This window comes from Ambystoma mexicanum, chromosome 2p, assembly GCF_040938575.1.
Source record: "Ambystoma mexicanum isolate Mex_15411 chromosome 2p, UKY_AmexF1_1, whole genome shotgun sequence".
In the NCBI taxonomy this organism is placed as follows: domain Eukaryota; kingdom Metazoa; phylum Chordata; class Amphibia; order Caudata; family Ambystomatidae; genus Ambystoma; species Ambystoma mexicanum.
In genome coordinates this window covers 43,358,690-43,430,778 of record NC_090923.1, presented here as the reverse complement: position 1 = coordinate 43,430,778, position 72,089 = coordinate 43,358,690, and the positions used below count along the sequence as shown (strand labels likewise).

Sequence of the window (72,089 nt, the reverse complement as noted above, 5' to 3'; positions counted from 1 at the left end):
TCCGGCTCAGAGTGCGCATACCCAGTTTGATGGGTGCTGTCTAGTCATTTTTGGCTTTCCTGGGTTGTCGGTAGTGCTTGTTCATGGTTATTGGAGACAGATACAACGTGAGAGGCCGCCATCAGGTCGGCGTCCGTAATCTCAAATGGTGAAAAGAACGTCTCCGAAGATACAGGACTAGAGATTTTCTCACGTGACTCACAGATCGACTGTGATATTGGTTCTAAGTTATTTAGTGATAACAGAGTGATTTGTGGAGGTGTGGTCTCATAATGCAGATCGGGCAGCACCAACTCGGGAACAGTAGATGCATCACTGCCGTTTGTAGCAGGTAATGAGACATTAATGTTCGGTACGGCATCCGCTAGGACAGCATCATCTGTAGGGCCGTTATGTTTTGTAAGGGGAGGCAAGACAGCAGTGGTTGTAGCTGCGTTCGAACCAACGAGAGTTATAGTCCGACCCCACAATCATCGCATCGGCCGCATCAGGCACATTGATCGTTTCTGCACTGATGAGCAGCTCGCTTGGAGAAACGAGTGTCGGCAAGGTAACAATTTGTTTACTTACCTTGCTGTCCAGCGTTGCATCCTTGTTCAGGGCAGTCCATGGATTCAACATGCGGCGCTGCTGTAGAGTTTTGTGGCGAGTCTGGGGCCCAGATTTCTTGTTCATATGGTCCGTCATGGGTCGGACTGGGGCAGACTGGGAACTCGTTGCCGAACACTGCGCTGCGCTCCGTGCCCACAATCAATTTAAATAGCAAACACAAACGTAGGACTCCAGCAGCAAACACGTCATGCAGCTCCTCAGGGAAAAAACACAGTGAGACTGGGGCAGACTGGGAACTCGTTGCCGAACTCCGAGCCGCGCTCCACGCCCACAATCAATTTAAATAGCAAACACAAACGTAGGACTCCAGCAGCAAACACGTCGTGCAGCTCCTCAGGGAAAAAAACACAGTGAGACTGGGGCAGACTGGGACGCTTTTCAAACCTGGATCCGCCGTGTCCATCTGGCACCGTATCCATCTGGCAGACCCTTTTCAGAATGGGTTCGTAAAAAATTCTGGAACGACCACTAATATCTTGCTCCTAAGCTCTTTGAAGGTGAAAGTCCTGCAGGGTGGACCAACAATCTACATGGCCTTCATTGACCTGGTCCAAGCTTTCAACCAGGTCAATAGGCAGTACCCAGGGGCGCAACTGGAAGGCAAGGACGGCCCTCGCTCAATTCTGGAACCCATAAAAGCCCTTCATCAAGATACCTCAATACGGGTGCGTTTTAGCACTGAAGGTCGCTTGCCTGAGGAAATACAGACTTCAAGAAGAGTAAAGCAGGGGTGTCCCCTTGCACCCACTCTGTATAACTCCTATATCGCAGACTACGGGGAGTCTGTGGCCATGGTCAGGTACTTCCCACCATCATTAGGAGGTTCTAAGATTGAGCGCCTACTATAGACAGACGACATCATCTTGTTGGACCTGAACCCCACATAGGTCTTCAACACCAACTCGATAACTTAGTGCGCTACCTGGCAGAAAACAACCTAAGACTGAACAACGCCAAAACCAAAATACTAATCCTGGGAAATCCCGCCAAAAGGAACCAAAAACTCTCCTGTGAAGGGAGGAAACTGGAAATAGTTAGTGCTTTTAAATATCTAGGCATTACGATCAGCAATGACAAGGAGGAAAAGGCCATGCTAGAAACTTTATGGCTGAAATTGAAAAAACTGACAGCCCAAGCCAAGGCAGTGGATAGGAAACATGGAAGATGTTCTATCATTCCAATCATTAGATTCTACAAATCCAAAGTTGTCACTGCCTTGATATACGGCACATATGCAATGCCATTGGTTCCGAATTCAGTCTGGGCTAAATACGAAAGTTACTTCTGGCGAGGTGTTTTGAGCTTGGCAAACTCAACACTGATAGCTCTGATAAGAAGAGAACTGTGCCTTGCCTCTCTTCTGGCAATAAAAATGAGAGCTACTGTCATGCTGTATCAAAAAGTTATCAACTCGCCTTAAATCAAAGTCTTGGATCTCATCCACAAGGAAATCAACGATGGTGCCAACAGGATGCTCTCGAGATGGGAACAACTCAATGAATCCATTCTGCAAGAACTCGACATCAGCGCGGAAACACTGATTAAAAATCCCAACAAAGTGTCAAAGAAACTTTTCGAAGGTGACTGGATAAATACTTTGGAAGTTGCCAGCAGATATTCCCTGACAGCAAACTTCCCATGCACTCCTATGAAACTCAATGAGGTGCGTGGCTATCTACATACATTTCCGGACAAGAGACTAAGCAGAACCTTCTTAAGTTTCAGACTAAACCAGCTAAAAACAAAAGAAATTTTAGCGATTCGCAAACAAGCTCAATCCAACAATTGTCAACACTGTGAAGCACCGGATGTGGTTGAAACCACAAAGCACTTGATGCTTGAATGCCCAGGTTTGGTAATGGAAAGGCAACGGTTCCTTATGGAGTCACTGAAGAACTTTAGCACCTTAGATTCAGAAGACCTATGGGCTTTGTTGACCAGTGGTAACAACAAGCGATGTGTTATTGGAGTGTCTCTGTTTTTGAAGGTGTTGAAGCTGTAAAAAACTTACTACTCGATCAGAGACACTCCTGCTTACCACAGAAAGGACACAAGAAACCAAAAACCTAGCTAGGTTCTTGGAAGGATTCTTTTCTTTTTTTTTGTAAAAATTGTAATTCAATTAAACCAAAATAAAAAAATTAAAAAAAATACCTTGCTCGCCCATCCATCTACACGCTTATCATCCCTATAAGGAGGTGTGGTAGGGTACGCTGCCTGTTTTGAGGTAGCCGTAGTTGCCTGGACCACCAGACTCTTGGGAGTGGGGTGTTTTGACAGGTAGCCGTGGTCACTACTGGAGGGGTGGTATTTCTTTGTGAGATTTTTGTCAACTGCCAGATTAGTTTCAGGAGTCTCCCAATTCATGGCCACCCTTTTCTGAAGTGCCACATGGAAAGGCAAGACTAGATCAGTAGGCCGACCCTTGTCCAGAATGTCAGTTAGATCATCTTGATCATAGGGTGCTGAAGGTCTAGACCAACCCAAGTATTCTACAACCTTAGACATGAAGTGTCTGTACGATGAGTCTACATGCTCCCCTGGTTCTGGTCTTCCGAACTCCAACTCAGGAGAGCGGTCAATGCCACTATCATTGTGCAAATTGTCATATAGATCTTGCATTTTACTCTCCTCTGAAATAAGGCACTCAGGCACATTTGGTGTACCATACTGAAGTCCAAAAAGGGACATCCTTCTCATCGGAGCGCTCTTCCTCCTCAAAAATGGAAGTTAGAGACTTGAAAAAAATCCTTTTTCGGGAGAGGAGTATATTTCTTCTCTGGTTTAGAACCCAGAGGCTTTGACATTTCAGAGGAACACTAGGCACTGTGGCTGAGCTAGCAGAAGTGGCGCAGCTGGCGTTGATGTTGACACTGGCGTGGATGGCATTGATGGCTTAATAGGGGTGGAGGACCCGATGGGCGTCATAGACCCAAGGGCATCGAGTGCTTCAAAGGCATAGACAACCTCGATCTCTCCCCGTGTCGCGAGTGATCCTTCGATATCTTTTCAGATCGAGGACTCTCAATGTGGATCACGCCGTTAATCCGGGGTCGAGAGCGTGCAGGTTTTAGGCCAAGCCCTCTCCTTTCCAGCTTCCAAAGAAGGCTTGGTCAGAGCATGACCTTGTTTCTCAAAGATTTGCAGCATTTCCACACAGAAAGCTTCCCATTCTGCGGGTGTACACTTCTTGGACGGGCATGCCACCCTCTCGGGGGAACCGTCTGAGGAAAACATTGAGGAAGGTGATCAGCGGTGCCTTCTCCTCGATCTCTTCGAAGAGGATGAGTGGTGGGAACCACTCCTAGACCTAGAGCGCCTGGCCTTCTTCCTCCGAGGAGAGTCGCCTCTCGACTTATCAGTCAAAGTCCTAGCAGGTCAGGGGGGGGGTGGAAACTTTTCTCCTACCTGAAGCTTCCCCTTTCATTCCCTCAAGGCTTTTCCCGTCATGGACTGACACTTGGAACAAGCATTCATATCGTGACCCTCTCCAAAGCACCACAGGCAGATTCGATGCGGGTCAGTTATGGACATCTTCGATCCCCAGTCTTTACATTTTTTTAAACCGGACCGAGGATTTGACTGTGTAGATTTACTATGACATATCGAGTTTTCGAAAAAAACAATACAGAAATATACTTTTACAAGTATGAAGCACGCTGAGTTTCTCATGCATTTGTGGAAAAACGTAACTGAGGCCAAAGGGCCACGCGTGTGCTATATATAACCTCCAATGATGTCACCTTCGAGGGACATTGACTCGACGCCATCGACGCAGTGTGCGCTCAGCCAAAAATATTTTTCCAAAGCAGTCGAAGCTGGACATTACTTGTCAAAGATGAGGAATACGTTGGTGGGCACAATTCATTCCAAGGGGATCTTCTGAATCTACCAAAGGAGTTGCCCAGGAGAGGGCATTGCCAATGAAATGGGAGAAAATAAACCCCACCTTAGCCCTTTCAGTGGAGAAAAAGAATAGTTTGAAGGTGAAATGAACCATACAGGAGTCAAGGAAAGCACAAAGCTTCTTTGGGGAGCCGTCATACTTATCCAGGGTCCCTCCCAGTGTAGAGCCTTCCTGAGCAAGGACATCCCGTGACAGGATCAGTTGTCGCAGGGCAACATTCTCTGCCTTGAGGTTCTGCACCTCAGTGGAAAGTTCCTGAATGACACGCAGAAGATCTAGAAGGGAAGAATCCATGTCCACAGGTTCAGGAGTCTTTTGGCATCTCAATCTGACAAGAACTGTACATTCAGATGTGCAGCCCACCTGTGTTTTTTTTCGCGTTGCTTTACTTAGGTCTTTATCCTTGCGTGGTTTCGGTTTGGTGCGGGTCTCATGAAGAAAAGCGCGAGCCTCCCCAGACTCCACCCTGCCTGAGGGAAAAACATCCTGGCAGGGGGACTCCTGGAAGACAGCCAGAAACAGGAAAACCTCAAAGAGGTAAAAACCTGTAAGCCTGACCCGGCAGCACAGTAGAGTATCAGCTGATCGAAGGAGCCTACAGGTAGAATGATGGCCTCAGAAGGAACGGGAGAGCAAGGAAACCAGAAGGACAAAGAAAAGGAACGAGGTAGGAAGGCAAACGAATAACAGGGAACACAAGCGGAGAGCTGGGTACCTGGATACCAAGTTTTGAGATGTGCTGATCTCTGGTTTGGTCTGTTTATGAATTTGTGGACTCCGGTGAAGGGGCTTGGTGACTAGACCGTTCCACCCGCTTCCAGTAGTAAACGCCAGGCACCATGTTGGAAGAAAAAATGGCGCTGGCGACTCTTGAACAGTGTCTCCAGGCAGTCCACAAGGACCAGGGGCGAACCGGCATGATACTACACCCCTCAGGCCAGCGGGGGAAGATCAGAGTATTTGCGGTGCTCATCAAACCTTTTAAGGCAGCATCATTGGCCACCCAGGCAGGCTGCATCAAGTGGATCATGCTTCAAACTGTAATAGATGTGGAATGCTTTGGAGCACATTCGGCGCGTGGCACCATAGCTACGAAAGCTTCCGCTTACGTAGCATGGTTCCAGGATATCATGAAAGCCCTGGATTGGTCAAATGGATTGCCTTTCGAGACCTTTTTATTTGATCAGGTAGCCTCCTTGGTGGTAAGAAAGCTTTCAACAAGCATACTACAAGCCTCCGGGTCTTGACATTTAATTCAGATTTTCCATACTAACATATAAGAAAGTCATAATTCTATTAAAGACATGGAGGTGAAGTATTATCCCATCAGTGCAATCACCAAAAGGGTAGAGAGAGCAGGTGTAAGCTAAGCCAAACGATATACCTGTCATGATGCCTACCCCCAGGCATCCGGACCAAGCCCATCAGCCCCGGGAGCAGGCATCTAGATATTTAGTAAAACCTCAGCAGCCCCGGCTAGGGGCTATCTGGGTTCAGTCCTGGCACCTTAGGCGCCAGGCTCATAGTAGAAATCAGTCCTGGCGCCTAAGGCGCCAGGCTCATAGTCATTACTTACCTCTGACAGACCATGCTGCAAATGACTCCAATCCAACATGAAGCCTGAAAGGGACTATTTTTCTACAGGGACTATTTTTACTTGGGTGTGGTTCTAGGGACTTCTTACCTGGGACTACTTTTGAGGCTATTTAAACCACGCCCGACCAGAAACACACGCTTCGCATTATTCTGCATCCAGCAGCGTAACGCTCACCGTGCCTGCAGCCTGCATCCAGTCTTCTGCCACGCCCGCCTCGAATCCGGAGCTCCTAAAACAAAGAGGAAAGAAAGGGACAAGATTAGAAAACAAACTTATTTCTATTCCAAACCTGATTCTGGATCCATCTTGTCTCCGGACATGTAAAGAACATCATTTCTGCACGCGCCGCACCTCCAGCTGCAGCGCCGCGCCATACTCACCAGTCTTCACAGCAACCTTCGTGTCGGCGCTGCCTCCCTCATTTCTTTGCCGAACTTTGGCACCTAGGAGACAAAAGAAAACCACAAGGTGAGCCGAGGGAACAAACAAATATAATTCTTACCACCATAGACTTACCTGATTTACCACCGGAGGCATCCTTTTGTGACTCTCCATATTTTCACGTGCCGCATCTGTAAAGAGAGACAAAACAACACGTTTTCCACGTGCAACATTTACCGGACAGCGCCGGGTAATACAGACTCTTACCTGAGTGCCACCAGCTGCCACAAGAGCATCTTTTCACGAGCCAGCTACAAGACAAGAAAAGAAGGGGGGGAACAAGAGTGAACATCGAACATATTGAACTCTATGAACTTAATACTTACTGGTCCTCACCAGGAACCTCAGAGTCAATACTCTCCGGAACTCTCCCGAGCCTTCAAACCAGTGAAGTAACTGGAATCGACACGCCCCTCAAATCCACGCAGGATGGAGAGCTCATCTTTCAAGAATTTAAGGTGAGATTGCTGTGAGGGCATTTCGGAGGTGATTAGTTGGGGAGGACTGTGGGGGTGCCATCACTTGAATCCACAAGTGGCTAAATCCATCTCTCCACTTGCAGGAGAATATTTCTACGGGTTAAGCAGACAAGATTAGGAGGGCAGATCCAGTCAGTCATCTCTGCACTACGCATCACGTGGGTGGAGACCGCAGCTGTCCGGGTCCGACTGATGCCCCTGTGGGAGCCAGGTGAGCGTAACAGAACCAAAATAGGGCACACATTACAAGGCTGGCTGATAGGGCGCAGAAGCAGCTAAGTACGCGATTGCCCACCCGATGAATTATTGAGTGTCTGTTTATGTATGTTTTCTCCAGGTGCAGATGTTAAGCCAACAGGCTCCTGAGGTCCCGAATGAGAGTCTGGCAGGGGCATAGACCAGAGACGTGAATTGTGCCACGTTGGTCGCTAACAGTTCCGATGGTTCCGGTTGCGCCACATTAGTCTTTGTGAGGGGTGAGCAATGTGAGACTCAAGACTGTGATTAGTATTTCCAAAGTTCAACATTTTATTTTAAACCAAAACGGACAATAAACCCTGGGCATCACAGACCTGGCATTGGACTGTTAGCCACCTTCCTCTCTGAGCGGCCATCCCGGGTTCAACCGGGCCCTTTTCTCTCCTCCGTCACACTCCACATGCGGTGTCACTCAGGGCTCTATCCTCACACTGTGGATCTTCAACATCTACCTTGCCCATTTGATCTCTGCCTTCCCACCCAATTTCCAGTGTTATGCGGAAGACACGCAGCTCTCCTAACTTCCCTCCACTGCCTCCTCTTCTTATTCTCTCATTCCTGACTGTATGACGGCTATTCAAGCATGGTACGCTGCTAACAATCTCTTCCTTAATGCCAGTAAAACTGAGATCCTTCTCATTGGGACTCCAGCTTCCTCCTTCCCTCCTACTCTCTGGCCGCCCTTCATGGGTCCCTTCCCCTCAACCTCTTGTGAGGGAAAAAAAACTTGTTGTCATCTTCGACTCCTCTCTCTCCTTATCTCCTCACATCGCGGGCCTTGCCAAGAAGGCTCACTTTCAGCTGCCCCTCCTCAGAGGTATTCTCCCTTTCCTCACCTTCCCCCAGAAATTCAATGGGCCTCATTACGAGTCCAGCGGTAACCGAGCCAGAAAAACTGTCAGGTTACTGCGGGACTTGTATTACCAATCCGTCTCCGTGATACCCAGAATTACCGGGGCATTACGATCTCGGTGACCCGGGAATTCCAAGGGCGGAATTGTGTAAGTCCCCATTCCCATGGAGTCCGATAGGACTCCATGGGATGGGGACAATGGAAACACTGGTTCCATCTATGACGGAGCCAGTGTTTTCATTTCCGCCTGCAGATGGGTGGTGTTAAACCCGCCAGGTCAGACCTAGCGGGAGTGACACCTCCCGCCTGCAGGACTCTTAAATCAGCCGGTCCAGAAAGAACGGTGGTGGTGGTTTTACCACCACCATTCTTTCCGGACCGGCAGGGTCGTAATGAGGCCCAATGTCTCCAGAGTTCATGTCCTCTCTAGGCTGGACTACTGTAACAGCCTCTTCCTCAATCTGTCTAATTACCCCTTTTCCCCCTTCAACTAATCCAGAATAGGACTACGTAAGCAAGGCATGGAATCAAACAGTGAAGACAGACAAAAGTGATCACAGTTCAAGGGTGTTTATTGAACTTCAATTGGGTTTGAAAAACGCCTATCTATTCCTAAATCTAAAGATGGGAGCAAGCTACGACCATCAAATAATAAATACGCAGTCCTAGTGGTGTCTTGTCAAAATAAAAGGGCCTATACTAATAAACCTATTGCCAATCCTTACTTCTAAATACAAATGGCGTGGGAAACAATGTTATACAAAAGGAAAGTGTTCAAGAAATGATATGTCAGGATAGTTAAGCCATTAGCTTCCCTTCCCCAGGTTTTCAGCACAGGACAAGGCGGCACATTCGTGCTTAGCACATACTCTGGCTTTTCTTGCATGAGGACGCAGTTCAAAATCTCATTATCAGGACCTTTTGTGCCAAAGTTTCTTTGCCATTCAAAGTCTCCTATTTCAGAGGGCCTGATGTGACAAATAAAGTTCCTTTCTCTTCAGGATTCTCCTATGCACAACTTCTCTGGTGATTCACTTTTCACACCACCTCCCCCTCTGCCGGGCTCAGATCCACTTTAACACAAAAGGCCTGATCACGACTTCGGTGGTAATGTTAATCCCCATTCCCCATTGAGCGCATTTGGGAATGCCCCATTGGGCTCAATGGGGAATTTTTGCGCTCTTACCACCGGTGGATTTCCCGCCGGCAGTAATAGCGCATATTTTCAGCGGATTTCCCCCAGCTCAGAGCTGGGGCAAAATCCGCCGAAGTCCTGATTTGGCGGACCCTTAAATCCAGTGGTAATAGCATGACCGCTGGATTTAAGGGTTACCGCCAAAGTCGTGATGAGGCCCAAAACCTTCAATTGGTCTCCCTCCGCCGGGCTTGGACCAAATTTATCACATTTTCCAAATTTTCTTAACTATATCAAAATCGAAGACTTTCAACTGTACGCAGGATTTTGCTTGACCTGTTGCAGGACCACTTCAATTCACAATTCTTTATTATCTTCTTAATATGTCCCTTTTAAACTTTCACTTCTGCCACTTCTGGACACCTTACAGAGACCTTCAATTGAGCACCTCCATGGTGCTGGCTGTTAAGATGAATTTCTGAACTCGACCTGGTGGGCAGAGGTCCAGAAGGCCAGTCTAGTTTCTTGAAACAGGGTGACCTTCTGGACAAGCCAGACCAATCAAGGTAGCATTGGCGGTGTTCCAGACTAGGTCTCAGGAGAGGTGAGGGTAATCTAAAGCCCACAATGAGCACACACAGTAAACACCACAAATTACTCTCAGTCAGGTGTATATATCAAAAATACATAATACATTTATTAAAGGCCTTTTATCTCCAACAGCAATTTTTCTACGAGATTTAATTACAGTACAGTTAGATTTCTAAAGGTGGTTGCAGCCAGGTTGTCGCTGCTTCTGTTGAGTTTTTGACAGCTATTATCTCTTCACGCACATTTAATTAAGTTTAGGGACAGTCTCTCCTACCTATCCCTCTTCGATAGGCTTTGCATAATTCGCCATCTAGGGACATGCACCCCTGTTAGGGCGAGGGTGTTCTTCCTGAGGGCCAGATAGATCATTGTTCTTTTCCCATGTGCTTTTTTCAATGTCCTGACAGTCATTTGGTTTGATCTTTGTCACCTATTTTTCTCCCAAAGAACCGTTTATGTTGTGTTTCATTACTGTTAACGGTTATGGAAGGCAGTCGTCCTTCCGGCCTTGTGCCCAACAAGCCCTGTTGTTATTTAATCTAAAGGAATATTACACAAGTAGAGATGCACAACCTGCAAAGAAAAGGATCACACAGAGCGAATATATTTTAGGCAGTCCTTCAACAAATCAAACCCTAACTAATAGGCAGTCCAGTCCCTATGAAGTGTGGAGCCTTGTGCTCAAAAGTACATTCAGTGCCAGAGCACTCGATCGTGCGTTTAAGTTCAAAACGGGTCTTCTTCAGGGGGCTGTACTGGCTCAGGAAGGTGGGTGAGGTGATGAAGAATATGTTCCGCACTATTCAAGGAGGGTCTCTACAAGAGGGCTGAGAGGTTAGGTTTCAAGGAATCAGGAGTAGGATGGTAGCAGGGGCTACCTGAACAAAGAGTGGCCCTCAGGGGACACTTGTGCCTAAAAGTCTATGGATGCACCAGGTAAGTGATGCGAGTACTCACCGACCCTCAATGCACTCCAGACAAACTTTGCCAGTCAAGTCCAGTATGTTCGCAGGTGCAAATCCCACAGTTGCGAATCTCTTCGGTTTTCAGATGCTGGGTTTGGGGACCTCAGTCCTTGGCAGGACAGTGACGATTTCTCTGCTTCTGGTGAAGGGATTGGGCCAGGTCCGCTGCAGCTCATCTTAGGGCACAGCAGCAAGATACCCACTAAGTTCGTCACAACGGCTGGGCGACACAGTGACCACGTATGCTCGAGTTCAGGTGGACTCTTCCAATTCCAGACCTAAGAATGCTAAGTGTATGAATCTTGGCAAGAGAGTGCCTTACACCCAGAGTTTACAGTCTCCAACGGCTCAAGTCAGAACTCGAGACGGTGGCGGTCCAGGGCAAAGGTACCGTACAAGCTGGTCAGTTCATTGGGCACTATACCTAGAGATTTCTTTAGTAGGTGACTAGATGTGTTGACAAGGGAATTCCTGTGGGAGGCAGAGAGGAAACTAAACACCGTTGGTACATTACAGCAGGATTGTGGCAGTGGGAGGATGGGGGGGGTGTGAGAGTACCCAACTTCAAATTGTACTACCGGGCCGGGCAGCTGCAGTTCGTGGCAAACTCGCTCGGGGATGGCACCACACTAGACACCCAGCTGCTGCAGCCAATGCTGAAATGAAACTTCTTGAAAGAGATATGATATGATATGGCATTTGTAACACGCCTATACACAAGTGTTTCAAGGCGCGACGAGGCGGGGGGGACAAGGGGAGACAGACAACGATCCTACTAGGCCAGGTGTCATTCAGATCGCGCAAGTGCAAGGGTAAGGGGACTGGGAAAAGTGCAAGAGGAAGGCGAGAAGGGGGAAAGGTGCTGTACATGGTTAGTAGAATACAAGATAAATAATAGGGCCAGGTGGTGGCAAGTGCAAGGTAAGTGCCGGAAGAAGGGGCTGAAGGATACAGAGACAGTCCCGTAGTACAGGGAAGAGTGGCTGGGCCAAGGACCGAGATCAGTAAGTGGCCCAGTAGCAGATTCAGTGCAGGTTCAGTGAATTTAGCAGGGGAGAGAGGGAGAGAAAGCGCAGGCAAAGAGGAAGGTTTTGAGGTGCTTCCGGAACCGGAGATGGTTCTCCTCAAGTTTCAGGGAGGCAGGAAGGCTGTTCCAGAGGGAGACCCCCGCTGCGGTGCCATGAGGTGCCATGGGTGGACTACATGAGGTTACCAAGACCCTCTGGGCTACTGAAATTCATCAGGGACCTGTGCAAAAGAGCCTGGAGACGCTTGGGGAACTCGGACCCATATTCCAAGCACATTCCCTTAGTGGGGGTTCATAGGGTCACAACAAGGTAGTGATACAGATCAGGAATCACTGTGAGAGGAAGAGGATTGCTATGGTGGGTGACCTCTTAGCAGATAACAGGATCTTTGAATTTCCAGCCCTTGCAAGTGAATATGGAATACACGAGGGACAAATCTTGACACACATTGGCATGGTCGGTAGGGTGGTCAGAAGATGACTGGGTATAAGCGAAGAGAAGAAGCCCAACGCTACACTAGACGCAATGGACGATGTATCAGAAGGGGGTCATGTGGTTGCCAGAATATACGACTTATTACTAGATGGTTTGGACACATGGGAACTGGCAGTGCGGAGGAAGTAGGAACGGGATTTGAGAGTGTTTTCACACACAATGAATGGCGGAGAGTATTGCTGTATACCAAGAGTCTCTAGGAACACCAGATTTAGACTCACCGAAATATATGTGACACAAATAGCCATTTTTTAGCCAGGGACTTACACGGCTGAAGTCACTCATTCTGCATCTTGCTCATTAGATGTCCGACCACTCAGAGCGTACTGTGCTGGAGCCACATTCAGGCAGCAATGGACATTTGCAATGCACGCTGGCGCAAGATCATTTAGTAAGCCTGGCACCTTTCATCCAAGGCCATTCCGTACATTATAGCAGGTCTCCAGTTTTACAGCTAGAAAGATAGCATAGGTCATTGAAGGGCATGTCTCCCTCACAACCCATCTCATGAGCAATGCTTTCTTCAAAGCTGAACATAATCCCTGCCGTCACAAGGCAAGCCGTCGCGTAGGGGTTAGCTCTATGGACCACTCTTACACTCCTGTATGAAACACCCACCACCCCTTCCACATACCCATTGACTAACTGCCCATCAGCAAGGCAGTGCCACCTATTGCGAGGGGTCAACAAACCTCGCTTCACTAAGTATGTTCCTGAAATCGCCCATCAGTCTCTCCATTTCTAAATCTGCCTGTCTCTACTGTTCGACCTTTACAACTCATCCAGAACAGGACTGCAAGACTTGTACTTGGCCTCAAGCACAGGGATGGTATCTCTCCAGCTCTGAATTCTCTGCACTGGCTCCCTGTGGCTGCAAGGATCAAGTTCAAGATCCTTTGCATCGTCCACAAGGCTTTGAGGCCTGGGACTGCATTAACTCCAACGTTCTCTTCCTAAACCTCTTCCTTCTCAAACTCTCTGCTCATCCACCTGCAATTCTCTGAGGGTCAGACGGTTTTCCAAGCAGAGAATGGAGGGCAGATCTCTTTCCTCGGCTGGGGCTCCCTCTGGAACAGCCTCCCTGTCTCTCTCAAACTTGAGCAGAACCACCTCCGGTTCCGGAAGCAGCTGACCTTCCGTTTCGCTTCCGCTTTCTCGCTTCCCCTACCCTGCTAATGTTCCTGATAGCTCTGCACACTGGTCAGCCCTAAACTCGGGCTCAGGCTCCTGCATGTCCAGTTGCCCTTGCACTCCCTCTGGGCTCCCTCAGCACATAAAGGTTCTGTATCTTTAACCCGACAGTCCCCTCTCTTTGCACTTAAGAGCCACCCTCTGGCAGCACTCATCGAGTTCCCTGCACTCCTCCTCACCCCCACACCCCTTTGGCACTTCTCCCCTCCCCACTTCCCTGCACTTTCGTGATCTGAATGAAACCAGGCCTAGTAAGATTGTTGTTTGTCCTCCTCCTTTTTCCCCCTCGTCTTGTCGCGCAGAGAAACACTTGTTTCCAGGCACGTTATAAATGACATATCACGTCACATAGGGCATACCTAACCCCACATAGGATGTCACGCATACCAGAACAGCGACCGGGCCTGTCCGTGATGCACCCTGGAGAGCGTGGATATGAACATGTTTAGGACATGTCCAGTGGTAGCTAGATTTTGGCAGAGTGTTGCAGACAAGGTAAAGGGGGCAGGGGTACAGATACAAGCATGGCCCCCAGAGTTCTGCCTGTTGGGATTGTTCCAGAGAGGAGGGAAACAGACTGCTCGCCTCTCAAAAATGAAGGACCTGATTTGCATCCTGGCAAAACGTAGGATAGCAATGATCTGGAAATCATAGAGGCCTGGTGGGTAGATCTAAGAAGCTGGTCATTGGCAGAGACAGTAGTATGGCAAAGGGCGCTGCAGAAGGGAAGGCATGGGGGGGTGAGGAAATAGAAGCCGGGAATGCATTAACACAGAGGTTGTTTGACACTATGCATACCGGGAACACCTGAATGGGAGCTAGAGAAGGCACACAGCTACAGTCCTCTACCACCATAAATGACAGTAACGGGTGCATTTACGTTACTATGCTGAACCAGGAGCGATGATAGTAAGTAATGTCCATGTGTAAGCATATTCAGAAGAGCACATTTTCACAACAAATACAAGTGGTGTTTATTTGTTTTTTTGATAAAATAAAAGGTTATTAAAAAAAGGAATCTTCCACAAGATCACCACACTGTCAGGGAGAGCATAAGAAATTTTCTACAAGATCACAACCGAGAGTATAAGGGATATTAGTCTCAGAGGATAGCTCAGGGGCAACGAGATCGCCTTGTAAGCAAGACGACGCAGAGTAACACAGGTTGAAACCTCTTGGTATTAAGCGTGTTATAAATAACCAATTATATATTATCTTTCACAAGATCCAACCACCACCAGGGAGAGAATAAGGCAAATTCTATAAGATCAGGGTGAGTATAAGAAATCTTGCACAAGATCACAACACCACCAGGGTGAGTGATGTGATTGAAATACTACCTTGTATTACCTTGATATGGTGGACTAAATGCAAATGCCTTATGTATCTAAATCTCCCTCTGGGAACAATCTAGTGAATACCTACTCTAAGCTGCACAATTTGTGGCTTGTGCCTTCCAGACACTCGGGTCTCACTGTGTCTTATCATTCTACGCTCTGATGTTACTCTCCCTATGTCTTTCTACCAGTCCCTGTCGTCTCCTCCGACTCCTCCGCACTGTTCCATGACACTTCCTTCTTTATCGCTCTGATGTGACTCTCTCAACTATCTATTGCCATCCTCTGATCGTACTCCTTGCTACTCTCTCTCTCTCTCTCTCTCAACCACCCGATCCACACTACTACTGCTTTCACCTTTTCTTGCTCTAATACTTTATTGTGTGATAGTTACAGCAAACAACAAAATACACACATGAACAATGTAAAAAGCAACAATCAAATCAGCATTAAAACATTAAAATACCCTAAGAAATAACAATACAAAATACACACATAAATACATTATCACTAGCCATAAATAAAACCTGACATTTATCAATTCATCACTTTTTCAATTAAAACAGGCCATCATCCTAATATATTATTCAAACAATGTATTGCAGCAATTGGAAGGCAATCATTTGGGTCTATAAGCATATTATTTCCCAAGTGAAAAAAGGGGTTTTGGTAAAAGAAGCAGTATTACGAGCATTACAAAGTGGGTGCATTTGGCCATTTGATGAAACCGTTTCCCTTTTTACAATACAGAAACGGCATAGCCAATCCGGTCTTGCAATGTTATTCTACGCACTCATAACATCATTAGTATCAAGCAGATTCAATTTTACACGCAGCCAGAAAACTCTCTTTTTCTTTGAACAGTGTCTGATAACATATGACAGGGGAACATTATACTGCTTTATATCCATCGTAAAATGGTAAAATATCTTATAGTCCCCCAGCTGCTCTCTATTAGTAATACAGTCACTTTCAAACAGTCTCTTCTTCACCTTGCAAGAGTACCGCTCCAAATCGTTTAAAGTCAAACAGTTGAATTTTAACACCCTAAAAGAGCGGTTCACCCAATCCTTGAGAGGGCTGGGCTACAACCACCTTGCATCCGCATGACATTCAGTTGTACAAAGAGTAGTTTTGGCAGAGGAAGTATTATACATCATATTAACTGCAGTCTGCACCAAGTAGCCCTTGAGTGCAACGAGATAATTATGGCAAACTGCTGGAAAAGGAGTCCCCATTGGGAGGGACAAAACACGTTTCCAAATACCAATTCAACCATCAAACAATCCAGGTCATCTTCCCAGGTCACCACACCATGGATTATCCAAGGCACAATTGTCTGATTTAAGGTCCTGATAAGCAAAAGCCCCAGACAACTTGGTCTTAATTAACTCCGCTAGATACCTGAACGTATCCACCACCTCCATTTTCTCTTCATTAATCGCCAGATTAATTTATTCCTACCTGACCTCCCCTTCAATTGATTCAAAACCAGAACCTTAGATTTCAGGACATTCATATGAAGATCTAGGTCATCAAAGAATTCCCCCACTGCTCTCAAAGATCGTTGCAGACCAACCGGGGTATAGTCTACCAAAACCAAATCATTGACGTATAGGAGGTAGTGTATTTTTAAAGTATCAAGTCTCAGCGGATTACCCCCAACATTCAATAGCGCAGCCCCAGTTTCTGATATATAAAGATTTAACAAAAACGGGGCCACCACACATCCTTGACGCAGGCCTTGCTTCACGTCAACCCAGTCTGAATAAGAGCCTCTTTAGTCAAGCCTAACTCTTAATCTCGGTGCCTTCATGCAAGTGCTACAAGATCTCAACCAACGGCTCTGGGAAACCCTTCCCATCTTGCACAAACAAAGGCGATCATCACAGTCACATGTCTTTGAGACGGCCAAAAAATGCCAGGCACAAGCGACGTTTGGCCACAGTCACCTATTTAGCCAACGGGTGAATCAGCAAACAATTCAATGATGTATTAGTACCTTTTCTGAAGCCAGAATGGTTAACGTCAAACATGCATGAGGCCTCTGCCCTGTCCTCAAGGGACCACAATATGAACCTGGAAAAGATGTAATAAGGTGCATCCAAAAGAAATATAGGGCAGTAATTCTCTTTTTAAAAATTACAACCACAGTGGAATCCCGCTAGGATGCAGGGAATTCATGAGCTCACAGAATATTCTGAAAAAGCTGCAACAGAACTCTAGCCCACAACAACGGTGCAGATTTCCAAGTAACATTTGAAAGCCCATCAGATCCCGTGGCTTTTCATTTTTTGGCCTTTCTGATGGTCATCACAACCCTCTCCAAGTCAATAAGAAGGGACCACAAATGCTGCCCCACCATTAGATTGCTACTTAACAAGGCACCCGGCATGGAATCCGCGATAGAATAGAGCTTTACGTAGTGTACCTTCCATTGGGCCCCAGAGAGCAGCTTCATTTGCAGTGACCTCCATATTGCCCCTAATTAACCTCCAAAAGCCATCGGAGTCCTTAGAAATAGCAGCAGACAACATACACTCAGCAGCCCTTTAATACAATAGATACCTAAACCATTTCAACCAATTTGTATATGCTTACTTAAATTTCATTATTTTTAAGTATGACAGAGTTACCAATCTTGCCGCTTTTCTAACATCTCTTCTCAGCTCCCTTTTTCCAAAAAAAAAACTCGTTGAACTTGTGTGTATATTCTGAACCAGCACTGTTTTATTTATATATTTCACCATAGTTAACTGCTGCAATAAGTGCTGGACACAAGGGACAAAAGCCAGAAGAGACATATTCAAAAAAACATCCTTGCTCAGACATTGGACCACCTTGGCATTAAATCTAGCCACTAATTTGGGATGCCATATTACCGCGTGATCCTGAGGTCTAATTTCCAACTGGATGCACGAATCAAGAATTGGTGCAGTGAGATTCATTCCAGTTAATTCCATGATCACTTCCTGTATCGCTCTCCACTACAAGGACTTAAAACTGCTTTCATTATCTGCTGAGATAAAAACGTCATCTATGGTGGAACAATCACAGCGTAAAGTGCATTTAGGTGGAACATCGCCCTTAGTGCGACCATTTAAGACTTTCAAATCACAAGCATCTCGCAGTGACCGAACCACCCTACCTCTTTTCCTCGCACTATCAGAGCATTGCCTAACAATGCATTGATCATAGTATACGTCATCTAGACATTCGGCGTTGAAGTCGCCCATGATGACCACACATACTCGTTTTCATGCATGGGCAATTTCCAACACTTTGAGCATGATAGACCAAGAACCCATCTAGTCTGACGAGGCCGGATTAAAGTATACATTTAGCACTGTCAAGAGACTCCATGTGGTTGCAGCTGTCGCCCACCATGTCATTTTCACCCCCAATTGTCAGGTCTCCCCAACATCAACTTTTCCACCTTTGAACCCGAGTTTAAGCGCCAAGCACAAATTAGCCCCCCAAATGGTCTACTTCTGACCACCTTTCTTTCAGGCTCTAATAATACGGTAAACCTGTCCTACACCGGGGTATTAAGCATAAGGGTCTCCTGAAGACAAATCAAATCAGCCAACTTCATCAAATTTCCAATTTCACCCAAAGATGGGCAAAACCATGCATATTCCACGATACCAACCTTATCAGCTTATCTCAGTATGACCCCCCTTTTGGCCACATTTTGCTCATGTAGTGAGTTAATAATGTGCAACTAGTCATATGTTACTGAACACGCATTAGATGAACCCGCAACCATCCCACCAGTCAATTGAGCATCTGATTTGACATTAATAACCAGAGGTTTCCATGGAATAGGCTCCGGTCTACCACTACTCACTTCCCCACACACCTCTGCTTCTCTTTCATTCGTAATGTCAGACAAAAGATACCCTTTCTCCCTGAGGCATGATGGTTTTGCCAATATAAGACTTTCAACAGGTTGAGAATAAAATCCCAACTTTTCAGCATCGACCCTTGTGATATTGGGAAACAGCACTCTTACTTTATCTTTCATTGTTAACCGTCTACTACTCTATTCTCCCCTCACTGCACTATTACTACACTTCCCTCTTCACACTACTACTCTCCTGTCTGTACTACTACTCTCACCACACCACTAACTTCACCCCTCTTCTTACCTCTCACTACACCCCTCTTCATGCATGCCTTACCACACTCATACCGCACTCATTATTCCCATCTCTTAATACTACCTTCAACCCCCTCTTCACCCCTCCAAACATACACACTCTCTTACTTTCTCTTGACTTCCCCAACATTTCTCACTCTCTCTTTCTCATCTTTCATTCCTCTTTTAAACAGTGCCCCCTTATCTACAGTTGGTACCGCTCTCCCCACGAATGCCTCACCTGTGCTCGCCTCATATTCTGCCACCAACTCTACAGCACTCCGCTCCTCCATCTGCCTCCACCTGGTCTCTCGGTCCACCTTCAGACGACCCTCTGACCAGAGCCCAGCAACTCCTACCTTTCCACCTGTCTCCTTTTATATTGTGGTCCTGGTGGTTCTGTCTCCACAAACCCCTTCCATTGGCTGCAGCGCTCATCTGACTACAGGAACCAATCTCTGCCCATCTTTTACCCAACAGCTAGATTACCCAAGTTAGAGTCTTTAAAAATCCCTCTAAGCCCCTCCCACTTTTCCAGCACAGTTTTGGAAACAATTTCTGGTATCGTAGCAGCAAGGATCTCAGCTGCTTGTTCTCCCTGTGACTTTCCTCAGGTGTCCGAGTTTTGATACCAATTTAGTGTGAGGAGAGTTTATTTGTCTCTCCTGTCCACCTGCGCCTCTTCACTAGAGTATGCCATAAAAACTTTAAGAATTCTTTGTATCCCCAGACCTGTAGCAACCTCCTTATCCCCTCTTCAGTAACTAACTAGGGAGAATGCAAGTCTTTAAAGGAGGTGCTGAATATTTGAAGATGTTCCCTGGTCCAGTAGTTTAAGGTGCTTTTGGAGAATGCGCTTACATTTGTATCCAACGTGCAAACTCTTAGTGGGCTAGCAGATGGGGGAGGGTTTGTGGTCCTGTAGATTCTGGTTAAAAGCTGCAGAACCGGAATCATTAACGCATCTATTGACTGCATGTGAAGGCAGGACAGACCGGCGTTCTCTCTTTTTGGGTCATATAATTACATCCACACCAACATTGGGGGTCGATAATTGGTAGCTCTTGAAGGGAGAAAGCCACTCGGCAGTTTTTGCAATGATAAAATTCCTTAATGGAATACCCCTGGTGGGCTAGCACTGATTTAAGGTCATGGAGAGGGAGGTTAATGTTGGTTTGCTAATGTGGCTGACGAGAGGCTTTTTTTTTACTGGAATGTGGCTGTTTAAATCCCACTTTCCTCTTCTATTTCCTTTTTTCAGCTGTAAATTATAATATGTTGAAATATTTTAGAACTTTTTAGGACCTTTTAATTATTGTATAAGAGGACATGGGCATGGATGGCCTTAATACACCAATAAAACAAAACAAAAATAAAATATAACTAACTAGGGAGAATATATTAGGGCATAGGATTGTGGTTTAAACTGTGCAAGCCTACCCAGGGACACCAAATGGTGTCATTTGTATCACCTGTACAAAACAGAGCCTTTACCCCACCCCAAATGGAGTGTGCTGGAACCTCCCAAAAGGGGCTGTGGTAGAAATAGAGGTAGTGAAAGTCATATACTCATCACTTTGCATCAAAAGAGAGAGTAGTCAAACACCAGCAGTGGGCTAGCAACCCTCCCTCATCCACGCAGGACTGATTTATAAGGTCATGTAATATATAGGAAGTTACTGTCAAACCTCCTACCATCCATTCCTTTTCAAAACATGCACAATATATGATATAACTATATACAGCTATTGATATGGATGTGCACACTTAATACACATGCACAAATGCTCATGATATGATATGTGATATGATAGTTTATTTATATAGCGCCTATACACAATGTGTTTCAAAGCGCTTCTAGGCGAGGGAGGGAAAAAACAATGACATTCTTACAGGCCATGAACAGTAAGGATGTGAAATTAACTACCGTACTCGGCCTAATGACATTTCAGATAAAGCAAGAGCTAAGACATAGATAAGGAAGGGAGGAGGAGAGTGGGAAGGAAATGGAAACAGACCGGCGACTACCGTACTAGGCCTGACGACATTTCTGGTAGAGCCGGAAAAAAAACAGGTGAGGGAGAGGGGTGCAGAAAGGTAGGGGATGAACAAAACAAGCGACTATCATATTAGGCCTGACAACATTTCAGATAGTGCTGGAGGGGGGTTGGGAAGGAAAAAACCAGTAAGGGGAGGGAGGAGGAGACAGACGAGGTTGCTATCATACTAGGTGTCCAGGGACAATTCTGATGAATTGTTCCTCGAATAAAGAACTCAATGAGTGCTCTCACACTACCCTACAAAGTGCATTGCTGATGCGGTGCTCATCTTCCCTGACTCCATCTGGATTGCGCAAAGAAGTAGATATATTCCAGAACTTTTGAGATGCCAATGGATTGACCCTTAATAGTTCCAACTCAAAGTCCATGATCTTTATGCCATCTACAAGTAAGCATGTGAAGATTCAGATTGAGGAAACCTTCATCGATCCGGTCACATCTATTGACTACCTGGGTTTTAGGCTTACGGACCAAGGGAATTGGCTGATGAAGGTCGAGAAAGCCAACCTCACATTAGGCAGATAAAGATCGACTATCATAAAAGTCTTGAGAGCACATGGGGGGTGGGACTCCTTAGGCTTATATTTCACATTTATAAGCCCCAGGCATGACACCACGTGGGGCCACGTCAGGACTACACACTAGAAATGACTGACAATTCTTTGCTAAAAAACATTCTGAAACTTCCAGAGGGTACACCATGAATCATGCTATATGAAGAGACAGGAATCAGATACATTGGAAGGTTGGTAGCTTACAGACCTCTGTTCCATTGGATCACAATTTGGAGTTCTCCTTCCCTGGGGAAGTGCGGAGAGGCTCTGCAGGATGTTTCGGGACTGGGGGCCTGCCTTGGTGCAAGCATGTGAGAAATCCTCTAATTAATCTATGTTGTAACTAATTTTGGACAAACCCACACAACATCACCTTAAAGGATAGACACACCCTAACGCATGCAATCCAACAGAAGACGCAGGATGTTGCTATTACCCTGGCACAGAGTGCTCCTTTGCTAGGCCTGTATAGGGATTGTAAATCTTTCATTGGCTATGAGCACTACATGGTTTATTCCGGACCCGCCCTAGAGAAGGCACCATTTATCAGATTCAGATGTGAAAACCTACCCTTGGCTTCGCAAATTCACTATTGGGGTTTGACATCGACATATCAATGTCCCCACTGTATAGATGTTAGAGACTGAGCTTCATTATATGCTACTTTGCCTGAGGTATAGGACTCCAAGGAGAAAATTGATAAGATCCTTTTTTTTTTAAATCGCGCCTAACATTGGTAGCCCGTCTTAGCAGCCTACAAAACTGAAAACGTGGCTTTTAATTTTGCCATGATAAATTACATATTTACATCTTGATTAATTAGGAAAAGGGTGGTGTAACAGAATGCAACAATATATGGGCCTCATTACGAGTACGGCGGTCCGGAAACAAGGGTGTGGGTAGCAACGTACCGACACCCTTTCTGGACTGCCATACTCTGACAAAGCCGGTAGGGGCCATGGATCCGCTGGCAGGTCTGACTTGCCGGAAATTCTGGCCCCTACTGGTATTGTTTTAACAACTGTGCTGGTGGTTCAGTTTCCCCATTCCCATGGAGTCCAATGGGACTCCACAGGATTATGCACTTACTGTTTCCGCCACCCGACATTCCGGTCCGCTGCCACTTGTAATCTCCCAGTAGCACGGTGTTACGAGGTCAGCGGCAACCCGCCGGTAGCAATGGCAGGTTATCACCAACCTCGTAATGAGGCCTATAGTATTCACTAATAGACTCCTCCTTCCTAACAGCATCCTATGATTTTTATGATTGAACATTATTATTCCAATGTTGTTTTAGGAAATCCTGGTTGGAACATTATCCTGGCTAAAAGCATTAGACACTTTACATATTTGAATCCTGACAGGCAATTTAAAAGAATGTTGCTAACATGGTTAATTAATCGGCAGACTTTTTATGAAACCTTGAATTTTATACTGTCGCTTACTGTCATGCCTGCCAGTCCTCACTTGCCTTGTTTGCTGGCTTCTGCTAGAATCTCACCCAGGGCTGTCGCACTGCCTTTCCGCACTGCAAATCGAACAGCGAGAATATTCTACACTAGGTGGCGGCTGTTGGGGTCTCTGCCTAGGAAGCGTTCCCGATTTCAATCACGTGTGTAATCACGTGATACGCGAGCGGTCATGTGACCTGGACATGTATTTAGCAGGGCGCCTGAATACGCTCGCTACGTCTGATCGTCGTTTCTTGGCGTTCCAAAGCTGTTTCCTTGTCACTTGTTACTGCTTTGTTTCATCATAGCGTTATCTTTTTTCTTGCTTATCTGATCGGAGTTCCGCTCATACTCGGACCGACTCCAATGTGCTTTCCTGTCAGCAGGCCCAAGGAGTTGTCGGTTCCCGGTCACAGCGGGTTCCGCTACCTTTCAAGTCTGTTATTCCGCATGCTGATTCCTATCAGCAAGGCTGCAGAGCTTCTCGACTCATCTTTCTAGCTGGCTTTGCTCTTGTCTATTCCCTGATAACCTGAGTATTGATCTCAATCAGCACGGCCACAGAGCTGGTGGCTCCCTGTTATAGCGGGTACCTCTATATTACATAAGTGTTTTTTTTCTGTTGGTATAAGGGCATTATCAACAGGGATCTAGAATTCCTCTCTGCTTATCCCTCCTCATGCTCGACCCACCTGTGATTGCTGGAATTCTGTCTTCATCATCAAGGGCACTCAACGTTACTCCTCATTCATCTGAGACCCTGAACAACAATTCCTTTTACCACCATTTTTGAACACCTACTTAATCCATTCCTTACTCTTGGATCAAGTGCACCAGACTTCTGGGACGCTATCCTGTAGTGCACCAACTCGACACTAAATGCCGTTCGGATTTAGCTTCCTTTACTAACTACCCTAACCCTGTCGTTGTGTTCCTCATGGATTACCTGGTGTTCCTATGAAGACTTACCTGGGACTGCTTTGCAGGTTAGTTTGTTGTTGAATTCGCCCATATCTTGCTGTTTAGCATTGGTTAGACACTAATGTAGTGTTATTTTTTTTGCAGTCTGACTAATTGTTGTTTCTCCACACCCTTTCCACTGATTACTCCCTCTGGCTGTCTGGTTGTTACAGCCAGAGATCGACATCAGTTGGAAGGTCTCATATTGATAGGACGCCGTCCTACCGCAGACCATTCCAACATATTCCTGAACGGCTTGCACCCTGTATCCTTTACAACTGTATCATTTGCTGGGTGTACTATTACAGTGCGATCTAGGTTGTAATTTATGACACTTATGCTGTTACCCATGTCTCAATAGGTTAGGCGTACTTGGGCTTTAGAATGCATTCTTTTTGCTGTCAGGGCCAATGTGCTTTCACTAATGTTCAATTGTCTGACTGAATTCCAGAGCAATGGGGCCTGCAAGGAAGAGGCTCTTCCATCCACTCTATTGCATTTGTGACATGGGGTGACCATGAACCAGGCAGAATGGGAACTAATGTTGCTAGTGTGGAAAATAGTGGGTTACCATATTTCTCAGGAATGGTAGGACAGCGTTAGAGGGAATGATGACAGATCACAAGAAGTACTTTCCTTATCTAACAGCAGAACATGGAGAAAATGGAGAACCAGTGAAAGGGGATTTCTATGTTGAGGTCTTTGTTAGCAGGCAGACAATAGTGCTGTAGTCTCTGAACCAGGAATACTAGGGATCTTAAACATACTCCATTGGCAGTGAGTGAGATATAATAAATCTCCCCAGAGTCTGGTCTAGAAATGGCCAGGTCAAGTAGAGAAGGATGCTATGCAAGTTCAAACAAAAGTGTGTGTTATTTGGTCTGTGCTATTTAAAGTCCTGGTCTCTATATTACATTTGGTACAAGCTCAATAATGTATTTGATCATGTGTTTATAATTAAATGATCCCTCACCAACGAAGATGTTTTTCAAAATGTTTATAAGCAAAAAATATGATCCTACAATTTATCAGTTATTACAAACAACTCACGATTGGTGACTGACTAAAACAGAACCAGGCCTACTATTTGTGTAAATAGCCACCTTAACACCACTTTGATTTATGCCTTTACCACAAATGTACGTCTGTAAACTATGTTTGTAAATTTACTGTGCACGGTATAATGTCTTATTGTTCTATATATGCCTTACTTTACTTGTATTTTTTGTTCTGCACACCATCATTTGTACTTGTATATTACTGTGTAACCCAAGCTGCAAGTTATCAGGATTCCCCTGCACCCTGGTACCCTTGGGTCTGGTGCGCACTAAACATACAAATGCACATGTTTTGCACCTCTGGTGCTTCCCATGGCACAAACGTATGACATTTTATAAAACCTCCCCATGTGTGATTTTTGTGATGCACTATTTTTGTGATGTACTATTAGGTCACTCTTTTGCTTGATAGCCCTATCACATTCAGAACACGCACATGGCATCTCCCCAGACTGATTTTTCTAGTGTATCACAAGTTGAACACTTTGCTTGAAAGCCTTATGACATTGAGGAAACGTATATAGGTTCCCTCAGTTTAATTTCTCCGGTGTAGCACTATTTCAACCTTTTGCATGAAAGCCTGATCACATTCAGAACATATATACGTTTTCCCTCCAGTGTCATTTCTCTGGTGTGGCAATAGTTCACTCTTGCTTGGAAAGACTGATCACATTTAGAACATGCATATGGTTTCTCCACATTGTGATTTCTCAGATGTAGCCAGAGTACTCTTCACCTTGAAAGCCTCATCACATTCAGGACAAGCATATGGTTTCCCCCCCAGTATGAATTCTCTGATGTATAATTACACCTCTCTTTTCCTTGAAAGCCTGATCACATTCAGGACATGCATATGGTTTCCCCCCCAGTATGAATTCTCTGATGTATAATTAGGCCTCTCTTTTCCTTGAAAGCCTTACCACATTCAGGACATGCATATGGTTTCTCACCAGTGTGATTTCGCTGATGTACCAATAGATGACTCTTCACTGTGAAAGCCTCATCACATTCAGGACATGCATATGGTTTCACCCCAGTGTGATTTCGCTGATGTATAATTAGATCGCCCTTTTGCTTGAAAGCCTTATCACATTCAGAACATGCATATGGTCTCTCTCCAGTGTGACTTCGATGATGTATAATTAGACCTCTTTTTTCCTTGAAAGCCTGGTCACATTCAGAACATGCATATGGTCTCTCTCCAGTGTGACTTCGATGATGTATAATTAGACCTCTCTTTTCCTTGAAAGCCTGGTCACATTCAGGGCATGTATATGGTTTCACCCCAGTATGATTTCGCTGATGTATAATTAGCTCTCCCTTTCGCCTGAAAGCCTTATCACATTCAGAACATGCATATGGTCTCTCCCCAGTGTGATTTTTCTGATGTATAATTAGATCGCCCTTTTGCTTGAAAGCCTTCTCACATTCAGAACACGCATATGGTTTCTCACCAGTGTGAGTTCTCTGATGTACCAGTAGACTACTCTTCTCTGTGAAAGACTTGTCACATTCAGAACATGCATATGGTTTCTCCCCAGTGTGATTCCTCTGATGTATAATTAGAGCTATCCTTTGCTTGAAAGCCTTAGCACATGCAGAACATGCATATGGTTTCTCCCCCGTATGAATTCTCTGATGTATCATTAGAGCTCCCCTTTGCTTGAAAGCCTTATCACATTCAGAACATACATATGGTTTCACTCCAGTATGAATTCTCTGATGTCTAATTAGACCTTTCTTTTCTTTGAAAGCCTTATCACATTCAGAACATACACATGGTCTCACCCCAGTGTGATTTCTCTGATGTATAATTAGAGATCTCTTTTGCTTGAAAGCCTTATCACATTCAGAACATACATATGGTTTCTCGCCAGTGTGATTTCGCTGATGTTTAATTAGAGCTCCCTTTTGCTTGAAAGCCTTATCACATGCAGAACATGCATATGGTCTCTCCCCAGTGTGAGTTCGCTGATGTATAATTAGATCGCCCTTTTGCTTGAAAGCCTTCTCACATTCAGAACACGCATATGGTCTCTCCCCAGTGTGAATTCTCTGATGTTCAATCAGAACCCCCCTTTGCTTGAAAGCCTTATCACATTCAGAACATGCATATGGTTTCTCCCCAGTATGATTTCTCTGATGTTTAATTAGAGCTCCCCTTTGTTTGAAAGCCTTATCACATTCAGAGCATGCATATGCTTTCACCCCAGTATGATTTCCCTGATGTTTCAATGGATTACTTGTTTCTTTAAAAGTCTTGTCACATTCAGAACCTGTATGTTCTTTCTCTTCGGTGTGAAATCTCTGTTGTTGCCACATATGATCTGTTTCACTGAAAGTAGCTTCACATTCAGAAAATTCCAGAAGTTCCTCCATTGTGAGGATGTTATTTTTAAATAGTGATTTCTTTGTAAGGAGCTCCTTGTCAAATTCAAAATATGTATATCATGATCTGATTCCCTCGGTTGACCTCACCAGGTCAGGTAAATATTTACACGCGTAAATAACAAGAATCAACCTCCATCCTCAGTCAGAGCAGGCAAGTCTGAAAATAGAAGTACGTTGGTGCTTTTAACCTTTCTATGTCCATAGCACAGTTTCTAGTCTTGTGCCTGTTGTATTCCGGGCGTTAATTAATGGCAGCTGCCACTGGAACATCAACAGTGGATGACTAGCATCACAGCAGGTGTGCTATTGATTCTGAAGCATTGAGTCCAAAGCTGGTGTCGAGCACCTTTTTCATCCTTAATGTGGCAGACCAGTGCCTTTGATAATATTTGATAAGTTGGTTCTACAAATCTCAATGCATGAAGATACCCAGTCTCTACTTTAGAGTGGAAGCCAATTTCCTCTCCTCTGTCTGTTCACCTTCCCTCCAGTATAGAGTCAGTGCTCTACCATTAGAGGGCCATTAGTACTGAAGGTTGCTAGCCTCTCATTAAGGCGTGTGTTACCCTTTACAGAGGAGGTTGTGTCCCATGCAGTACATTTATATAGACTCTCTTGGAGTTTGTACCTCCTGCGTGAATATTCCCATATGCAGTTACTTATCGCCACAGCGCAGAATGCTGCATATTCACATTATGCATTGGGTCAACCCCCTCACACACACCCTCTAGTGGGACAGTGCTATATGGGTTGGAGACAGACAACCTCCTTATAGATTGGGAGTGATTGGTCATACAAACCAGATGTTTCTTCAAAATCATTAATAATTGCAGTCCTTTTTAGTGAATTGTCTTCAGAGCCTGTAATATATTTTCCCCACGGTAAGAGGCTCTAAGTTGGGAGTGACTGTGATGAGCAAGAAATCTCTCCCGAGACCCAATTCTGTTTTTATAAACAAAATCTTTTATAAACATTTCACTGTTTTCCAAGTTTCTTGCTTGTTGTGACCTATTTGAAGGAAGAAGAAAACCAGGATGAGTGTTCCATAAGCAACAAATATATATTTTTTGTTTTTAAAAGCATATTTGAAAAGCAAGAAGGCAGGTTTCAACTTTATAAAATATATTTTTTTAAATCCTGATATACTACTGAAGTGTATAGCGGACACTGAGTTAAAATGAGTAACACTAAAGAACATCTGCTGCAGTGCCCACCTGCTAGATGCTGCTCTGCTTAAGGTAAGCCCTACTGGGCTTTCATTACATTGTTCAGAGTGCCAGCACCATTTGAATATGGCCGCCGCTGCTATGACAACCACACGGCACCAGGGCGGTCTCCCCTCAGCCTCACCGCCGCTAGATACGGATTGTAAGTCGCACAGAATTTTAATACAGGCCTCAGGAGACGACAGGCGAAGCCGCCACCATTCAAACACCAACTACTAGGGCCGTTGTCCCCTGTCTTGTGGGATGTATTGACCCACTCCACTATGCTATGCGGCATCACCCTGCCAGTTATGATGAAAGAAACTACAACAATGGTGGCAAAACCCTTGTGCGTACCAAAAACCACCAAAAACCGCGTTCAAGCACACAAAAAGATGGATGCACAACCAGCCACCCATGGTGCATGTGTGGTGGAATAGAGCCCACTCTGCAGAAAATGTGCCAGGGGGCTCCATGACCAGCAAACAGGGTGCAGAGAGAATCAGCACTTTGCAAGTGAAACTCCAAAAAGTGCCTACAAATGACAATTGCTTTGTTGCCAAAAACTCCAAAATGCCTATAACACAACAGTTCTCAACATTCAAAATCTTGCCTGGCGCTAAAATTCATGTAATCTAATGAAGCATTGCGAACATACAAAGTTCTAATGTGAGGAGCAAAACATTCATCAGACAAACTGGATTGTCTATAAACTGACAGCCTCTGTCAGAATCTGGGCGCAGTACCCTGGGCTACCTGAATGACAGCTGTCAGATGAGTTACTGATGAAACTTTAAAAGGGATCTAAAACTAAAAAGTCTGCTCGATTAGCAAACATAAAAAGGATTTTTTTGCTAAAAAGAATATAGATCTCAGTTGCTTTTTATCCCACAGAGTTAAGGCTAAGGAAGTAAATGTATTTATGTTTGATGCAACAAATTTGGTTTTTGCTGGATTTAAAAAGTTCATTAGCCTGGCTGAGCTGCAAGAACTGGGGGGAGGGATATCCTCTCAGCAGAAACTCACTGGGAGATGTTAATTGCGGGTTAGCCCAGACACTTGTCTATAGAAAGAGAAGGAGCAATGACTGAGCTTCAGCCCAGGAAACTGGAGGTGTGAAGGTGGTCGTAAATGGCTCCTGGAAGGAACAAACAAGGAGAGGGATGCCCCTGAACTGCGGGGAGACAAAAAGGGGCGGGCCATCTAAACATGCTAAACATGAACAAATAACAATTCTTAAAAGACTCATAACTTGTCATCCAAAAGGAAAAAATATACCAAGGACAGAGTTGTGAATCTAATTTTTGGCTGCACGTTTTAAGAGGCAGCAAAACCGTATGACATGTTCTGGACAGACATGGCAATACATGTGGTTTTATGCGAAATGTATTAATGTTAGAATTGTGAAAATGTACGCACACATCCCTATGTTAAACACACACATTTGTGGAAAGTTGCATAAAGTTTGGAAATTGTGAAAAGTCGAAACAAGATCCCACAGCTACAGGATTTGGAGGAACAGATGCTACATAAAATATGGCATCTTTGTGTTATTTGTATAAAGGTGACCAATGTAGAAATGTGTAGTTAGTATGAAATCCAATTTTGAGACCAGTGACTAAAGTGAGGTCTCCGAGGACTGTAAAGCAAACGATAAAATGTGACATCATCCGGCCCTGATCCAATCATTCAAATGCAAGGTGGAGATGAAGTTTTGGTCCAATCCAAGACACAGGGGCAGGCTTAGCTAAGCCAGCCCATACACCCACTGTGTGATGTCATTTTAAAGCATAGAGACAGCTGACAACACATAGGGACTCACAGATCCACTCACTTTCCTGATTCCGGTGAAGCACTCTGATCCGGCATTCTACATCCAGCTTTAACATCCTTCCAGATCCAGATGCCAAAACTCTTGCCAGCAATAGGGAACTATTGATTTCAGCAAGGCTCAAATTCTCCAATTTATTCTCTCCACTCAGTGAAGCGCTGTGTGGTGTGAGAAGGCCTTCTGAACCTGTATCCTGAAATTCTCTGGCTTGCTACCACTAGGCTTGCCTGAGGAACTTTGTATCCAGCTGATTGAAATATCCACAAACAAGGAGGACAGATCCTGTGCAAAACCAGTGACCGGCCTAGCTGATCCAATCCTGTGCCTGAGGTGCTGTTCTTCCTAGGCCAGATCCAATCCATGACCAGAACTGACGGTACAATTTAATAACTTATTTTGTAAGTATTAATAGGAAGAAAAGTGACCCTAATATCTCTGCATAGTCTTATCCCAATCTTAACCCATCCTATCTTTTAATTCACAATCATAGTATTGTCAGAACCTTTTCCTGCACTGATTTCTCTCATTCGTTTTATAAAATCATAAGTCATTGGTGATTTTGAGTAAGAAAAGTAAATCCCAGAATGGAAACTAGAGTATCACACGTGAAGGGTTACGCTAGCCACGTAACTGTGGAAATTCACATGTGACATTCTCTTTTTCATAGTCATAATCTAGTGTAAGCAAACCCATCTTTCATTTTCAAAGTGCATTTCTGTTTAACATTCTCGCGCTTAATTTACAAAAACAACCTTTACTAAAACCTCTATAACTCCCTCAGTTTTTGCGATAGAAACTCCTACTTGTACCCAACATCTGTAGCTATCCATAGAACCCAAAACCGCATTGCAAAATAGTGCGATTCTCCCGTTATTGCGAAAATCGTGCAAGGAAAACTTTGCTGCGAATTACAATTCTGAAAGGTTTTTACACGTGGGAAATAGCTTTAATGTGTTTCCAACTTGGACTTTAAGATTTCAAATGTTTTCTGCTGATCAAATCATTGCTTGTGATTGTTTGCACTTATTCAAAGCGGCTCCCATACCATTTAAGTATTTTTGACCATATTTGGTGTTTTGCCCAGTCAATTCTAAAAACAATTTTAAAGCCATTCTGACAGCTGAAAAGTCAATTCCGTTTTTCTCTTGCGTTTGAAGGCGGAAGGTGGGACTGATATTCTGTTTGATTTGTGCTATTCCTGAATACCTACTCTCTCCTCCCATCTCTTTACATTGCCTATTGGGGGGGTTGAGGGGTGTTGCAGGGGGAACTTGTAACCATAGTGCCATCTATACCAAACCAAACCAAAAGTATTATTTTCTGTGCCGCATTTGTTTTATGCTCATTCCTTGATTCCCAGTGTATTAAAGATATTATTCAGTGTTCTGTCACCCCATTGGCGATTGTTACCTATTAAAATATATTGCGATTACATTTTAAATACATAAATAAATATTTACCTTTGCAAACCAGCCTGATTCCTGGTTCAGTGTGACCGGGGAGGTTCCAGGAGAAGGGCGTGATATGAGTGGTATATCGTTCAGAATATTGAACTTATAGCCAAAAATAAATAAGGGTTCCAATTGTGCACTACATGCCGGGCTTGACTTGGGTGTGTGCCGGATTGAAATCACTTGCAGTCTGCCCATGGGCGATGCATCAGCTTGCGCACGCTCTCCTAGCGCAATGAATGACAACCCTACTACGGTTCTTACTGTACCCAACCACCGCCCCTGTCTCTCTAGATAAAGCCATATTTGCCACCCATGATCCTATCACTCCCTCTACTGACCATATGGTCAATGGCTCCTAACCACTTCCCTCTCCCAAGCCTCATCCACCGGGTGAGTTTCTGGGCTCCCAGCAGGTGGCCCCTGCGCAGAAAACCAATGAGAGTCCCAAGCTATCATGTAGGGTTGGGGCCCTTAGCACTGCAGAATCTCTGCACCTCAATCTCCCACCAGCACAGAGATCGACAGATCCTCCGCGTAATAAGCCAATGTTGTCTCCCTACAATGCCAGATGGTATAGACCACCATTACAAGCCAGCATGCCTGAACCCACAGCCACAGCGTATAGTGTAAGGAAGGCATGGTATCAAAGTAAGACACAGACACAAGTGATCACAGATCAAGGGTGTTTATTAAACTGTAAAATGGGTGGGATAAATGCCTAATCTAAACCTAAATCTAAGATAGCAGCAAGCTACGACCATCAAATAATAACAATAATATTACCGTCCTAGTGGAGTCCAGTCAAAGAAAAAGGACCTATACTAAAATAATATTGCCAATCCTTACCGCTATGCTACAAAAGAGTGTGGGCTAATGTTCACAAGAAAAGAAAGAAGTGTTCACAAAATGATAAGTCAGGATGTTATGGCTGGGGTCTCTCTTCCCTACGTTTTTAGCACGGGCAAGGTGGGATTCTGGAGCACAGCACACTCCTGGGCTTTTCTGGTACAGGTTTACAGTTCCTTATCAGGGTCTTCTGTGCCCAAGTCTCTTCTCATGCAAAGTCTCTTGCTTCTTTTTTTATTTTTTTATTGATTTAGTTGATTTTTAGAACTTTTCAATATACATATCAACCAACTCATCTAAAACATGACATAAAAAAGACTTAAAACATAAGTACAGCCAAAAATTAACATTCTTGAAAACATATCCAAAAAGCTGTCAAATTAAAACTAGCAGTTTCACAACGAACATTAATCATGAAGCCAGTACGTTCTTGGTGCACTAACATGCTTCAAAAACCTATGTGCTTATGAATTGTGACTCAAATAGTTTCTGCTTGATCCAATTTTAGTGAGGTTAAAAAATGTATGGTAGCTACTTGGACTCCCAGGGTGGTCGAGCCAAAAATGTGATTCCAGCAAACATTTGGTTCAAGCATAGCAAAACCCGAACAATACTTGTGGAAATGTAATTATCTTAGCCAATTTAGTTTAGTACATTGTGTGACTAAGTGAGCCAAAGTTTCAGGAAACTCAATTGATTGACAAAACCGACAAATGTTTTGAATGGGAAGAATTAGTTTACGCATGCATAGGAGATCTCTGGTTTCCCAAATTTGCAAGCGAAAACGCAAAATTGAGTTTCTATACTTGGATGAAGGAGCTTTCGAAAGCTTTATGGGGAACCTCTTTTATGAGGAGGAAAGCGATGACTAGTACCATGTTTATATGTGAAACATTTCTGATGGTTCAAAATCCATGAAGACTGAAGAAGCTTTAATTTGGCCTTGTCGAGATTGTGTATTAAAACTTCAATTATAATTTCGGCCTGTGCCAAGATCTTGTAAACTGACAATAGCCATCTTTGGACGAATGAATAGTCTGTAGTGAATATGTAAGTGCAGAGTACCTTGAGTAAATTGTCTGACCGCGAAGACATCAGGCATTTTCTAAGAAATGAGCATTGCTTCCAATCAAGGAACGATGACAATGATGTAAGACCCAATTCATAGCGTAGCCACGAAATGGGGATACTCTGAGGTAAATGCAGCACACTCCTCCAGAATTCGGCTTCCCATTTATCAAGAATGATTGATGACAGAGGAGGACCTGCTTCCAACCCATATAGGATGGTAGGAATGACTTTCATCTGCCAAAACGTTATAGCCGGGACTATGGAAAATTTTCCAAATTTAGTGAGGAGGACGCGCGCCTGAGAAATGGCAGTGAGAAGTTTAACGTCAATCAGAGCCATTTGTTTCATTGACTTTAAGGAAGCTTCAAAGATAACTCCCAGATAAGTATACAAGCATACCATAGACAATTTAACATTATGTCCAATAGACCAATGTTTTCGAGTATGAACACCTTGATGGGTATTAAACATCAACACTTGAGTCTTTGTAGTGTTGATTCTTAGTTCATTCTCTGCCACATAATAATCAAGGGCAGCCAGTAATTTCTGTAGGCCACTAGGAGTTTTTGAAATTAGAACAATGTCATCAGCGTAAAACAGCGCTTTAATGGGAGAACCATTGATTTTCGGTGAGTCAGATTGAGTAGATTCAAAAGCAAATTTGATGTCATGTATGTAATAATTAAAGATGGCTGAAGCCAATAAACAGCCTTGTTTAAGGCCACGTGTAGTTGGAATAGGCTGCAAAAGTAAACCATTCAGAGTTAATCTGACTTGAACAGAAGTTGAAGAGTAAAATGATAAATAAGGTCACTGATCGTGGCTGGGCAATGGTCATTTGTGAGTTTAGTCATGAGTTTGACTCTTGAAATTGAGTCAAAGGCAGAATGCAAGTCCACAAATGCAAAGTAAACCTGCTGTTTTTGCACATGACACTGTGATTTGATGGCATTTAGCAGAAACAAATTGACTACAGTACCCATACCGGCTACAAACCCTGTTTGAAAAGGATTGCGATGGAAGTGAGTGAGCATCCATGCAGAAAATTCAAGCAGTAGGAATTTCGCAAATATTTTACTCAGTGAATCAAGAAGCGCTATGGGTCGGTAGTTCTCGGGTAAAGCACGATCCCCTTTTTTATAAATGGGGACCAAGATGGAAGAGTGCCAAGACAATGGTAACTTTTTCGTACGTAAACTATTTTGAAACGAAAGAAATAAAATGTGGGCCCAATGGTGTAGATTATTCTTTAGCATTATGTTGCTAATACCATCGGGACCTGCAGCTCTGGAGTTTTTAGCCAATTTGATATAGTTAATGATAGAATCTAGGTCACAATTGAGGGACCACTTAGAAACTGATTGCATTTGATATTCAAACTGGACAAATGCTGAATCATTATATAAATTAGAGAAGAGAAGTATCCATTGCGCTGCTTGTACACCGTTAGCTTGTGCATCCCGTTGATGATTGCCATTTTTATGTTTTAGCAATTTCCAGATGCTCGTTGAATTTTTGATAGCCAAGGTGTTGAGCATAAGCTCGCTATCTTTCTGAAATAGGTGTGCTCGGTAGGCACGTATCCAGTTCGTATAACGAGTTTTTGCCAGCTTGGCAGCATCAAACCGTGAAGGGGAAGATGAAATAAGCAAGGTTTTTCACTCTTTCCTGTAACACATCCTTCTATGGTGTAATTCTTTGTCAAAGGAATGTAGGTGAGTCAGAGGCTTCTGTTTAGAGATTATGATGTTATTATGGAACTGTTGTAGCATATCTGTATTTTCAATGTTGGAGTTGTTCAACAAGGATGGAATAAGTGACTGTTCTAGTGACCAAAGCTTGCTAAGAGACCACGAAATACGATTACAGGATTGATTGATAATCAGTTGAGAATGCAACCTTTTAGTATAGGAAGGTGCATTGACACATGGTCTTAAAAATGTAGAGATAGGAACTTGTGATCACTGTGTGTCTGTGGGGTGATTACCAAGCCGGTGATGTTTTGGAATAAGTAGATCCGCATAAATGTAATCAATTGTGCTGACACTTGAGTCACGTCGCCAGGTGGTAGTGGCGGGCAGATCACCAGGCACAGCCCGTTAACCATGTTGAAGTTGTTATTAGGCATAAAGATGGACCACATGGTAGCTTCCTGTGCAGCAGCCTCAGATCTAGGATTGAGACAGTCAAGGTTAATGTCACCAACTAGAAGCGTGGCAGTGATATCGGGAGATTGTAATACTAGTTCAAACATGTACGACAATTCTCTAAGAAACATGTTCATAGTGAGTTTTACCGGATTCTGATATATATTGAAGATGGCCATATTGCCACCAAAACCAATTACCTTAACTAGTTGTATCAAGATGTCAAAAGCGCACCACGGTTGAATTTGTAGACGCGCGGACTGCCGGGCTGCTACCAAGAGTCCGGACATTGGGCAACCTTTTTCGCCTCTTACAGCAGGAATCAAGGCAGTTGAGTAATTGTCCCAAACAGGTGGGGCTAGGAGCCATGTTTCCTGAACAGCCAAGATATCATATGAATGGGTAAATACATCAATGGAGTGTTGTAAGTGGGCATGTCCTCGAGTGTTCCAGCATCCTAGCAAAAACAATTGACGATCTTGACAGTCTGATGGTTATAGGTTGTGGCATGTAGTTTTGTTAGATTGGTAAACTCGTGTGGTGGGGAAGGATTGGCCAGAGGTACCAGATGATACATTTGTCGGAGTGAATAGAGATTGTGCTCGGTCGGGGTCCTGAGTAATAAGAAAACCCATGTCAAACAATATGAGTTTGGCGTTCCATAGCATCTTTGCAACTGTGGCTGATGGTATCCACAGACGCACGATGGTGAAATCAGCGTCAGCAATAAACTCTACCAGGTCGATGTCAGCTGACGAAACATGTTCGAGGGTAACAACATCGTTCAGTATATTTAACACACACTGTCTATTAAGGTCATAGAGTGGATGATTACCACCTCTGCATTTCATGATAAGAGAGTGTCCCGTTGGAGGACGAATATTGGCAAACTGAGGAGATGTTTTCATAGAAGTTTTGCTCGATTTCATATTTTAAGCGGACGTGGGTATCAAGGGCCGCGAAGAGGAATGGTTATTCGGCCTAGGCAATGCAGAGGTGGTAATGGACCAACTCGGACATGTAGGAATAATCCGCTGAGGAGCTTGAAGTGAATGAGAACGAGCTGATGAATTGACAGCACTTTGAACGCTTGTACTGGCTATACCACTATTGTCAGGGATAGGCAAGTACGATGTTGGTTGAGTTTCAAAAAAAGCGTCCACTAGGGATTTAAGCTGTGAGGTCATCAGATCAGAATGATTTGCAGAATTGGAAGGTACAGTATTATTTTGAACATTAGCTTGAGCAGGATGCATCGTGATGCATATTAGATCTTTTCTAAACGGATTGTTTAGTGAGGTCAAAGGAGTGGGAACATTGGCAATGATAGAGTCAGCTGGAGATGGAGTGGGCTGACTTTGCAAACTAAGAAACCGGTCAATAGCAGATTTGATAAGGGTTATGTGTGCAGTTGAGAGAGAAGAAGACTCATGAGAGCTCATAGGAACAGGGATAGTCGTTGGAGGAGCACTATATGTTGAAGAGCCAACAACCTTCGAGCTTAGAGGAGTCACAGATGTTTCCAAAACCTTGACCAAGTTGTGTAAAGGAGAATAATGAAAACTATTAGGTGCTGTTGAGCAACCAAACAGGTCAGTATTAACATCAGGAATTGGTAACTTAGGTAGAGCATTATTTGATGACTGTAAAGGGACTGTAGAAACAATTTTAAGAAAGGAAGCAATAGAGTTTTTCGGAAGCTTTGGTGCAAGCATATTTTTGGATTTCTTAATTAGTGTTTGTCAAGCTGGTAGCGTCTTTTTTTTTTACATTTACCTTGTGCGGGCAATAGTGCAGGGACAGGACAAGGTGGAATCAGATCATGAGAGGTAGGCATAGGAACTGGAGCATAAGTTGGCACCGGTTCAGAACTAGAGGCTGAGGGGAGAGTTGTCACCGGTACAAGGCTCACTTGGGGCACTTCTTGAGCACTAGAGATATTCTCCCATGAAGAATCAGCTACCGGTGGAGCAACGATTACGGGCTCTGCCTCAATGGGCTGAATAATTTCAGGAATAGAAGGAACTGTAGGAAAAACAGTTACCTGAGAGAGAGCTGGATGAGAAAGCGATTGGAAAGTTGGAACTTGAACGGTGATGACTTGTTTGAAGACAAAATCCAATCATACATCGTATCAATCTGGTGCGTCTGATTGGAAGTTTTTTCATCCAAGCGTTCAAATAATTTATACAGGCTTAGAACTGTAGTGTTTAAAGCTGCAAGAGTGATTTCCAGCATGGTGGGTAAATTAATGGTCTCCGAGGTCGGAGAAGGTTGTTGAGGAAGAGCACGCGGGGTGGGATGAGCATACAAGGAAAAGTCACTCGGAGCGTTGCTGATAGAAGAGAGTTTGTGTGGTACAACATCATCATGAGTGCTAGACACCGATATTGGAGAGTTGGCCAAATCGGTATGCAGGGAAATAGCATCGTTATTTAGTGGAGTGTGACATTCATAAATCATCTCTGGTAGAGAGACTGATGAGGAAGCATATTTTTTAAAACGATAGCCATCCACTGCAAGTAAGGTAGAGTCAGAAATTGATTGCTGCGCCGGGGCTACCAGAGGGCCTACCGACCATTAACAATGTCTAGCAACATGACCTGGAGTATGTGACATGCAAGAGCGAGGGGCAGACATGTTGGGTTCTAGAAGCGAAGTTTGCTCAAAACTGCTAAAATTGGTGCAGTCAAGATTTAACGAAGGCATGATAGCCATAGTTCTGCGTCACGATTTTAAAAGAAGTAACGCAAGGAGTGAGCCCTGCGCATCGCACTGAAATTGTTTACAACAGAGTTGGCCAGGTTGTTAACAATAACAGTATCATCCGGCATACCTTGTTTCAGTGAATGCAGATGAGCAAACATAGTGCACTAGGCAAGGAACAAGTAAACAGTAGACACAAACAGCAAATTAGACAAATTGTGGGAGACCAGGAATTAAGATAGCTCAGGCGAGTCAGGCCCTCACCGCTCACTGTTCGCAGTGAACAGTAAACAGTCACTTCAGAGTCACTTCCGGGTGCGCGCGCGTGGTGCGCTACGCACTCGGCTTTTGAAGGAAAGGGTGGGCGGGGCTGAAGGCGTAACAATAACTTGGTCTCCAATCACAGAGTAGTTGAGCGTCAGGCACGAGTGGTGTTGCCTTTTGAGACTTCCTCCTGCCGCCGAGTTTCAATGTCAGTAAGAGGACTGGTGAGCAGAGAATGAAGTCTTCACCGCCACAGTCCTTGCTCAGACGATCCCAACAGTAAACAGTCACTTCAGAGTGCGCTACGCACTCGGCTTTTGAAGGAAAGGGTGGGCGGGGCTGAAGGCGTAACAATAACTTGGTCTCCAATCACAGAGTAGTTGAGCGTCAGGCACGAGTGGTGTTGCCTTTTGAGACTTCCTCCTGCCGCTGAGTTTCAATGTCAGTAAGAGGACTGGCGAGCGGAGAATGAAGTCTTCACCGCCACAGTCCTTGCTCAGACGATCCCAACAGTAAACAGTCACTTCAGAGTCACTTCCGGGTGCGCGCTTCAGAGGACCTGATATGCCAGAAATATAACAAAACAAAAGTTTCTACTATTTAGCTTCACATCGGGTGATTATGGTTCACCCTTGGAGCCCCTTCAGCCAGGCTCCGATCCTTCGCTCAATCGTCAGCCTCCCTCAAAACACTTGCCAATTTAAACAGACACTTCCGAAGGGCGATCTCGTCTCGCTGGGTCACGCTGTTAACCTATGGGGGCTGCACGGAATCATAGTTCGCACTGCGTTCCCCTCAGCCGGACGCAAATGCCAGTCCCACAATTCCCTCAACTGGGTTCACACTTTCCATAGTTGATATTTCTCGCTTACGCCTCCAGTCAGGCTTCACCCAGTTCACCCAGTTTCATTCACACAAGGTTCTAGGGTGTGTTAGGGTTCCCTCCAATTCGCAGGCATCCCTCAGTCGGGTTCAAGTCTGCCTCCACATATTGTCAAAGACTTTCGATTGTACAAGGGGGTTTGGTTTGACCCTCGTAGGACCACCTTGACACCTCACGCCGGCCTCAACTAAGGCCTCTTGGTACTTGTTGTTTCTCCTGGTTCGGAGAGGGCACCAGCCAGAGACCTTCGAATGAGTGCCCACGTGGCGCTGGACCACCCTATCTCTGGTGCCATTTTTTTTCTCACAAATGTTCACATGGTCTCCCTCTGCCAGGTTCAGACCCTTCTCACAAAGTTCACAGGGGTCTCTCTCTGCCAGGCACGGACCCTTCTCACAAAGTTCACAATTTTCCAAAGTATTGTTTGGGACTCCTAGTCCCAGAATGCACTTGTGACAATTTTGCTCCCATTTCACAGCTTCCCAAAATGGCATTCCATGTTTTGGGAGCTGAAGGAGCCACAAGGGGGATGTTTCAATGAGGTCAGGTTCTTACCTCCTGCCCCTCATGTACCTGGGTTTGCCTGTCTGGCCCCAGGGGAGGAGTGCTGTTGAAGGTTTCACCAGGCAACCCCCAGCTGCCCCTGGTCTTGCCCTCTGGTAGTACAGCTCCCTCCTCCACACTGCAGTCTCCTCTCAAATAGCAGGGCCAGTGTTTGGGCGTTTTGCTCCTCCTCCAGGTTCTACAGGGCTTCTGCAGCTCACTGGGGCTTCCTCATTCTCTCCGACACCTTCCAGCACCCCATGACTCGCTCAAAGTGTGCTTTCCTGCTCTGCCTTTCATGCTGTCCGAGAGAGACAAGTGGAGTTAGGCACAAGTAATTAGAGGGAGGCCTGACTTAGCCTGGCCTCATTAATCGGACAGTCTGCTGTAGAAATGGGAGAGTCATTTTTCTGTATCTGTGGTTCCCAGTTGGTAATCTTCATCCTCCCAATCTCTCTCCTCCTTGCTTCAGTGACTTTAGGAAAGAACAGAGGGGAAGAATTATGGGGATTGTAGTTTTCACTAGTAAGTTTAGGAAAATCCGAAAAAATACTTCTGAGAAAGGGGGAGAGGGTAGTCCTGTTGTCGCTCACAGTGAGTTGTCCGCGAGAAGGTTTCCATGTCGGGAAGGGTGGGGGCGGGAGTTTGAGTTCCTAAATATCCTACTGTGCCGGATGGGGAAAAGGTGTCACAAGGAAGTGGATACCGCATCCCACCTGGGGTATTCCTCCCCCCACAGCGTAACCCCGGTTTCCCCATCTCAGGTGATCCTCCCTCGCTCATCCACCCCCAGGGTTGGGATCTGAGAGTGCCAGTCCTTCCTTTGCCACCTGAATAAGGGGTTCTTGGGGAGAACACCCTTAGGTTTCTCACATAGCCACTGTCCTTTACCCTCCCCCACCCCATTTCTACCCCCAGCCTGACCTATGCAACCTTTGGCTAATGCATTGTCACGTCAGCCACTACCCACCACGGCAAAATGTATTCCATTCTACTCAGTAGGCTGGTCTCTACCTCCCCTCAGTCATTGGGCCTACCCAAATCCACTCCCTTCCTTCCCAAACTTAATGACACATCTATGTTATGCACCCTCAGAGTAATGACTACTAGTACCACACCACCCAGCGCCTTGTACCCCTATCCCCTCTGCAGCTTGCACTACTCATAATAGGAACCACTCACGTCACGATGACACTGCAAGCCTCTCCCACCCCTCACTTATCACCCTTATTGCTAAATTATCCCTCCTCATTAAAACCAGTGCTACCCCCCTTTGCCAGGTTACAAAACTCTGCTCATAACGTTCAACCCGCAGCCCACGTACAATCTCCTGCTCCTCTACCAGCAACCTAATTCCCTCGGCACTCCCTAGTACTCCTCTCATCAAGCAAGTCACTAAATCCATTGTTCTAGGCGACTTCAACTTGGGCTTCAATGACCCCACTGACGCTAAAGCAGCCTCACTTATCCATTCGCTACATGACATGAACTTCACACTATTAGTCTCATCCCCTACTCATGCCAAATGGTGGATACTAGATTGGATTCTTACAACCAATACCACTATCAACATCTCCTCCATCAGTCCAGTGCCCTGGTCGGATCATCGCCTAATAGATTTCACACATGTGCCGAATCCCTCTACTTAACCCAACTCTATTCTGGTCCGTAACACCCACAAACTCACACATGAGATCCTCCAGCACACGCTCCAGAGCCTACTTCCCCCACATGCCACCAGTCAATAACAGCCCATATGATTTAGCTACCACCAGAGCCTCTTCCATACCATGGACCAGCATGTCCGCCCTAAAACCTAGAGCTCTTAAACCATGTAACATTGGGTTCACAGAAGAACTTGTCACACGCCACAGAGGCACAAGAGTGCTAGAGCATCTCTGCAGGAAGCCCACCCTTGTAACACCACTAAGTCATACACGAAAGATGTAATCATTCATAGAGCTTCCTCCTATGACACCAGAATCTCCAACGCAAGCTCAAATGCCAAATAACTATTCGCTATTGTGAGGGGTCAGAAATGAGAGGCAGACGCAAAGTTGTCATTCTCTCATTATCAGAAGTGTTTATTAAACAGAAATGGGCTGGATGAACACCTCTGTATCCCTAATCTAAGCAGAGTTCCTCTGCCTAGGAAACTAAAACTAACGATCAGTCTGTGCCAAGTCATTATTCTTATAAAATGTCCTTGTGTCCAAAACATTCTAAGCTGGCCCTCACACCAGAAAAAAACAACTAAGGATGCAAGGAAATGCCTCTGACATATAGTTGGCAAAATGTGTTCATGATCAAAAGTAAATAGGCAAATCCAAAAGAACATTATTTTCCAAGGAGAAACCCTTGGATCCAGAGGGTGATTCCCTTCCGCTGGATTTTTAGGTAGGATGGCAAAAGGGTCCTTTTCCAAAGAAATGTCCTTGGTTCTATAAAATAGGTTCAGAAAGTTCTTGTGCAAACAATATATTGCATAACATTCAGCTCCTCCTTCGTTTCTTTGTAAGATACAGTACTGTCCTCTGCCCCATGCCTTAATGTTCATCCCACCCTCTTTGTTCTCACACAGTCCTCTGCTTCATGCATTCACCATCACCTGCCCCTCTTTATTATTCTCATACAGGCCTCTGCCCCATGCATTCACTATGTTGCCCTCTTTATTCTCATACAGTCCTCTGCCCCAAGCATTCACAATCATCACAGTCTTTATTCTCATACAGGCCTCTGCCCCATGCATTCACTATCATCATGCCCTCTGCATTCCGGTATACTCCTCTGCCCCATGCATTCACAATCCTCGTGCCCTCTTTATTCTCATACAGTCCTCTGCACCCAGCATTCACAATCATCAGTCTTTATTCTCATACAGTCCTCTGCCCTCATGCATTCACTATAATCGCGGCCACTTTATTTTCATACAGTCCTCTTCCCCATGCATTCACCATCATATCGCCCCGTTCTCATGCAGTCCTCTGCCCCATGCATTCACCATCATCTTGCCCTCTTTATTCTCATTTAGTCCTCTGCTCCATGCATTCACTATCACCTTGCCCTCTGCATTCCGGTATACTCCTCTGCCCCATGCATTCACAATCCTCATGCCCTCTTTATTCTCATACAGTCGTCTGCCCCATGCATTCACTATCATCTGCCCCTCTTTATTCTCATACAGTCCTCTGCCCCTAGCATTCACAATCATCACAGTCTTTATTCTCATACAGTCCTCTGCCCTCATGCATTCACTATAATCGCGGCCACTTTATTCTCATACAGTCCTCTTCCCCATGCATTCACCATCATATCGCCCCCGTTCTCATGCAGTCCTCTGCCCCATGCATTCACAATCATCTTGCCCTCTTTATTCTCATTTAGTCCTCTGCTCCATGCATTCACCATCATCTCACCCTCTTCATCTCATACAGTCCTCTGGCCCATGCATTCACCATCATCACAGAGTCCGTATTCTCATACAGTCCTCTGCCCCATGCATTCACTATCATCTGCCCCTCTTTATTCTCATACAGGCCTCTGCCCCATGCATTCACTACCATCTGCCCTCTTTATTCTCATTTAGGCGTCTGCCCCATGCATTCACTATCATCTAACCCTCTTTATTCTCATACAGTCCTCTGCTTCATGCATTCACTATCATCTCGCCTCTTTATTCTCATACAGTCCTCTGTCCCCAGCATTCACAATCATCAGTCTTTATTCTCATACAGTCCTCTGCCCTCATGCATTCACTATAATCGCGGCCACTTTATTCTCATACAGTCCTCTTCCCCATGCATTCACCATCATATCGCCCCCGTTCTCATGCAGTCCTCTGCCCCATGCATTCACCATCATCTTGCCCTCTTTATTCTCATTTAGTCCTCTGCTCCATGCATTCACTATCATCTTGCCCTCTGCATTCCGGTATACTCCTCTGCCCCATGCATTCACAATCCTCATGCCCTCTTTATTCTCATACAGTCGTCTGCCCCATGCATTCACTATCATCTGCCCCTCTTTATTCTCATACAGTCCTCTGCCCCATGCATTCACTATCATCACAGAGTCCGTATTCTCATACAGTCCTCTGCCCCATGCATTCACTATCAACTGCCCCTCTTTATTCTCATACAGGCCTCTGCCCCATGCATTCACTACCATCTGCACTCTTTATTCTCATTTAGGAGTCTGCCCCATGCATTCACTATCATCTAACCCTCTTTATTCTCATACAGTCCTCTGCTTCATGCATTCACTATCATCTCGCCTCTTTATTCTCATACAGTCCCTCTGCTCCATGCATTCACTATCATCTTGCCCACTTTACTCTCATGCAGTCCTCTGCCCCATGCATTCACTATCATCTGCCCCTCTTTATTCTCATACAGGCCTCTGCCCCATGCATTCACTACCATCTGCCCTCTTTATTCTCATGTAGGCGTCTGCCCCATGCATTCACTATCATCTAACCCTCTTTATTCTCATACAGTCCTCTGCTTCATGCATTCACTATCATCTTGCCCACTTTACTCTCATGCAGTCCTCTGCCCCATGCATTCACTATCATCTCATCCTCTTTATTCTCTTACAGTCCTCTTCACAAATCATTCACCATCGTCCTGCCCTTTTTGTTCTCATACAGTCCTCTGCCCCATGCATTTACTATCTGTCCTCCTTATTCTCATACAGGCCTCTGCCCCATGCATTCACTATCTGCCCTCATTATTCTCATACAGACCTCTGCCCCATGCATTCACTATCTGCCCTCTTTATTCTCGTACAGACCACTGCCCCATGCATTCACTATCTGCCCTCTTTATTCTCGTACAGTCCTCTGCTTCAGGCATTCACTATCTGCCCTCTTTATTCTCATACAGTCCTCTGCTTTATGCATTCACTATCTGCCCTTTTTGTTCTCATACAGTCCTCTGTCCCATGATGCATTCGCTATCATCTGCCCCCCTGTAGTCTTGTATAATCCTCTGCCCCATGCATCCACCATCATCTTGCCCTCTTTATTCTAATACAGTCCCTATGCTCCAGCATTCACAATCATCTGCCACTCCTCATCCTCATAGTCATCTTCCCCATGCAATAACCATCATCTCGCCCTCTTTGTTTTCATACAGTCCTCTGCTGCATGCATTCACCATCATCACAGACTTTATTCTCATCCACTCCTCTGCCCCATGCATTCACTATCTGCCCTCTGTATTCTCATACAGTCCTACGGCCCATGCATTCACTATCTTCTCACCCTCTTTATTCCCATAGTCCTCTTCCCCATGCAATAACCATCATCTCGCCCTCTTTGTTCTCATACAGTCTTCTGCCAAATTAATTCACTATCGTCTTGCCCTCTTTGTTCTCATACAGTCCTCTGCTCCATGCATTCCCTATCATCACAGAGTCTGTGATGATCACTATCACCATCACTATCATCTGCCCCTCTTTATTCTCATCTCTGCTCCATGATTTCACGATCATCTCGCCCTCTTTGTTCTTATATAGTCCTCTGCTCCATACATTCTCTATAATCACAGTCCTTCTCATACCGTCTTCTGGCCGATGCATTCACCATCATCTACCCCTCTTTATTCTCATACCGGCCTCTGCCCCATGCATTCACCATCATCTTGCCCTCTTTATTCTAATACAGTCCCTCTGCTCCAGCATTCACAATCATCTGCCACTCCTCATCCCCATACAGTCCTCTTCCCCATGCAATAACCATCATCTCACCCTCTTTGTTCTGATACAGTCCTCTGCTGCATGCATTCACTATCATCACAGACTTTATTCTCATAGACTCCTCTGCCCCATGCATTCACTATCTGCCCTCTGTATTCTCATCCACTCCTCTGCCCCATGCATTCACTATCATCTGCTCCTCTTTATTCTCATACAGTCCTCTGCCCCATGCATTCACCATCATCTGCCCCTCTTTATTCTCATACAGTCCTCTGCCCCATGCATTCACCATCCTCTGCCCCATGCGTTCAATATCATCTGCCCCTCTTTATTCTCATACAGTCCTCTGCCCCATGCATTCACCATCATCTGCCCCTCTTTATTCTCATACAGTCCTCTGCCCCATGCATTCACTATCATCTACCCCTCTTTATTCTCATACAGTCCTCTGCCCCACGCATTCACTATCTCACCCTCTTCATGTAATACAGTCCTCTGCCCCATGCGTTCAATATCATCTGCCCCTCTTTATTCTCATACAGTCCTCTGCCCCATGCAGTCACCATCATCTGCCCCCTTTATTCTTATACAGTCCCTCTGCTCCAGTATTCACTATCATTTACCCCTCTTTATTCTCATACCGGCCTCTGCCCCATGCATTCACTATCTGCCCTCATTATTCTCATACAGTCCTCTTCTGGCCGATGCATTCACCATCATCAAAGTGTCTGTATTCTTATACAGTCATCTGCCCCATGCATTCACTATCATCTACCCCTCTTTATTCTCATACCGGCCTCTGCCCCATGCATTCGCTATCATCTGCCCCTCTGTAGTCTTGTATAATCCTTTGCCCCATGCATTCACCACCATCTTGCCCTCTTTATTCTAATACAGTCCCTCTGCTCCAGCATTCACTATCCTCTTCCCCTCTTTATTCTCATACAGTCCTCTGCTCCATGCATTCACTATCATCTCATCCTCTTTATTCTCATACAGTCCTCTGCCCAATTAATTCACTATCGTCTTGCCCTCTTTGTTCTCATCGAGTCCTCTGCTCCATGCATTCACTATCTGCCCTCTTTATTCTCATACAGTCCTCCCCCCCTTGCATTCACTATCACCTGCCCTCTTTATGCTCATACAGTCCTCTGCCCCATGCATTCACTATCATCTGCCCTCTTTATTCTCATACAGTCCTCTGGCCCATGCATTCCCTATCATCACAGTCTGTCATCTCACCCTCTTCATGTAATACAGTCCTCTGCCCCATGCGTTCAATATCATCTGCCCTCTTTATTCTTATACAGTCCTCTGCCCCATGCATTCACTATCATCTTCCCCTCTTTATTCCCATAGCCCTCTTCCCCATGCAATAACCATCATCTCGCCCTCTTGGTTCTCATACAGTCCTCTGCTCCATGCATTCACTATCATCTCATCCTCTTTATTCTCATACAGTCCTCTGCCCAATTAATTCACTATCGTCTTGCCCTCTTTGTTCTCATCGAGTCCTCTGCTCCATGCATTCACTATCTGCCCTCTTTATTCTCATACAGTCCTCTGCCCCATGCATTCACTATCACCTGCCCTCTTTATTCTCATACAGTCATCTGCCCCCCTTTATTCTCATCATAGAAATGTGATTGTTAGCATATGCAACACTCGTATGGAATTCTAAACTTTAGCTTGCATCGCATCCAGATTGAAATGTGTTTGTTGACATGTGCCACACTCAGAATTCTGTAGTTTAGCTTGCGTCGCATCTAGATAGAAATGTGATAGCATATGCCACACTCGTATGGAATTCTGAACTTTGGCTTGCATCGCATCCAGATAGAAATGTGATTCTTAGCATGCACCACATTTCGAATTCCGAACTTTGGCCTACGTCACATATGGATGGAGATGTGAATGTTAGCATACACCACACATAGATGGAATCCCATATTTGCAAGGACAGCAATGCCAACTAACCAATCTACTAACAATTTCATCCCTCTGCTTACACCTCTCAAACTCTAACCAAACAAAACCACAAGCCTAAAACGCAGCAATCCGCACATACTTCACAACACTGCAACAACAAAACAAACCACACATAGACTTGCACAACAGCACACTATGGCTACCAACCGTAAAACACCCCAAACCCAGCCAACGGACCCACCGGGCTGAGGCTGGCAACAGCACATTACTGCTCTCTTGCACTTTTCCAGCTTATTCCCACTAAACCAACCCACTCCCCCCCCCTTTTTTCAGAGCCGCCAGAGCACCAGGGGACCACTTCGGTGGTGATAGTGCGCGGTACAAATATCCTTTAACATTAACATCTCACCCTCTTTATTCTCATACAAGCCTCTGCCCCATGCATTCACTATCATATCACCCTCTTCATCTCATACAGTCCTCTGGCCCATGCATTCACTATCATCACAGAGTCTGTATTCTCATACAGGCCTCTGACCCATGCATTCACCATCATCTGCCCCTCTTTATTCTCATACAGTCCTCTGCCCCATGCATTCAATATCCTCTGCCCGCTTTATTCTCACACAGTCCTCTGCCCCATGCATTCAATATCACCTGCCCACTTTATTCTCATACAGTCCTCTGCCCCATGCATTCAATATCATCTGCCCCTCTTTTTTCTCATACAGTCCGTGAAGCAGTTGTGTAAAAGAGCCACTTTGCCATCCTTGAAACAGTGTGTAAAAGAGACACTTTTCCATCTGTGAAGCAGTTGTGTAAAAGAGACACTTTGCCATCTGTGAAAGTTGTATAAACGAGCCACTTTTCCAACCGTGAAGCAGTTGTGTAAAAGAGAGACTTTGCTATCCGTGAAGCAGTTGTGTAAAAGAGACACTTTGCCATCCTTGAAACAGTGTAAAAGAGACACTTTGCCATGCGTGAAGCAGTTGTGTAAAAGGACACTTTGCCATCCTTGAAACAGTGTCTAAAAGAGCCACTTTGCCATCTGTGATACAGTTTTGTGAAAGAGCCACTTTTGCCCGGCAGGAGAAACATTCTTGCCCTTCTTAAGGAATCATTGTTTGGAAAACAACATTTTTCATCGTCTTTCTTGAAATAATCCAGGGGAAGGGAACTGCCCTCTGGATCTAAGGATGTTTCCTTGGAAGAAACTCTTTTTGTTAGACTTTTCTCCATTTGAACCCTTTTTGGGCTAAACCTAAATCAAAAGACACTTTTCATTACACTTTTTAGTTGTTTATCTCTAGTGTGAGGGTCAGATAGGTTTTGGACACAAGGACGTGGACACAAGGACAGTATATATAATTGTGATGCCGAGACACCTACTGATCTTTAGTTTTAGTTTCCTAGGCAGGGAAACTCTTTAGGAAAGGGACAGAGGCCTTTATCCAACCCTTTTACCTTTAATAAAGATGTCTGATGTTGAAAACACTACCACTTTGAGTCCGCCTCTCATTTCTGACCCCTCACAACACTCATAAAAATGATTCTTCTTGACCTCTAAGTGTGTGTCTCTTTCTCTGACACTCTACACAGTACTCTCACTGCACGTCTGCTGGCTGTTCCATCATGGATGCATTCTCATTATTTCCACTTTTACACCTCCAAAACAGAGGTTCGATTTTCCATGATTGCACTATTCCTTCCACTCTCCCTCTGCCATCTTCTTTCCCCTCTCCACTATTCCTACCGCTCCCATCTCATTTACCCTCTCTACTATTCCTCTCACCCTCTGCAATCTCCTTTCCACTTTCTATTATTCCTCTCTCCCTCTGTAATCTCTGCACCCATCTCCACTATTGCTACTCTTCACCCTTACCTCTGCCATCTCCTTTCCCCCTTCTACTATTCCTACCTCTCTCCCTCCCCCTCTGCCATTTCCTTTCCCGTCTCTAATATTCCTACCTCTCGCCCGCCCTTTTCCATCTCCTTTCCCTTCTCCACTATTCCTACCTCTCTTCCTCCCTCTGCAATCTCCTTTCCCCCTCAACTATTGCTACTCATCACCCTCCCTCTGCCATCTCCTTTCCACTTTACTATTCCTACCACTCCCCCCTCTGCCATCTCCTTTCCCTTCTCTAGTATTCATACCTCTTTCCCTCCTTCTGCAATCTCCTTTCCCCTTGCCACTATTGCTACCCCTTGCTCTCCCTCTGCCATCTTGTTTCCACTCTCTACTATTCCTACCTCTCCCTCCCTCTGCCATCTCCTTTCCCCCTCTCCAATATGTCCACCTCTCTCCCACCTCCCTCTGCCATCTACTTTCCCCTCTCTAGTATTCCCCCTCTGCCATCGCCCTTCCCCTCTCTAGTATTCCTACCTCTCTCCCTCCCTCTGCAATCTCCTTTGCACTCTTTACTATTCCTACCTCTCCCTCCCTCTGCCATCTCCCTTCCCCTCTCCACTATTGCTACTCCTCACCCTCCCTCTGTCATCTATTTTCCACTCTCTACTATTCCTACCTCTCCCTCCCTCTGCCATAGCCTTTCCCTGCTCTAGTAGTCCTACCTCTCTTCCTGTGACATCTCCTTTCCCCATCTTCACTATATTCCTTTTTTGAAGTCTGCCTGCAATCTTGAGTCATTTTTTATTCTAAACTTTCCGTTTCAGCGCCAATATTTCTAATATTTCTTCAACTTAACTTTAGAATATTCACAAATGCGGCGCATTCCCCATCTTTCACATCACAAGACGTATTTCCAGACTGGTCTTTGCTTATTTCTGCCATCGTTGCGCTCTTCTAATTGGCATTCAGGCCTATCCACTTGCTCCCTTGCGGTGCATTTTTAACTCAGCTATCCCTATCCTATTCAGTCTCTCCTCTCACACTTCTATCTCCTCTTCTATCCAGTCCATTTGTTGGTTTCCCTTCAAATCGCATCTTCTTTTTCATTTTCTCTGCATTGTCTTTATTGTTCAGGCTTGACTCCATCCGATGTTTCTACTTTTGTCTCAATCTATGTCCCAGCTCACACTTTATATTGTTAAACACTTATTCTCCTGTTAGTTCCTATGCCTTCCCGGTTTCAATTCTTTTTAATGAATTAAACACAAACATTGCAGGGGTCGAATTTAGGATTGGATAAGCAGGAGCTAAAGGCATCTCCTGGATACCTCAGTGACCAGGAGCTACCACTGGGGAACAAGGAGCTAGTACATAGCATTCCGCACATAAGAGGCCCACTTATTATTTGGTCTATTACTTATTACTCTTTATGGTTTAAGTTTTGTATAGCTGTGTCCTAAATGCACAAAATGAAATTCACATAAGTGCGTTTGTTCAGCATCAGTTGGAGCCAAAAGTAGCTCCCAGTAGCTATTGCCGACAAGTTAAGCAGGCTCTTCTAGGCGACAAGCAGGAGCTAAATAGCTCCCAGCTACCCTCAATTTCGACTGTCTGTGTTGGAAAACTTTGCTTCTTGCCATTAGGTCTTCCCCAACTCTTTCCATATTCTGCTCTACTCTTAAAGCTCACCTGCTCCCTTTCCATCTGTAACTACAATATTTAATCATTTTGTCAATATTTGGATTACTTGGCAGTAGGGATGAAACGGTATAATGGTATACCGTTAAAGACACCGTGAACAACTTAACTGAACAATAATAACCGTCACGTTGTTTACACCGGTATACCGTTTATACCGTTAAGTGTGCTTTTCAATCTGATTTGAAAAGGCTGCAGTAAGCAAGTGCTGCGCAGTCTTGGTCTTTCACTGTTGGATGTGCCGTCTGCCAAGGGGGCCTTGTTTGGCAGACAAGAGCATAGGGAAAGTGAGGCCACATTAGTAAATGCAGCTTTGCTGCTGTGACTGCTCTTTCTCTGTGATCAGTAGAGTCGGGTCAAAGATCAGCTGACTTCGAGCAAATTGTGGTGAAAGCTGCCCAGTGCCTGAACCTTTGCGTTCCCCATGCAAAGCTGGTAACGATGAGCTGACTGACTGGCTCTGTAAACATACAACAGACTCCAGTTCATAGACTCCGCCAGGCCTGGATTTCATGGGCAAACTAGAACAAAGTTATTTTGTTTCAGGCATTATTTATTTGAAAGGCAGCATACAGATTTTAAACGTTTTCACACAGTCCTGCTGCTCCGCGCTACAGGACAGATCTTCTATGGTGATTGTCCCAATTTTCAATTTGCAATTAGCAAGATCACTGGGACGTCACAAGGGTGAGCTGAGGGCCTGAACTGAAAGTGAGCATTTTATTTTTCCTTTTGTTCGTATGTAAACAAATGTAATACAATGTTCAGTGACTTGCAAAACAGTGGAGCCAGGAGCACTTTGCTTAGCAACCACTCAGCCAGCAGGAGCAGAAATGTATCGATTCAGCCTGGCCCGGCATCATGTGCCATTAGTTCAGTAAGTTAAGGTCCTACTGCACTGAGCAAACACACATTGGAACAGCTCTTGCTGTGGCTGTGCAAATTGTGAAAAAAAGGACGGCCAGTGAAAGTCATGCATATCGAAATACTCTCCCCAAGGTTTAGATTCAAGGAACTTCAGTTTCTCATGGTCATGGATTGGATAGCCATCCAGTTCTGTTAGAATTCTGGGATTTGTAGTTTTCCCACCAATTTGAAAGATGGGGAACTACACATCCCAGAATTCAAAGGGGGGAATTAACTGGATGCCCTTCTGATGCATTTACACAAACAACTTTAGCTCTGTAGAGCAGGCATGGACTGGCCTTTAGGGTATAGGCTCATGGCCGAACCAAAAACGCGAAATGCTTTTGTGGGCCAGTTTTTTGGGTTAAAGTGAGGCACTTTTCTGGCCAAAGTGGGCCAGTTTGAGTGACTTCACTATGCGGCTAATCGTTTGGACCACTGCTGCTGAATATTATTTTAAATGTACAATTTGCATCACATTTTATCAAAAATCTTCCCCTTGGGTTCTATTCAAACATTGTTCCAAAAGGAATGAATTCCCATGTGCAACTGTGGGCCACTTTTATGTTGGAGGCCGAGACAATTTTATGCCCCATTCGGACCCTGCTGTAAACTGTGTGAACACTGGGCCCATCAGTGCTTTCTGCTAGTAAATAAACTGCCCCCACACTGTCCTCTGTGTAGATTTGCACATTGGCACTAGAGTTGTTGCTTCGCTTGATCCTTCACCTACCTGCCTTCTGCATATGGCACTGGACTCAGGCAGGACAGATTCTACATTCAATTTGAAGTATCCCGAGCAATGGGGGTGAAATATTTCTTAGGTCTATTCTCAATTTGTGACACCACCCATGAAAGCATTCCTCCCTCTGAATTCTCATCACAAGGGCCCTAATGCACTCAGACCTGGGGAAAACGGTAATGATGGGGCTGTGGTGAGGTGGTGGTCTAGGCCATATTTGTGCCGATATGTATTTTAACTTTGTCATTTTCAAAGTTTATTTTTTGCCACTATCTTTAAGAAGGTAAATGAACATGTATTGCAAGAATCAAGAAAGAAATCCACAGCGCCCACTGAACGCTGTCCCTTAAGGATCACATGGTCAGTGGTGACTCCGACATCAGACCTTCATAATACACCAGGCAGATGGAAAAATCTATAGTGATTAGATCACTATGCAACCTTTCGTTGTGTCTGTGTTGGCTATGACATTTTTACAAAAGAAAGACAATTACATGGGTTTTCAGACCGCACACGAGTGGCTTTTCTCCCTTTAATGGGAGAAAGAGTTGTCAAAACAAACTTTCTCGCAGCGAGGGGTCATGATGCCCATGCCATGTGGTTCCAAAAAAATGCAAGTTGAGGCTAGTTTTCAAAGCGATGACCTGTGACTGAGCAGCAAGCTCATTGCTCAAAATGTGCATCATAACACTTCCACTAGTTACTCATTCATTCAAGGCGATCAACAAGTGAGCGCCATGAAAGACCAATTCTGCAGCCGCCTTAGATTCCCGGAGGATCAGCTAAATCTCTGCAGAGACAAGTTTCAAAATGCTACCTTGCTACAGCTGGAAAATCCTGCCTGCATATTCGTAAGATAACTAAAAAGCATTGACTTAATGGTATAGTTAAAGAACTTCAAATGCAAAAAAAATAAATATTTCTTTTGGTACAAGTAGTTTCAGTTGGAGTAGTTTTTAATGCTGTTCCGTAAACCGCACATGCCTGACACAAAATCAATATGTTAGCAATAGGAAGAATAAATACAGTGCCAAGAAGGAAAAGGACTCACTTTGGGTTGGCGTCTTTGGGGTTTATATATTTGTTTGGGCATTTATACAGCGCTACAAACCCTGAGGTATCTGAGCGCTGCTTATTTCCCACGGTGTGTGGTGCTCATTTATCGACCTTGGAAGGATGAAAGGCCGAGTCAGGCTAACATGTCAGTGATTACTGAAAAACCTTTTGTCCCGCTATATATACATATACATACACACTACCATCAGCCTCCATTGATCTGTGGCATGCAGATTATCAAGATGGCAACATGTTCATCTTCACCAGTAGCCAGTGGGGGAGCTAAAAGCCTAAATGATCACTTAAGAAAAACTATAAATTTTTCTTAACCAGTCGCAGCAGCGCTCCCCCCCCATCCTCCTCTCCACACGTGCGTTTGTGTTGTTAGTTGGAAGCAAGGAGTGGCATTTCAGTGGAAAGTATTTTGAAAATCCCAATTCTGGCCCTGGGTGCCTGGTTTTGTTTGTGATGATAAATCTGACAATGTATGACCTTTTAAGAAAATATTTGTTAAGATTAGTGAACTCCACCTGCTATACCGTGATAACCATGATATACCGTCATTTGACAAGAAGGTTATCGTACCGCCATAAAACTAATACCGTGACACCCCTACTTGGCAGCTAACACAGTCCCTAAGGGGGTGGGGGGCAATAGAGGGGCAGTTGGCATAGTGGGCTGTCCCTTTGGCCCTCAGGTTGCCTCCACTCCCGTGTAGGGGAGGCTGGAAACAGGGGGGCAGAGCCTGTTAGGGACGGACAGCTGGAAGAAACCCTTTCCGGCCCACAGGGTCTTGTATCCCCCATCCGCATCGAGGTACTCATCTTTGTTGTTTGGTGGCCAGGATGATTTGTCAAGGATTCGGAGGATAAGGTGAGGTGGGGATGGACACATTAGATGCAGAACCTCGCAGGGACCTGCGTTGCCCGGTTGTACCTCCACCGCCGAGCCTGCCATATGGCATATGTGTGATGCTGTAGTCGGCTCTTTAATGCCCTGCCGCCTGGTTCTGTTAGTACCCCGGCCATGGCACGCCTCGGTCAAAGGGGGCAGCAACATATGTGTGCTTGGTAGCTGGGGTTCACCTCGAAGCACCCTGCAAATGCCTGGACAGATTTAACAATGAATTCCCCGTTTAGCCCCAGAAAGCGGAGTAGCTTAAGGTGTAGGGGTGATACCTTTGAAGCGGGCGGTAAGGGATCTAATCCCGGATACATGGACTCGCTCTGCCGGTGACATCACACGTAGGGAGCCAGCTTTAAGGAGAAGAAGGCTATGCTTAGATTCCCCAGCCATTACAATAGTGCAATGGTTGGCGTTTTATTTTCTGAGCTCGGAATGCCCAAAGCAATATATGGGCATTCAAGGATGATTTCTGGTTGTTTTTTTTTATTTTAAACGACCGTTATCATGCCACTTACAATAGCACGGTGGCTAGGTGTTGGGGAGAGAACCGCAATACAGCACATTTGAAGTGTAAAGAGTGCTCCAGACGTTCAATGGGCATGAGTTAAGCTCTGCAATTTGCGATTCTTCCCTTTCCACTCCTAAAGGAATCCCTTTATCAGGTTTGCAAAGAGTTAGTAAAAAAATGCCCAGAGTTCGGGATGCCCCAGTCGCTTCTTCTGCAAGAATGGTGGGGTTTATTTAATGGAATAAAGCTACTAGTAGAGGGCCCTTGCTGCCATGTAAAGACTGCTTTAATTGCAGTGCTCGTGATTAACAAAGAGTATCAGTATGTTACTAATGCTAACTCCAATTAGTCGCTACTCCACGTCTTCACAAGGCTGTGCCAGCAGTGCTATTGAACATAACACTGAGCGATGGCGTCAGGCCCTGGCAACTTTTCCAGCAATTATGTTCTGTTATTTGTATAGTGCCCACTGCCATGGATACAGCGTCAAAGCGCTGCGAGTTAGAAAGCCCTTCCTGGTAGTACATGGAGGAGAGAGCACTGGGGAAGAAAAGGACTACAGCCAGGCTCTACAGCTCAAAGTGGAACAGTCAAAGGATTTGGGCCGGTAGTTGATACATGGTGTTTGCAGTGATTACGAGTGTATATTCTAATTCATTGTCATTATCTCCAACAGATGCAAAAGTGTGGGTCACCAGGCATTCGTTTGTGGCGCACGCAGAGAGGAAGGTACTACAGTGTCTCTCAGGAGGGTGGTGAAGTTGGTTTACAGAAAGCAAAATTGGTTTGGCTTGTTGTCTCAGGTATGCTTTGGGCCACCCTGCTGCCCACAGTTGAGAAACACCTGAGGTTGGGCGCAGCTCCAGGTGTCCTAGTGATCCACCTGTGGGTAATGATAGATGCTGCCCCCTAAGTTAAGAAACACCTGAGGGTGGGCGCGGCTCCAGGTGTCCTAGTGATCCACCTGCGGGCAATGATAGATGCTGCCCCCTCAGTTAAGAAACACCTGAGGTTGGGCGAGGCTCCAGGGTGTCCTAGTGATCCACCTACGGGTAATGACAGATGCTGTCCCCTCAGTTGAGGAACACCTGAGGTTATGTGTGGCTCCAGGTGCCCTAGTGATCCACCTACGGGTAATGATAGATGCTGTCCCCTCAGTTAAGAAACACCTGAGTTTGGGCGCGGCTCCAGGTGTCCTAGTGATCCACCTGCGGGTAATGATAGATGTTGCCCCCTCAGTTAAGAAACACCTGAGGTTGGGCGCAGCTCCAGGTGTCTTAGTGATCCACCTGAGGGGGTAATGATAGAGCATTTCTGGGAAGGCGTTTACTCTTGCGTCAGATGCAGGACACCATAAGGGCCTTGACTCGGTTGTTGGTAGGATTGGAAATAGTATGGTCTGAGATAATCCCCAGACAGGAATGGCGAGGTGCTGGGTCGGGCAAAGCAGTCGAAAGCTCTAGGCAAATGATAAACAGGACAATGGAAAGTTCATGCAGAGGGAAGGGCTGGGTTTCACCACAAATAGAATTCTTGGGGAAAAGGACCTGGCCAATTATGCATCTGATGGGGTGCACCAACTGGCGGAGGGACATGTCCTATTCCTCTTAGACATTTTTGGGAGAACTCTCGAGAGCGGGATGCACGGTGAGGGGAGCGCATGGTGTCTGCACATATAGGTGCAGGGGTCTTGTGGGTCATGGGGGCAACCCCCAAGGAGTAGTGGAGTATCCGCTTTGCTTAGGTAGTTCTCAAAAGTAAGTATTCGGATAAGGAAAAGGGATGGTGAGACAATGATTGGATCAGGCACTTGCGCAATCCCTTGGCTTAGTAGGATCGTTGTCTGTTCTCCCCTTGTTCCCCCCCTGCCTCGCCGCACCTTGAAACACTTGAGTATAGGCGTGTTACAAATGCCATATCATATCATTACTGACAGGAACATTCATTTCTCCCAGTCGTACTGTGTCTGTTCCCTCCCGTGTGCTGGAAAGATCCCAAGACTGAGCTAAATAATGTAAAACTGTAGGCTCATGGGAAACAGGAAGGTTATACCTCCCAGAAGGAGCAGGGCCAATAAGAGGAGGAGGCTGGCCCGCAAAGGTTAGTACTGGGACGAGTAGGCCTAGGCGTAATGAGGATTACCGATAAATAATCCGATCATGAAGCCTCGCTCCTGCATTCACCCCCAGATAGCCGTCCTGGACCCGTATGCCACATGCAACAAGCTATTCGCCCCAGTCACATTCCGGGAAAGCACTTTTAAATCTACCTTTACAGAGTCCGCATCTGCTTGGTGGTTTTCATTGTCCAGGGGAGAAGAAAGCTTGCTATCAACACCATCGAGTCAATCTACCGCTTCTTTGCTCAGTGCAGCTGGCGCAGATGGTAGTATTTATTGGACTGGTTACAGTGCAGTTTGACAGGGGTGCACTGGGGTGTATAGAAACTGAAGATAGATCGAAACTCTATTGATAAGAGGCCCTCAAGCAGGTCTTGATCCTTCAGTGTGATTTGAATAAAATCTGTATCACCCTTCGCCATCCCAGTGGATGCATTTATTTACCAGTGAAGATTGCGTTTCATAACTAGCTCGCCTCAATCTTGTGACATCATACAGGTAAACATCCCAATCTTTCCTCCTTCTTAGTGGGTTCCCCCCGTTTATAGCAAAATTCCCAACAAAACCCAGCACCCGTCGATTGCAATTAAGAGGGCCATTAAAAATGTTAGGTTGGTCAACCATACCTTTGATACTATATATTAGGTCGAGGGGTAGCCAACAGAGGTAACATGGTGCCACTTACTCTATCACAGTCTACAGGACCCGCTCTCTAACGGCTAGCAAAACAAGTGCCCCCAGGAGGCACCCCAGGTCTGCCTCTCCCTTCGGCCAAAGGAGCTCTAGGCATACTTTTGTTAAGTTGCCGATTATGAGGAGGCTTATTTTTCTCCGGCTCACTGGTTGCAGCAGTAGGCAGATCCTGTTTACTGCTTGCTGAGGCTGGCGCTGCCTCCTGCATCACCCCAATCTCAATAATTGTGGACAGCCTGTTTACAACGCTCTTCAGTAGGTTTACTTCTTTAATAGTGTTGGATAGAGAGGCCAGTATTCCTTGATGGCACGTACAGTCAGTTGATGTAGTCTTACTGCCAAGTGATCTGCCCAAAGGCTTCTGCTTGGACATCGCTACGACCCCTCTAGTAATTAGGCTAGTTGACTGTGCCTTCAACTGTTGAATGGCTTTCCCCCCACCCTACATCCCCCCCCTTGCCCAGTTGATCGAGTCATCCTGTGCTCCAACCGCTTTGCTCAAAATATTAAAACGGTTTGATAAAAGGAATATCAGTTACCAGAGGTACAGCATCAGACGTTGTAGGTAACGTCGACATCTTTAGCACCTCAAAAGGAGTTACACAGGCAGGTTGATTGCAAACAGTTAAGATAGGACAATGTGGACGCTCAACGTGATCAGTGGCCATTCATTGTAAAATCTCTTACACCTCCAACACCTCCCACTCCTGATCTTTTTGCAAAGCAGCAATGCCGCTGTTGGCTAGGAACCCTTCTCGGGAGCGGTTGTAGATGTTAACTGGGGAGGGGGAATGAGGTGGCATTCAATAGGATTCCTGCCCGGTCAGTTGTTCAGACTGAGATGGGATGACAGAATTCCTGCCTTCAGTTTCAGTAAAGGGATTCACTACCTTACACTCCTCCAATGGGTCGGCTTTTCCATCACCCTGCTTAATACCCATTTCCCATGATACGATCTTAAAGACAGCGTTAGCACTAGAACCAGTCTCCAATGGGTCACATTGAATTGGGGACAGTTGTAAAGCATTTGGGTTCACACTGCAATTAGTGGTCAAAGGGCAGCTTGTAATTGGCCCCGCTGTATTAACAGCATCATTGGTGTCGATTGGTTCTATATCACCCAGAAGATCCTTTATCCTGGTTATCAGGACGTTTACCGGGGATACTGGATTGGCTGCTTTCCCTTTTTGCCATATCTAGTGCGGGTGATGCAGAGTGATATCAATATAAAACTAGTCAACAGTATAAACACAATAACATGTATACACACGTTAATGCAAATTAGTACTGACTATGCAAATCAAACAAAATCTATACAAATTGTTACGAGTCTGGGCAAGTCTGGCTGGACTAATACAAGGCTATGCAGTCAACAATGTCAATACAAAACTGTTCAGGGATGTCCTACACAGATCTGTACTATACTAGCCCAGCAATATTTATGCAAAATACTGCAAAATGCTGATGGTCTGTGCAAATCCAGTAATACTTATGCCAAGTTCCACAAGTCTGAAAAATGACTGCAAAGTCTGTGCAAAGCCAGCAATATTTGTGCAATATACTGCAAGTCTGTAAAAATCAAGCAGTGTTTGTGCAAAAAGGCAGATCTAGCAATACAAATACCTAAGCCTGTACAAAGCTATGCAAAATTTTACGAGGACGGTGTAGTCTTTTTCGGATGCAAAAGAAGCAGGATATAAAAAAAGAAAGCTGTACCGCACACCTGTCTATGATGAGCAAGTGAGTGGCGCAGATATTGGTTGCATTAAAATCACTTCCTGAAAACCGATGTAAACCATAACTCAAAGTTCGCTTCGAAGGACAAGGGCGGGAAGCGAAAAGCATGCAGACTGGGCCATATGCTAGTCCTTTCAGTTCAGTATGTGCTCCTTCGATTAGAGTTGGTTATAACGCTTACCGAGTCAGAAGCAAGTCTGTCACAGGTCTGTTCCTGTGTTGTCGCATCGTGGCCGATGTTCTCCTTCTACAGAAAAGCACTGCTGCCGCTAACTGCCACAGACAGCAGTGCCCTTTCCCCAGCAGGCTTACGCCGCAAGGGCGAGCCCGCTCAGGTTTTGAAGGTGAAGGGGTTGCTTCCTCCTTCCTCCCCTGGGGGGTGTGGCCAACTTCAACCGCGTTCAACGGTACCTGGCTTGCAGCTCACAGCGCAGACAGCAGCGTCCTTTCCCCGGCGGTCCAAATGATCATCCTTGACAGTGCTGCAATTGCCAACATGCTTTGACCATGATTTGCAAAAACAGAAGATTCTGCCATTACTGTGTTCATAACCTACATCAAATCTCAGCCTCAATATCTAACAAGAATAGATTTCATTGGGGATGTGTACAGGCCCGACAGCTTGAACCGTGACACATGCAGTAAAAGGGGAAAAGGATTTCCGAAAAAAAATAGAACCAAGAAATGGCCATCCTAAAAATTGGCAGGAGTTTCTCCTGTTTTATGAAAATAAGACTAGATTATTCTCTTTTTTTTGTCCAAAACCTTAACAGCCATTGACACGAAAAAGCAGGTAATTGCTACAAACAGTATCAATGTTCTTTCTGTAAATCAAGAGATCTTGGGACTGGCTACATGTTCACTCGAAGAAGCTGACACTCGCATACGACCCGATTTATGTGATGCTGTGGAACAATGATATATCCTATCTGAGGTTTATTTTAAATTTGTATTTTATTGGACATTTGTATGATGCCTATACAGAAGTGTTTCCAGGCGCCACAGGACAAGAAGGGGGAGGGGTAACATGGGATATCATACGAATAGCAGAAACAATCCTACTATGCAAGTGCTAAAGGATAAGTGCAAGCGGAAAAGATGGGGAGAAGTGCGATAGTCGGGGGGACTCTACGAGCGGTGAGGGCAAGTGCTGTAGCAGGCCGGGTGGTAAGTGCCAGGGGTGAGGGGGGGAATGCAGTGGGCAGGTGGACTGTGTGGGGATAGTAGTTCTACAGATAAGGGGTGCATCAGCCACTTTTACTCCCTAAAAATAAAAAATGGGAGTACAAATATTCCCAACAAAAAATGGGAAACAGACACATATGACCTTGTGCTCCATGGATATATTTGGATCAGCAGTGCAACCTAGTACCACAGGAAGAAATTGCTATTACAGCCTGATGGGAAGAAGTAAACATGTATCTTTTAATGTGTATTAATAACTAGGTGCAAAGAAATAATTATTACAAAAATATTTTTACTCGCTTATAAAATACTCCTATTGGGAATTGAACTTACATGTTTACACCCTAAAAATCATTTTATTCTCAACTTAAAACAAAAGGGAGATAAATACTCCCACTTCAAAATCTTATCTGGAGCACTGGGGGATAGTCCAGGGAAGGGAGCCCAAGGGCAAGTGCTGGTGAAGGGTAGAGACTGGTGGGGGTGGGCTTGTCCCTGTATTACTCAGAAGGGACCAGGCCCCAGTCACAGTGGCAGGTGGAGAACGTAGCAAGAGAGTGGGAGATGGAAGGCAGAAGAGAAAAGGAAGGCCTTGAGAAGTATCCAGATCTTCAGTAGATCAGGCTCAAGTCTGATGGCGAGAGGGAGGCTGTTCCAGAGGGAGGCGTCAGCCGAGAGAGGGATCTACCACCCACTTGCTGCTTGGAGAAACATCTGACCTTCAGAGAGTTGGAGCCAGAGGACCGAAGGGTTCTGGCTAGACGGTATTTAGGAATGGAAACCTGGATGTAGAGAGGTTGCGCTATACAAATGTCAAAAATAAATAAATATACAAATTCTTTAGAATAGAATCTTGTTTGTTCTTTTCTTTGCAAGGAAGCATAAACGAAGATGACGTTTGGAGTGATTATGAGTGCATATGCCAAATCCTTGTGATTATCTCCAGCACATGCAAAGGTGTAGGCCATTCGGCATACGTTTGTGGCGCATCCAGAGGAGGGCACTACAGTGGCTCCAGGGACAGGGGGCAAAGTTGGTTTACAGACAACACATCTGGTTTGGCCCGGTGTCTCAGGGATGCGATGGGCCACCGTGCTGCCCACAGTTAAGAAACAGCTGAGGTTGGGTGCGGCTGCATGTGTCTTAGTAATTCACCTGGGGGGGGGTAATGGTAGAACGTTGCTGGGAAGGCATTTTTCTCCTGCGTCACATACGGTTCCATGTCATTTCATTGAGGGATGTTTTTTCATGTTTTTTTTTCCACACCCAATTTATATATTTTTCTAACCCCAGTCCAAAAAATGTGATGAGTTTTTTCAACAAATAAGTTGCGGTAAAAAACCCAGCGAAAAAAACATCCTGTGATGAAAAGACATTGTTCCTCACATACAGGACATCATAAAGGCCTCTGCGCAGTTGTTGGTAGGAATAGAAAAAGAATGGTCTGAGATAATCCCCAGGTGGGAATACCAAGGTGCCGGGTTGGGCAAAGCAGTGGAAAAGTCTCGGCAAATGATAAACAGGACAGAAATGTTAATGCAGAGAGAAGGTGTGGGTTTCATCAGACAGGATGATTGGGGAGAAGGACCTGGCCAATTGCGCACATGATGGGGTGCACCAATTGGCCCAGGGACATAACGTATGTTTCTTAGACATTTTCAGGGCACTCCCGAGAGCAGGATGCATGGTGAGGAGAGCGCATGGTGGATTTTGCTCTGATTACTTACCGGTAATCTTCATTACTCCTAGTACCACTCTTCCTCGTCACAGTACTTCCCTAATGAGGCTCTTGCCTCCGACACAGGACCTTCTTTTATTTCTTTGTATCCCTATAACTCCTCCCCCATACCCATGTCACTCAGTTTCATATTACCAAGCCGGAGCATGGGACATTCCCCGCATGGAGGGTCAGGAGGGGCGTCAGTACTGTGGCGAGGAAGAGTAGGACTAGGAGTAATGAAGATTACAAGTAAGTAATCAGAGCATTACTTCCACTTCCACTCTTCCTAGTCCCAGTACTTACCTCATGAGGTATACCAAAGCAGCAACGGGGAAAAAGGTCCCAATGAGACACAGAGCCAAAAACAGTGCAGAAAAACAAACCCCTGAGTTGGACACAATCAACCTATAGTGGTTGATGGAAATGTTTTGATCAGCCCAGGTGGCAGCCCCACAAATCTCCTGCAGAGAAATCCCCTGTGCATCGGCCCAGGAGGCCGCCAAACCCCTGGTGGACCGTCCCTGAATGTGCGCAGGCACAGGCAGACCAGAAGCCACATAGGCCATGGAGACCACAACACGGATACATCGGCTAACGGATACCACCGATGCCTCACGCCCAGCACCAGCCGGGCCAAAAGTAATCAGAAGACCATCAGAGTGGCTGAAAGGGGCAGTCCTAGCCAAATACTCCAACACTGCCTGCCGAACATCAATGTTATGCCAAGCCACCTCCTCTGGCGTTTGCGGATCCTGAAAAAAGGCAGGAAGAACCATATCCTGAGAGGTGTGAAACTGAGAAACAACCATAGGGAGAAACTTTGGATCACACCTCAGTACCACAGAGTTCGGCAGCACCCTCAGAAAAGGAGGGAGGGGGGACATAACAGAGCCCGAATCTCCCCAAGTCTACGGGCAGAAGTGATGGCAATAAGAAAGGCAGCATGTCCGATGTTTTATATCAATCTCGGAAATGGGCTCAAAGGGTGGCCCATGAAGGAACCGTAAGACAATAGGGAGAACCCAAGGGGGAAGCCCTTTATAAGTACAAGGACAGGAAGAAGAAAACAACCCCCCGAGCAACTTCCCCACCAACACCTCCCCATCCAAGTGACCATCAGAGTCCACCAAAAGGAATTTAATGGAGGCCCACTGAGAGCGAAGCGTGGAAACTGCCAGGCCCTTGTCAAACCCCTCCTGGAGGAATTGAAGGATAGCGGGGAGGCCAGAACTTATGGGAGGGATCCCAGACCGCCCATACCAGTCCCAGAAAAAAGCTCCAATGCCTTCCGTACGCCTAAAGAGAGGAGGGACTAAGAGCATTCATTATGGACTCAACTAGAGGACCAAAGAACCCCTGAGATATCAGCCTAACCCGTGCAAAAGCCATACTGCCCATTGCATCTGGCGGGTCCCCAACCGCAGATTCCCTTGAAGGGGACAAGGCCACTTCGGGACCAGCCAAGGCTCCTGGGACCGAAGCACCAACAGAGAGGGGAACCAACTCCGAGGGGGGGGCCAGAACGGAGCCAACAACAATACAGTCACCCTGGACACTCTGATGCGTTGAACACCCGGGGCAGAAGGGGAATAGGTGGGAAAGCCTAAATAGACCCTGAGGCCACTGCAAGAAGAAGATCTTGCTGAACATTGACCACCTCCCTGATATGTGAGGCCACCAGGGACACCAGATGCGATCCCCCCAGGTGCCTATCTGAGCAGCCAAGGCATTCAAGGAACAGCCAGAACCCCCTTGGCGGTTGACATATGCCAAGGCCGTCGTATCCTCCGTCCGGACAAAAGTACACCAGAGCTCGGAGAAAGGCACACAACTCTCGCCAATGGGATGATAGACAGCTCACCTCCGGATCCCACAACCCCTGAGCAGAGAGGACCCCAAAAGTAGCACCCCTAAACCCTTCCGCAGGAGTTGGTAGTAAGAGTGGTCCCAGGAGGAAGGACCAGGGACACCCCAGCCCGAAGATTCGGAACCCCAAACCACTACAGCCGGCAGACCCGCAGATCTGGTGACACCGGAATCAAAGCCTCGAAAGCTTGAGACGTCGGGAGCCAGTGGGAGAGAAGATAAGACACCAGGGGACGTAGATGAAGACGGGCCCAGGGAACTCGAAACACGCAAGAAGCCATGTGCACCTGTAATTTCAGCAATAGGCGAGCTGAGACATACTGCCTCCTGAGAACCCTGCCCAGAACAGCCAGCAAGCGACAGACCCTCGCTAGGGACAGGAACACCCCCCCATCCTGGTGCAACCTGTGCCACAATAAAAACTAGATCCTGAGAAGGCTCCAGGTGAGACTTCTGCCAGTACACCAGGAAACCCCAGTCCTTCAACGCCTGGAATACCAATCGGAGCTGAGCCATGACAGTCTGCCGGCAGGACACTTCCAATCGTTCAGGTAGGGAAAAAAAAATCTGAATGCCCTGCGGACGTAAATGCACCACCAGGGGAGCCACCAGCTTGGTGAACACCCTGGGGGCCGATCGCAGTCTGAAAGGGAGCACACTGAACTGAAAAGTTGGGATTCCACCGCAAATCGGAAGAACTTCACGTGCCAGGGACAGAGAGCCACGTGGCAATAAGCATCCTAGAGATTCAGAGACGCCATCCAAACCCCCTTGAATAACATTGGAAGAAAGTTCTGTAAAGTTTCAATTTTTAAGTGTTCCTTCTGGAACGAAGCAGTTCAGGGCTTTGAGGTCCAAAATCAGGCGATACTTCCCCAAAGGTTTGGGGACAAGGAACACCCGACAGTAGAAACCCTGACCCTGAACAGGGAGAGGAACGGGCATGATGGCGCCTTCAACATCAACTCGGAGAGAGCAGTGCCCATGGCCAACCTCTTGATCCGTGACCTGGGAACCTATCAGGACTCACCAGCCTCGGCGTCTGCCTCCTGTGCTTCCCTCACATTCCCACAGAAAGAGGGCTCCTCCTCACTTTTGGTCCGCGTCCTGGTTTCCATCGAAAACATTGGCCAGGAAGTCTGCGTTGCGTTCCAGCTGGGAGTTGCTAGGGAAACGCTGGAACGCAATGCGTCGCTGCAGGCAATCCCGGAAGTGGACATCACGGCTCCAGTGTTCCTCCGTCGGATAAAAACGGCCATGTTTCAACGCACCATGCTTCTGATTAAGTTCATTAGCTGGTGTGTTTTCTTGTCACTTCTGGATCTTTTGGACGTTTGACCCCTTGGCTTTGTACTACGGACTGCTCCTGCTTTCGTTTTTGTCACTGGCACTGCTCCCACGGTTTTTGACCCGCTTTTGCTGCAAGGACTGCTTCTGTCTTTGTTTTGTCTCTGGCACTGCTTCCACAGTTCAGACCAGGATTGGTACTTTCCTTGCAGTCCTTTTGTGTTCCGCTACGCTCCACAAACTACTATTGACCTGCTTCTCGTCTGGAATACCATTATTTTGCTGGAACAATCTACTCAAGGAAACTGCTAACAGAGACTAGAGACTTGGTTTGGGCATCTCTATAGGCGTCCTCGTGCCGTCGGAAATAGGTCCCTTTGGATTGTTTTGTGACTCTATGGATTTCCATTCCAGGACATTTCCCTAAAAGGGGAGATTCTTCATTTCAGGAACTTAAATAATACGGGTAAGAAACATTTCAAATAGAATTCTGTTACTTGGTTGACTATTGAATTGACACTCATCATTGGGGTTTGTGTGTTTAGGGAGGATTACTGGCCCACTGTTCCAGACTATCTACACCCTAAATTCAGCTCTTGATATAGAGAGGTGAGCCCTCTTACCCTACTTTGTTTTACTGTCCTTACTGCTTGTATTATTCTAATCTGTGGTCTTTGTTTGCAGCCAGCGGTGTTCCAGTTGTGTCCTCCCTTCTTTCTATTAATAGACTGCTCTGCTGTGCATATTTGACTATTAGAGTGGTACATTATTAGGATGAACTCGTCCCCTACACGATTTGTTCAAGGTATCAGGACCAAGTTCTTACTGTGGGTCATGTAAGACAGTTCTAACAGAACCACAGGCCGAACCATGCAATGCTGGACAGGAGGAGATAGGAAATGCACTCGACAACCCCTCCAAACTGTGTCCAGAACCCAGGAGTTGGAATACCCCCTTACACATACTGGAGAAAAAAATAACTGCCGGAGCCGCCAAAAGGCATGTCAAAACTGCCAGGACTTAGGTGCTGGCCCAGGACGCGAAGAGCGTGGAGGACCCTGACCCCCCCCTGCTCTCTGAAAAGAATGTGATGAGGAGCCAGGGAAAGACCTACTGGACACTGCACCAGCACCAAAGGAAGACCTCTTGGCCGTTGAAGGAGGCTTGCATCGAAGTTTGTCAGCATGTTTGTCTGCCCTAAAAAAACTTTGAGCACCTTACCCCCAAGGGAATCCCTAAAAAGCCTGGACCCATTCAAAGAAAGTTTCAGGGCAGCCACCCTCTGAGGCCCATCAGTTTTCCAGTCCCTTAGGTGCACATGCCTCTGGGCAGACACCAGCCCCCATGGCCATGGCTGAAGCCCGCACCCCAATATAAGCCAGAATAGACAAAAGTTCAACCTGTCTCTGCATGTCCGATAGCAAAGGGGCAGAATCAGAACCTTCATTGACAGCCTTCTTCAATTTCCTGAAAACCACTTAGCATCGTTTCAGCCGTGTAGGAACCGTAGACATTCGCCCTAAGGGCCATATGCGCCCCTGCATGAACTTTCTTAAGGCTGGAATTAACCCGGCAGTCCACTGGATCCCAGACGGCCGCTTCCTCGGCTGATAATGTGGAGCAACCCACCAGGCTGGCAAGGATATTGCCGATTTTAACAGGATCAGACAGCAAAGTCTTGCCCTTCAATGGGTAAAGTATGGACATGAAGCGGGGCATTTGCAATTTTCTCCGAGTCACGCCATTCCTGAAGGATTTTATCCTGGAAATCAGAAACCAATGGCAACCCCAACCTAGGGGTAAGTCCATACAGGCGAATAGAAGGGTCGGCCCCCTCCACTGGTACCAAGGGCTCTGAAAACCCCATGCAATCCCCAACATGAGCCAGCATCTCCTCCACTCCCTCTCTGTCGATGTACTTCCTCTTCTTGTTCCTCTTCGGCTGATGCTGAAGAGAACAAGATTCAGTGCCAGAAGATGAAGAGGAAGACAGGCGCCAGCGCTTGTGTCCACGTGCATGCCTCATCCCATGATGTTTATCAACTCCTGCCTGGATAGGGAAAACCGCTTAGCCTTCTTCTTTCGCCATCTGCAGACCACAGTAGAAGAGGAAGATGACGAGGAAGAAGACAGGACCAGATGCCTGCTCTTCGTGGAATGGTTACCCATCGTGTATTCACAGAAACAGGTGACCAACGGATGCCCAGGCCTCTCAATTAATGGAAAACGAAATGCCAACCAGCCGTTAGAAATGCCTGCCCTCTAAATAATGGCCAGCCAATCAATGGAAACACTTCACTCCCAATGGCAACCCCACTCACAGCACCAGAGGAGGAGCCCACCCGTCTCCGGAGCAACGTGGAGAGAGAGACCAACACAAGCTGTAAAGCGGCTCGTAGCGTTTAGGAGGAAAATATCACCAACAGAGAGAGAGGAGCCAGCTGACTCCCGCTTCAGCCGCAGAGTCCCTTCCCCAAAACTCCTTACCTGCACCCGGGCCCGCTTCTCCAGGACACGGGCCGGAAAACCCTGCGCTGGCCATAGCCTTGCTGAAGCCAGGCGAGGCATCCAACTCCACCGGGTACCAAGCCCCGCAGGGAACCCAGGAGTATCGCTGCACCTGAGGAAGCCAAAGGCCCCGCCACACAGCCCCACCAGGGTGCCAGCAATCGTCGCTCCCCACCGCCCTGTGCCGGGAAAAAAAAGCCCAACCTGCCGGAGGTTGGAAAAATTAAACTGAGTGACATGGCTATGGGGGAGGAGTTATAGGGATAAAAAGAAATAAAAGAAGGTCCTGTGTCAGAGGCAGGGGCCTCATGAGGTAAGTACTGGGACAAGGAAGAGTGGACGTGGAGGTAATGTATGTTGTCTGCAAACATAGGTGCAGGCAGAGCCGGCCTTAGGGGGGGCAGGCCGGGCAACCGCCTTGGTCGCCCCGCCCCCCAGGGTGCCATTAGCCCCTGCCACACAAGCTCCGGTGAGTCTTTCAAGGGCTCCCCCGAGCTGGCGTGGTGGTAGAAGACGTGGCAGGTGCCGCATTGTCATTGAATGCACCCGCAGCGGCGGGCTTATACAATGACAATGTGGTGCTGACTGCTGACGCGCCCTATTTAACCTCCTCGCCGGAGTGAGGTTAAAAAAAAAAAAAAAGTGGCCCATCCTGGCCCCGCCCCGCATTAACCAGGAGTGCTGGGGGTGCCAATTAGCCCAGGGCGCTGCTGCTCTTAAGGCCGGCCCTGGTTCCAGCGGTCTTGTGGGTCCTGGAGGGCCAACCACCAAGCAGTAGTGGAGTATCTGCTTGTCTTAGGTAGTTCTCAAAGGTAAGTATTGTGATTAGGAAGAGGGATGCTGAGGCAATGATTGGATTACTTACAGTATCATTAAGTCCTCCTAGTCATACTCCCTCTGCTCCCTCCAATGTGGCAGAAGGGTCCCACGAACTGGCTAAACAATGTAAAACTGTAGACTGATAGGAAGCAGGGAGGCTATACCTCCCAGAAGGAGCAAGGCCAATAAGAAGAGGAGGCTGGCCCTCAAAGGTTAATACTGGGACGAGGAAGAGTACGCCCTGGAGTAATGATGATTACCGGTAAGTAATCCGATCATGAAGCTTCGCTCCCCGGAAGCTCCTGTATTAACCCCCAGATGGCTGTGCTGGAGGCGGATGCAGCGTGGGTGCTCTGGCCTGCAGCAGTGAACAATGCACAGGTTTAGAGGGGGGTATAAATGGGGGCTTAAAGATATAAAACTCCCTACCTGGTGCCGTGTGGTCTCTTCACGAGACCCTTCCGATCCACTCATGCAATGGCGTTCGTGCCCCCTGTCCTGCCACTCCTGATCCTGCAGGGATAGCAGGCTCTGAATCCTAGAGACCGGAAGTGTCAGGGGGAAGCTCTTCCGGGTCGCCAGAGAGGCGGTGCAGACAGGCCCTGTGTCCGTGCAGCTGCCCGATGTAGCACTTCCGGTTCATTTGGAGCATCTATGCTCAGCCCCCCCTCCTTTTCTCACCGGTCTGGGTTACTTGCAATGTGTGTGTTCTAAGATGGAGCAAACGTGAGACCCTCCCAAGTGGTGTCTGTCCAGGGAGACTGGTCAGAAGTCAGACATCACACAAGGAGCCTTTGCACTGAAGCAGTGTCTGTACAGTGAACAGGCTTGCCAGAAAAGGAAACTTATATAGCCCAAAAATAGCCCAACCACACATTTTCTGTTCAAAATATTATTTGCATGCTTGCAATTTGCCAATTCTATACAAATGCTTTACAAATTACAAATCGTTACAAATCGGATAGTCAGCATGCATTGTCGTGTATATGACAGTACTGATGTCTTTTGTGTTGTGTCACATAGCGTTTCGTATAGGCTCCTCACCATTAGGTTTCATAAAGTGCATAGTATAATAATAATGATTGAATAATGTTCCATTGCTATAAAGGGCATAGTGCATTAAAAATGGCCATTTGATCCTGACCCCTACCTTCAAGTGCTAAAGTGCTATGTACTAACTGTCAGCCACCTTTTTTGACAATAAGGATGTCCTTTCTGTTCTATCACATAACGTTACAAAAATGCTCCTTGCCATTTAATTTCTTAACATTAAAAACTACAATGAAGTACACTATATATATGGAATAAAGTGCTACGTGTTTAGTGCCATGTTTGTGACATAATCAAATGATCTTCCATTCCTGTGAAGTGCATAGTGTTTATACAAGGGCCGTTGAATCTTCGCCCTTATTATCAAATACTATGTTCTAGCTATCAGCCAGTCATGCTTTATTAACTATGTAGTGCACCGTGCCTGTCACATATATAATGGCAAAATAAGGGCTGTATGATGTTATTGTTTAGTAATTACCCTACTGCAACAATGTTCTCATCCAATTGCAATTATTTGACAATCCTTTCTGCAGTAGCTCATTCATACATGCCAACATTCCGTGCAGCTGAGAGGGAGATTTCTACAGCGAAATCGGGAGACAACAATTTTGCCATAGAAATGCACTGGGGAAATAATTATTTTAGGCGGGAGAACGTGAAAAATAGCAGTATTTATCACTAGAAAATCGGGAGTCTCCCGCCTAAATCGGGAGGGTTGGCATGTATGCTCATGGTGTGTGAATGTATGGATACTTTAGTAAAATGGACTAACGTTAAAAAGTCATTTGATAACTTCATAATGAAATAAATAACATACAAAAGAGAATTAGCTGAATACGCATCTCATGTAATCTCATAGCATCTATCCCAAAATATGGAAGACCCTCTTGGGTTATTAATTTCTAAATGAGTATTTCTTTACTGCCTTATTTTATCAAAGCATAAAAATCTACATCCATCGGCTGGCAAAGTTCTGAAAGTCAGTAATATAGTATATTCAGTGCAAATATGAATATACAGAACAGTGAAAGTGCTGAAGAGCCTGAAGCAAGACTTACTAATCAGAGAATGCGTGCTGCTTAAAAACAAAGCAGCGGGACTGCTGAAGAAACTAAAACACGACTTGCTTGGAATTGAATTAGTGCTGCTGATCAACAAAGGAATGAAACTGCTTAAGAAACTCAAGCTAAGCTTACTGATCTGAGAATTTGTGCTGCTAAAAAAACGAAGCAATGCAACTGCTGAAGAATTTACCGATCAGACATTAAAAAAAATTTGAGGATTGAAATCCTGGGCGAAGCCGGGTAGTTAATATATATCACACGGCCCGCAGTAGCGACCATGTAGTTATGGCTAA

At 45.7% G+C, this 72,089-nt stretch overlaps 1 protein-coding gene across 1 annotated transcript; it reads right to left on the bottom strand.

The window, feature by feature from the left end:
* Positions 1-14,501: 14,501 nt before the first annotated feature.
* LOC138566177 (zinc finger protein 84-like) lies at positions 14,502-70,237 on the bottom strand. Its single transcript, XM_069643212.1, has 2 exons — positions 70,109-70,237; positions 14,502-28,512 (listed from the first exon to the last, which is right to left on the bottom strand). The coding sequence occupies exon 2, from the start codon at positions 27,490-27,492 to the stop codon at positions 25,954-25,956; it is 1,539 nt and encodes a 512-aa protein (XP_069499313.1). The 5' UTR covers positions 27,493-28,512; positions 70,109-70,237; the 3' UTR covers positions 14,502-25,953.
* Positions 70,238-72,089: the final 1,852 nt, after the last annotated feature.

Bases quoted from the DNA above. Each gene is read 5' to 3' on its own strand.
- LOC138566177 (XM_069643212.1), bottom strand. From the start codon at position 27,492: ATGGAGGAACTTCTGGAATTTTCTGAATGTGAAGCTACTTTCAGTGAA.